The sequence below is a fragment of the Pleurodeles waltl genome, chromosome 12 (genome assembly GCF_031143425.1).
Source record: "Pleurodeles waltl isolate 20211129_DDA chromosome 12, aPleWal1.hap1.20221129, whole genome shotgun sequence".
Taxonomy (NCBI): Eukaryota; Metazoa; Chordata; class Amphibia; order Caudata; family Salamandridae; genus Pleurodeles; species Pleurodeles waltl.
Window position 1 is genome coordinate 159,863,419 of NC_090451.1, and position 72,089 is coordinate 159,935,507.

Genomic DNA, 72,089 nt, shown 5'->3' on the forward strand with positions numbered 1-72,089 from the left:
GTGTTTTTTATTTTAGAAGTGTTCACAAGAAATGCACAACAGCATCTTTTAGGTTAAAAACCTCATGCAGCAATTTAGGAATTGCTCAACAAAAATCAAAATCATTTAAGGATATACAACTTCATTTGTCAATAACAGTGTTCTGTGTACACCATTGAAGGATCACTGTGTCTGTGATTTGAGAACAGTGGTACATCAATCAGATAACTGGACCAAGAAACTTTAAATTTATACATGTATTATCTTCAGACATGTATATCTCAAGGTGTGACAGTGTTAAGCAATAGAGCACATGAGTCAGTGAACAAAACGTAGATACAACTTAATAAATATTATATATGTTGAAAAAACTCAAAACAATAAAAACCCTGCACAAAAAATTAACAAAATCAAAATATAAATGTATATTTAAAAAAAAAAACTACAAATAATATTTATAAACATTAATAATTAAATATGATACAAAATAACATTCATCCTATTTTAATTTATTTTAGTGTTTTAGTACTTTATCAATATTTTAATACAATATATATTTTTAAATAAAAGTATAACTGAAAAATGATAAACATATTGATTAATGGAAAAAATTATATAATAAAAATATTTAGCTTTATCAAAATGTAAATATGATATATATGTATGAAATGAAAGTAAAAATGAAAACTGATAAACATGGTGAATAATGGGAAAGATTCTATAATAAAAATATTTTGCTTACGTTTAAAATATAAACTAAAAATATGCTTTTAACTCATATAAATTAAATCTTTTTAATTCAAACTAAAAAAAATACAGCTGTCTATTAAAATATTAATTCTCCAAAATATAACCTAAAATTAAATATTAAAACCCATAAAATGTAAAATGAAAGTCACAAAATGGAAATTTAAATGTATATATCTATAGCTTTAGCACCGCTTGATGAATCTTCAATACATTTTTAAAACCTATACTTTGGTCAGTTCAGCTGTTTTCTAGAAAGTTTTGAGGTGATCTGTCAAGCAGGGGCTAAGAAAAAGGAGGGTCCCAAAACACTTTTTCCCCATTCTATATCTATTGGATTTTTCAAATTTTTTAACATGACTACAGCCCGAACCGCTGAATGGAATTTCACAAAGTTTGGCAGACAGGTCGATCTTGGTCCTGAAAACAGGCTTTTTGTGATTTGGTGTAAACTCATTCAGAAAGTTCTGAAACATCAGAGTTAAAAAAACATATATATATGGCAGCGGATTCAGATTCACTGATCCACGGATTTGGGGGAAAATCAATGCTCTGATTGGCTGGCTGCAACCTGACAGAAAAGTTGCTCCTGCCATTTCCTTTTGTTGCATCGGCTCGTGGTGGGAAATGACCAGAGAAGAAACACATAAGGGGTCAGGATACAGATATCCTGACCCCATTGGACACAGAAAGGGGCCCCCTAGGGACCCCTGGTGTGCAAAAAACTGCCCAATTATTATTTTGTGCCAGATTCTCAGATGCGAAGATTAACGGCTGGATCCATGGATCTGCTACTCCAAAGCTGGATCCACAGATCAAGAAAACAAATGGAACAAAAACCCCAAGCACTGCATCCCAGCTCATGCTGTGCACGGCCGAAGACAATGCACAGCTTATGTTTGGGTGCATGCAGGAGGGATGACCGCCAGACCTGACTGTATTCCAGGCCTGGCAGCCAACACCCGCTGCGCATGGCTGAAGGCCCTGGGCAGCATAGGGTTGGTTAGTTAAAAGGGTTGGCTGCATGGGCCTGGCCGCAGGCGAGGCCCTGCAATCAACTGCTGCTGCGCATGGCCAAAGGCCGTATACAGTGTGAGGTGTTTTATTATAGGGTTTGGGTGCAGAGCCTGGCCACAGGCCAGGCCATGCGGTCAAATGCCACTGCACACAGCTCAAAGCTGTACAAAGCATTAGCTGGATTATAGCATAGAAATTAAAATTGCTTTACTCCCCCCCCAAAAATTTAAATTCACTGAAAAAAACTAAGGTTACAGGGATGTTATAGTTTGAAAATAGAATTAAAAAACATAGAAATTCACTTAAAAAACCAAGGGTCACAGGGACGTTATAGTTAGGCTCACGTTTAAAACGTGCAAAACCATACAAATTTGCCTGTTATAGTTAGAGTTATCTCAAGTAACTATAATTTGTGCCCTAAGGTAACTATAACTCGCACCCCCTCCGTCCACAGTTATATGATCAATAATTTTGCTGCAGATGTTACAGCGACATTATCAATGATATTATAAAAGATGTCATGAGTGCCAAAGTTGTGGGGTAATTAGCAGTGCATGGCGAGGGCGTGAATCATAGTTACCTTCAGGCATGAGTTATAGTTACTTTAGATAATGCTAACTATGCCAGTTGAATTTATATGGTTTTGTACGTTTAAAATGTGAGCCTAACTATAACATCCCTGTAGCCTTAGATTTTTTAACACATATATAAATATGCATACATGTATACATAGAAATAGACATACTCACACACACATATTTAAATTCTCTCCACCTTCTTTCCCTATACCCCCAACATCCCACTACTAAAAAAACTTTTATTGCCTTAAATATCATTTTAATATTTTCTCAACATTTTTTTACATAAATGTAAAATATATCTCACATATTAATTAACACATTTAAAACACAATTATTTTACATTCCACCATATAAAAAATAAAAAATGAACTCAACAGATTACCAAAATACTGATAAAAATGATATTATTAACAATATTTTTTAGAACAGGATATTTAACAGGAATATTACAAATATACCGAAAAATGATATTTGGTATCATGATACTAAAGAAAACTCAGTATTTTGGCCAAACACCACAATGCAAAAGGTGTTGTGCTGGAAATGTCCCTTTCTGTGGGATTATCCCCAAACCTTTTGCCTTTCTCCTCCTATTTTTCTGACCCTCTTTTTGTTGACTTTAGGACTCGTGACACTTTACCACTGCTAATCAGTAAAAATGTGCATGTGCTCCCACCCCTAAAACTTGTTGTAATTGGATTAAACCTGTTTGGCTTATTTAATTTACTAGTAAATCCTTTGTAAAGTGGTATACCATATACTCAGGGCCTGTGAATTAAATGCTACTAATGGGCCTGCAGCGCAGATTGTGCCACCCACACAAGTAGCCTTTCAAACATGTCTCAGACCTGCCACTGCAGGGACTGCATGAACAGTTTATTGCCACACTGAAGTGGCAAGCCAAGCCCATTGCCAAGGCCTAGACTCCCTTTTTACTACATCTAAATCACCCCTAAAGTAGGCCCTAGATAACCCTATGGGCAGTGTGCTGTGTATGAAAAAGGTAGGACATATGTCATTATGTGTTACGTGTCCTAGTAGTGGCAGACAGCCTTTTTTGTTTCTCAGTACTGTGAGTGCTGATCGTCTCATAAGATTGTATTGGAAATGCCCTTACAATTGTCTAAGTGGTAAGGGCAGTGGGCATTTCTCTGTGCTCTCAACTTTGGTGCTTTGCAGCATGGCTTCAATCCAGGTCTCGGGCAGAGTGACAGTTCCACTTTCTGCATACTCTCCAGTCAGCTTTCCACTAGGGAGGGTTAGGTGTGTCCTCATGCTGGAAAATGGATTAGTGTTCAGGCCAGGTAAGTACTTACACCTAGCAATAGGCTACTAATCCCCACTGAGGTCTAGTTAAGTCTCAATAAATTAAACCCAGCTCAACCCTTGGTAGCTTGACAACGAGCTTCAAGGTTTAACTTAGGAGACAAGTGTGTAAAGCATTTAAAAATCACAAAACAGTAAAGAAGTAAAACACAAAAAAAATCCAACACCAATTTATAAAACTAGAGAATATTTTTATCCTTAAAATGATACCAAAATGATTAAGATTGGATAAGGGGAACCAGAGATATGCATTTGTAAAGAATTTATGTTTTCTAGCACATAGAGACTAAAAGTAGCAATCTGGTTGCCCTAGACTGGGGCAAAAGCAAAGTTTGAGGCCGACCGCTTTGGAGCGCTGCTTGGCTACAGCAAGCGGGATGCCTCAGTTAAAAGGTCACCTTCGGACTTAGGTCCTCATTACGACTTCGGCGGTCTTTTTCAGAGACCACCAAAGCTGTTGCAGCCAGAAGACCGCCAGTGCTGGTGGTATGCTGATCTCCATATTTGGAGTTGTGTGTGGACTTCTGCCCATTTATGGGCAGGCGTCCGACTCTGCTTACCTGGCCGATGGAGTTGAAGAGGCGGTTGCACCACCAGCACTGCCATGCCATGCCAGCAAGATTCAACCAGCCGTATTACGAGCTAGAATACGGCTTTGCTGAGTTGTGCTGGTGTGGTGGTGCTGGCAGTGCAAAACGGACCCATCCCTCCCGGAAGGTAAGAGATTGTCTGACAGAGGGGAGGTGTCTGTGTGTGCATGAGTGCATGTGTGAGTGCTTGTGTGAGTGCGTGTGTGGTAGTTTGAATGCGGGGGAAGGGTGTCTGCGTGTGTGAGTTCATGAGTGTGAATATGTGGGGGGGGTGTAGTGTGATTGCGAGTATGCTAAGGGGGTGTAGTATGATTGCGAATATGTTGAGGGGGTGTAGTATGAGTGCGAGTATGCGGAAGGGGGTGGTGAATGTTTGTGTGCGTGTGCACGTGAATGGGGGTGTGCATGTGTGCGTTTGCATGGTTGTGCCTGAGTGGGTGTAAGTGCATGAATGCATGTTTGAGTGTACATGTTTGAGTGTGTGTTTTGTGTTTCTATTCTTTCTGAAAGTGGGATTACCACACCCAACCTAATGTAGGAGCATAGAGCTCTGCATCCTCCACTAAAGCACAAATTGTTCAGCATTGCCATATCCCCACTAATAGAAGGACCGCTGGTCTTGAGACCACACCTGCCCATGGAATTTAAGTGAGTTAGACTACATTTTTTTATTCCTTGCCTTTCAAATCCATGATATATGTCACCCTGGCCTTATTACAATTGGAAGCCACAGGTACTTTCCCAGCAATGAGATAATATGTTTCTGGTGACCCGTGATCTTGCACGTCTTTCCCTTGATAGACTCCTACCTTGGTGCTGTTGTCCTGTGATGGTTACCTGAAACACTGTCAGGAGAAGGGGGACTATTTGGTGTTGTGCCAGGATGGTCACTGTCTTTGACATTATCTGCCCTAATGTGATGCTTCCGGTTTCTTATTGTTTATAACCTATTGTGCCTCATGTCCAACGCATTCTACAGGAATATGTCACTTTGGCCCTCATTACGAGTCTGGCGGTCTCTGGGCAAGACTGCCATGTGGAACGCTGCCACCATACCGGCAGTGGTGGTGGTAAAGTGACAGCCGTATTACGAGTCAAAAAATACAAACCGCCCAAATACAGACACAAAACCAACACCGACAGGTCAACCCACGGTGAAAGAGTGACTGAACAACTGCCAGCCCTGCCATGCCGACACCATTCCGACCATCATATTATGAATCAACCTCCAGCACAGCTGAACATGCATGGCGGAAAATGTTGGCAGTACGCACCGCTGCAGAACAAAAAGATACCACTGAAAGTACCCAACACCACACTGGCCAGTTCAAATAACCCACACCTGATAACCATACACACACCACGAACACCTGACCATGCCACCATATGACTACCCCCACCCGCCTAAAAACCCTTGTGTCAGTTCCGAGCAGCCACAGCCAAAGACGAGAAGAAGCATACCTCAAGCTAACCAACATTACACAGCACACATTGCACAAATCAACACCGCAGCCCACCAGCACACACAGCCAAACACCCCCACATCACCACGCACCCTGTACTGCACCCAACACGCTCTACACATTCCCACGCTAGAAGCACCCACACATCACCGACAATGAGTTGCAGGTCATGGTGGAGGAGATCATCAAAGTAGAACCACAGCTCATGGGAGTCCAGATTCAACAGACATCAATAGCCAAAAAGACAGAGTTATGGCAGGGTATCATCGAAAGGGTCAACGCAGTCGGCACATACCCACACAAAAGGGAGGACATCAGAAAGAGGTGGAACGACCTCAGGTGGAAGGTCCGGTCCATGGCATCCAGGCAGAGGATAGCCAGTAATCAGACTGGCAGAGGGCCCCCACCTCCTCCCCCTCCAGCTGACAAACTTGGAAAAGAAGGTCCTGGACATCTTATATCCTGAGTGCCTGACCTGCATCAGTGGAGGGCTCGACACTGGTAAGTCAGCAATACCCCCCAAGCACCAACCACCCATGCCCGGCATGCCTCCCTACCACTCACCAAACCACTGCAACCCACCCTACTCGCCCCTCCTCTGCATGCCACACCACCCAACTCCCACCATCCTTACTCACACACCCCGAATGCATGGATGTCAAGCACAATATGAAAGAACCACAGCTCCCACAATCCAGTCCATACCAATGTCTGCAGTGTAACAGCTGTCATTGCGATCACTAGGTAACAAGGCAAGCCACTGCATGCATCACAACAGGGAAACAACAACAACAGTCACACAACTAACATCTACTGTCTCCATCCACAGGTACCTCTGCCACTGAAACCCTGCAGAGGATACCAGGCTCAGACAGCCCCCCCCCCCCCCCCAGGATGAAGGCCCCAGTGGATGTCTGGATGAGGACGACTTTCCTGGGCCATCTGGGGCCACTGGGCAGTCCACCAATGGCACACCCACCCTAGACACCCTGGAAGATCCTACCCATGTGGCAACAACACCACTGCCAGACCCTGAACCCCAATACTGTGCCCCAGGGACCCAACAATCAGAGGTGTGCCCCAGGGTCAAGGGCACACACCCCATACAATGATGGCCCTACTGATACTGAGAGTGGGCACCCTGTGTCAGGGGCACAGGTACAGGGGGGTCAGGGCTAGTGGGAGGGGAACTGTGACCCAAGGGTTGGCACAGCCACACCAACTGACTGCCCAGGAGGTCCTCAACCAAGTCCTGGGTGTATACCAGCACACCCAGGACACAGTGGCCCAGATCCTCGCCACCATGCGGGAGACCCAGTGGCTGCAGGGGCAATACCATCAGGAGGTCATGCAACAGTGGCAGGCCCACAATACCACCATGGCCTCCATTGTAGGGGTACTCAAGGACCTGACCACTGTCATGCATGAGTCCACCACCAACCAGCAGGCCCCTAGCACTGGCCACATGCCATCACAGCCCTCCACGTCAGCGGCAGCCAGAAGTATAGAGGCCCCACCACAGGTATCGCAGGTCACCCCCACCCTTACCCCTGTAGCTGAGGAACCCCTAAGCAGGCGAGAATGTCCAAGTGCACATCCAGCTGGAATGATGACCAGACCAAGACCACTGCCAGGAAGTGACCCTCTCCTCAGCATTCTCCCTTGTGGGTGACACCCTGTTGACTGTCCACTTTCATATCACCATATATCCATGGCCAGCAGACTAGAACTGGACTACCTACAGCTGGCCTTACCATTCTGATAATCTCTACCGCCATGACCCCACTCATCACCTCTTGCACCTGTAGATCACAAATAAACTACAACTGAGCACAGTCCATGTCTACAGGTTTATTTCCGGTGAGTATGTATGGAACAGCCAATACGTGTACAAGTGTCAACCCATGCCCCGCACATTCATGGGAGGGTGGCAGCGTGATGAGCAAAATACCGGGATGTTGATCTTGGAGCATTCAGTGGCAGGACATATGTTCCAATAGAGGCAGCAGCCCAGGCAGGGAGCACCGAACACCACTACATTTTCCTGAAAGGAGACCAAGACAGGCACAACAATCACTGTAGGAGTAACAGATTCCAACTCCACACATATTTCCTTGTAGGGACAGGAATCCATGCAGACATGCCAGGCAGGTCCAAAACCATATGGGCAGTACCAACACACATACACAACACATACCAACCCAATGGTCCCACCCTCACATCGCCCAGTGTCAGACCTGGCCCCACACCCACTGCCACCCAATGTCGACTCCCTGGATAGATACTGCACACATGCAACAACCCTATGTGGGAAACGCATAGCACTTGAACTGGAAAATCAGGGAACATTCCACAAACAAATATATGGCACCAGTGCACCAGCATAAAGCCTGCCTAACTATAGGCCTGACCTGTACACTGTGACCACCTCAGGCATGGCCACACATGACACCCACCCAAACCCACCCTGAGTCAGAGCTGCAACCAATACCATCAGTGGTCATACACAACTGGTGGCAGCAGGGAGATGAATGACAGTTGTAGTGGACACATACCACACAGTTTGCACATACCTGCATCTCAATCAAAGTAATGTTGAATCAACTCTGGAGTCAGCTACACCTCCTCATCCTCCTCTTCATCACTCCCCATGTCCCCTTCATCAGCCACTGGCACAGCTACCCCCTCCTCTGCATCCAGCAAGGGGATGTGACACCTCACGGTCAGGTTGTGCAGCATGCAGCAGGCCACAATGATATGGCACACCTTCTGTGGCTTGTAGAGCAGGGCACCCCCGGAGACATGCAAACACTGGAACCTGGCCTTCAGCAGACCAAAGCATCTCTCAATGACTCATCTGGTACGACAGTGGGCCTCAATGTAACGGTCCTCTGCAGCTGAGGATGAGCATTTCACGGGTGTCAGGAGCCAGGGCAGGTTGGGATAGCCAGAGTCACCTGTGTGCTTGGAGGGAAGAGGCATGTCAAGGCCAGAAGGGTAGTGGGGGAGGGACACAAGGGTGCTGTGAGCTGAGGGGCCCACATGTGCAGGGGTACATACCGATGAGCCTGGCCCGGTCCCTCTGAAGTGGTGCCATCATGTGTGGGATGCTGATGTTCCGCAGGATGTAGGAATCACGCACAGAGCCTGGGTACTTGGCCGTCACCTGAGAGATGTACTGGTCTGCGAGACAAACCACCTGTACATTGTCCGAATGAAAGTTTTTGTGGTTTCTGTAGACCCGTTCATTACTCCTGGGTGGCACCAGGGCAATGTGCGTGCCGTCAACAGCACCAGTGACATGTGGGACATGTGCCACATCGTAGAATGCAGCCTTGACAGTGGGCAGATCTGCACGTCGGCGAACCTGGATGTAGATGGCCATATTTTTTATCAGGGCACACAGTACATCCCTCAGGACGTTGCTGAACATGGGCTGCAACATCCCACTTTTGAGGCCGACTGTGACCTGGAAGGAGCCAGAGGCAAGCTAGTGTAGGACTGACAACACCTGCATTGTGGGAAGAATGGCTTTGGGATCGCATCTGGGAGGCAACAGATCTGGCTCCAACTGGGCCACTAGTTCCATTATGGTCACACAGTTCATGCGAAAGGTTTGGATAATGTGATGCTCCTCTAGGGTAGCAATGTCGACTAGGGGTCTGTATGCCGGGGCATTTCTCATCCTCAATTGTGCATAGTACCTGGGAAGAGGAGAGAGGTGGTAACATGTTGTGCAGCATAGACGGATGACGCACTAAATTTCACACACATCGCACATTGTAATTGTAAAATGGTTGCTGCCTGTCTGCATGCATGGGACAGGTGAAAGTGAGATCATCCCGCTGGAGTAACACGTCATGACGGGAGGCTGTCACGACCACCATGCAACTCACCATTGGCTCACACTGTTGCCAATGGGAGGCAGGAGCTAGTGGTGATCGCTGCCGACAGTGACGGTGATGCCCGCTCAGCCGTGACCGCCATTTCATGTGCTCATGCTCCCATGACTCCTGAACCTCGTGCACTGAAGGCCTCCACTGCATGTGCTGCTGTGTAAGGACTCTGGCAGCCAAGATGCCGCATCCTGCAGGAGACAGGGCCCCAGTCTTCACTCAGGAAGAATTAGTGCAGCTTGAGGATGGGGTCCTATCCCTGTATGGACAGTTGTATGTGGCACCAGAGCAGCAGGTGAGCCTCTTGTCATTGCCCTCTCTGTGAGTTGAGTGCATGGGGATGGGGGCCTTGGCAGGCGGCAGTTTGAATGGAGCATGGACATGGGTGAGGGGGTGAGGGCTAGGTTGGCTGGCAACTTGTGGGTGTGGATGTGTGATGTGTGCTGTCCACTACTGTCCCAGGTTGAAAGAGTGACGGAACAACTGCCAGCCCTGCCATGCCGACACCATTCCGACCATCATATTATGAATCAACCTCCAGCACAGCTGAACATGCATGGCGGAAAATGTTGGCAGTACGCACCGCTGCAGAACAAAAAGATACCACTGAAAGTACCCAACACCACACTGGCCAGTTCAAATAACCCACACCTGATAACCATACACACACCACGAACACCTGACCATGCCACCATATGACTACCCCCACCCGCCTAAAAACCCTTGTGTCAGTTCCGAGCAGCCACAGCCAAAGACGAGAAGAAGCATACCTCAAGCTAACCAACATTACACAGCACACATTGCACAAATCAACACCGCAGCCCACCAGCACACACAGCCAAACACCCCCACATCACCACGCACCCTGTACTGCACCCAACACGCTCTACACATTCCCACGCTAGAAGCACCCACACATCACCGACAATGAGTTGCAGGTCATGGTGGAGGAGATCATCAAAGTAGAACCACAGCTCATGGGAGTCCAGATTCAACAGACATCAATAGCCAAAAAGACAGAGTTATGGCAGGGTATCATCGAAAGGGTCAACGCAGTCGGCACATACCCACACAAAAGGGAGGACATCAGAAAGAGGTGGAACGACCTCAGGTGGAAGGTCCGGTCCATGGCATCCAGGCAGAGGATAGCCAGTAATCAGACTGGCAGAGGGCCCCCACCTCCGTCCCCTCCAGCTGACAAACTTGGAAAAGAAGGTCCTGGACATCTTATATCCTGAGTGCCTGACCTGCATCAGTGGAGGGCTCGACACTGGTAAGTCAGCAATACCCCCCAAGCACCAACCACCCATGCCCGGCATGCCTCCCTACCACTCACCAAACCACTGCAACCCACCCTACTCGCCCCTCCTCTGCATGCCACACCACCCAACTCCCACCATCCTTACTCACACACCCCGAATGCATGGATGTCAAGCACAATATGAAAGAACCACAGCTCCCACAATCCAGTCCATACCAATGTCTGCAGTGTAACAGCTGTCATTGCGATCACTAGGTAACAAGGCAAGCCACTGCATGCATCACAACAGGGAAACAACAACAACAGTCACACAACTAACATCTACTGTCTCCATCCACAGGTACCTCTGCCACTGAAACCCTGCAGAGGATACCAGGCTCAGACAGCCCCCCCCCCCCCCAGGATGAAGGCCCCAGTGGATGTCTGGATGAGGACGACTTTCCTGGGCCATCTGGGGCCACTGGGCAGTCCACCAATGGCACACCCACCCTAGACACCCTGGAAGATCCTACCCATGTGGCAACAACACCACTGCCAGACCCTGAACCCCAATACTGTGCCCCAGGGACCCAACAATCAGAGGTGTGCCCCAGGGTCAAGGGCACACACCCCATACAATGATGGCCCTACTGATACTGAGAGCGGGCACCCTGTGTCAGGGGCACAGGTACAGGGGGGTCAGGGCTAGTGGGAGGGGAACTGTGACCCAAGGGTTGGCACAGCCACACCAACTGACTGCCCAGGAGGTCCTCAACCAAGTCCTGGGTGTATACCAGCACACCCAGGACACAGTGGCCCAGATCCTCGCCACCATGCGGGAGACCCAGTGGCTGCAGGGGCAATACCATCAGGAGGTCATGCAACAGTGGCAGGCCCACAATACCACCATGGCCTCCATTGTAGGGGTACTCAAGGACCTGACCACTGTCATGCATGAGTCCACCACCAACCAGCAGGCCCCTAGCACTGGCCACATGCCATCACAGCCCTCCACGTCAGCGGCAGCCAGAAGTATAGAGGCCCCACCACAGGTATCGCAGGTCACCCCCACCCTTACCCCTGTAGCTGAGGAACCCCTAAGCAGGCGAGAATGTCCAAGTGCACATCCAGCTGGAATGATGACCAGACCAAGACCACTGCCAGGAAGTGACCCTCTCCTCAGCATTCTCCCTTGTGGGTGACACCCTGTTGACTGTCCACTTTCATATCACCATATATCCATGGCCAGCAGACTAGAACTGGACTACCTACAGCTGGCCTTACCATTCTGATAATCTCTACCGCCATGACCCCACTCATCACCTCTTGCACCTGTAGATCACAAATAAACTACAACTGAGCACAGTCCATGTCTACAGGTTTATTTCCAGTGAGTATGTATGGAACAGCCAATACGTGTACAAGTGTCAACCCATGCCCCGCACATTCATGGGAGGGTGGCAGCGTGATGAGCAAAATACCGGGATGTTGATCTTGGAGCATTCAGTGGCAGGACATATGTTCCAATAGAGGCAGCAGCCCAGGCAGGGAGCACCGAACACCACTACATTTTCCTGAAAGGAGACCAAGACAGGCACAACAATCACTGTAGGACTAACAGATTCCAACTCCACACATATTTCCTTGTAGGGACAGGAATCCATGCAGACATGCCAGGCAGGTCCAAAACCATATGGGCAGTACCAACACACATACACAACACATACCAACCCAATGGTCCCACCCTCACATCGCCCAGTGTCAGACCTGGCCCCACACCCACTGCCACCCAATGTCGACTCCCTGGATAGATACTGCACACATGCAACAACCCTATGTGGGAAACGCATAGCACTTGAACTGGAAAATCAGGGAACATTCCACAAACAAATATATGGCACCAGTGCACCAGCATAAAGCCTGCCTAACTATAGGCCTGACCTGTACACTGTGACCACCTCAGGCATGGCCACACATGACACCCACCCAAACCCACCCTGAGTCAGAGCTGCAACCAATACCATCAGTGGTCATACACAACTGGTGGCAGCAGGGAGATGAATGACAGTTGTAGTGGACACATACCACACAGTTTGCACATACCTGCATCTCAATCAAAGTAATGTTGAATCAACTCTGGAGTCAGCTACACCTCCTCATCCTCCTCTTCATCACTCCCCATGTCCCCTTCATCAGCCACTGGCACAGCTACCCCCTCCTCTGCATCCAGCAAGGGGATGTGACACCTCACGGTCAGGTTGTGCAGCATGCAGCAGGCCACAATGATATGGCACACCTTCTGTGGCTTGTAGAGCAGGGCACCCCCGGAGACATGCAAACACTGGAACCTGGCCTTCAGCAGACCAAAGCATCTCTCAATGACTCATCTGGTACGACAGTGGGCCTCAATGTAACGGTCCTCTGCAGCTGAGGATGAGCATTTCACGGGTGTCAGGAGCCAGGGCAGGTTGGGATAGCCAGAGTCACCTGTGTGCTTGGAGGGAAGAGGCATGTCAAGGCCAGAAGGGTAGTGGGGGAGGGACACAAGGGTGCTGTGAGCTGAGGGGCCCACATGTGCAGGGGTACATACCGATGAGCCTGGCCCGGTCCCTCTGAAGTGGTGCCATCATGTGTGGGATGCTGATGTTCCGCAGGATGTAGGAATCACGCACAGAGCCTGGGTACTTGGCCGTCACCTGAGAGATGTACTGGTCTGCGAGACAAACCACCTGTACATTGTCCGAATGAAAGTTTTTGTGGTTTCTGTAGACCCGTTCATTACTCCTGGGTGGCACCAGGGCAATGTGCGTGCCGTCAACAGCACCAGTGACATGTGGGACATGTGCCACATCGTAGAATGCAGCCTTGACAGTGGGCAGATCTGCACGTCGGCGAACCTGGATGTAGATGGCCATATTTTTTATCAGGGCACACAGTACATCCCTCAGGACGTTGCTGAACATGGGCTGCAACATCCCACTTTTGAGGCCGACTGTGACCTGGAAGGAGCCAGAGGCAAGCTAGTGTAGGACTGACAACACCTGCATTGTGGGAAGAATGGCTTTGGGATCGCATCTGGGAGGCAACAGATCTGGCTCCAACTGGGCCACTAGTTCAATTATGGTCACACAGTTCATGCGAAAGGTTTGGATAATGTGATGCTCCTCTAGGGTAGCAATGTCGACTAGGGGTCTGTATGCCGGGGCATTTCTCATCCTCAATTGTGCATAGTACCTGGGAAGAGGAGAGAGGTGGTAACATGTTGTGCAGCATAGACGGATGACGCACTAAATTTCACACACATCGCACATTGTAATTGTAAAATGGTTGCTGCCTGTCTGCATGCATGGGACAGGTGAAAGTGAGATCATCCCGCTGGAGTAACACGTCATGACGGGAGGCTGTCACTACCACCATGCAACTCACCATTGGCTCACACTGTTGCCAATGGGAGGCAGGAGCTAGTGGTGATCGCTGCCGACAGTGACGGTGATGCCCGCTCAGCCGTGACCGCCATTTCATGTGCTCATGCTCCCATGACTCCTGAACCTCGTGCACTGAAGGCCTCCACTGCATGTGCTGCTGTGTAAGGACTCTGGCAGCCAAGATGCCGCATCCTGCAGGAGACAGGGCCCCAGTCTTCACTCAGGAAGAATTAGTGCAGCTTGAGGATGGGGTCCTATCCCTGTATGGACAGTTGTATGTGGCACCAGAGCAGCAGGTGAGCCTCTTGTCATTGCCCTCTCTGTGAGTTGAGTGCATGGGGATGGGGGCCTTGGCAGGCGGCAGTGTGAATGGAGCATGGACATGGGTGAGGGGGTGAGGGCTAGGTTGGCTGGCAACTTGTGGGTGTGGATGTGTGATGTGTGCTGTCCACTACTGTCCCAGGTTTGCCATCCTTCATTACTGTGTTCTCCTGTCTGTGTCACCCATGCAGGTCAACGCCCATCAGAAGAAGGGAAATTGGCGTGCCATCTCCAAGCAAGTGCAGACCCTGGAGGTCCATGCCCGGCAGAGCACCCACTGCAGAAAGCGGTGGGAGAACCTGAGATGCTGGGCCTGGAAGACCAAGAAGGCCCAGCTGGGGATGTCCTCCCCATGAGGGAGAGGTGCCCGTAGGACCCTGACCTCCCTAATGGCCCACATATTGGCAGTGGCCTACCCTGAGGTGGATGGGTGCTTGAGGGCAGAACAGCAGCTACATGGGGGTGAGTACTCAATCTCACTAGTGGCATATGTTGACATGGTGGTTCTGGGTGGGCACCATTGGGTAGCTGTAGCTTGGATGCTTAATACACTGATCTCCACTATGGATTGTGTCCATCTGGGCAGGATTGACATCACAGGTGTGAGTAATGCCATGCAGTCAGTGGTAGAGGGGCAAACTCCTCAATGAAGTACTTTATGGCCACGTACTTGCTAGATCTGCCTGCCAGCACATGCCAACTGGATCTACAGAGCTGGGGTGTCAAGGCATTGTGATTGGTCCTGGCCAACCACTGTGCCAGGGGTGTATCCATGACCTCAATCAGCTGGCAGGCACTGCATGTAAGGTTGGGTGGGTGCACCAACTGGTGACATTGCTTTTTGACATTATCCAAGGGGGGCATATAACTAGTCATGCATGATCCTCTTGGTTGTCTAGTCCTTTACCCACAATGGCCAGGGGTAATGGGCAGGTACTGGACAGGTGTGGCAGGTATGACACTCCTTATATCGAGTTATGCCTTAGTTAGACCATCAGCGGTTGACATGTGCATTGTTGCTTCATCCCCCATGGTGTCACCAAGTAGTAGGATTTTCAGGGTTAGCAAAATGTAACATGGCATGGCATCAAATGCAGATGTACTACCCTGTGTGACCAATTCAACCCTGCCTCTCTCTTTCTTCCTCCCTGCCCTCCTCTATCTTTGTGTGCATCAGCATCATCTGGCGAAGGAGAAGGGGCACCAGCGAGCTGCAGCTCATGTGACCCAGCAGGCTGACACCAGCGGAGCAGGGGAACCAGTGGGACGGAGGGCGAGGAGAGTGCCATGGGGGAGACCGGATCAACCAATACATCTTCTGATTCCTCCTCTAATGGTGGCTCCCTGTCGGTGGCAGACCCATCTGGGACCAAAGCAGGACCATCCTTGTCCGCCACCCCCATACCTGGACTGGCCTTCCCACCCAGTTGCCCGTGCCTGCTCACCTAAGAGGGTGGGCATCTCCTTCGCCGCAGGCACCTCTGCCTCTGCCCCTGCCCCAGTCAGCCCTGCTGCCCTCAATGAGGAGGCTATTGGCCTCCTGAGGTCCATCTCTGTGGGCAGACAACTATTGTGAATGTCACCCAGGGACTGGTATCCCAGATGCAACAGACTACTGCTTTTCTGGAAGGCATTGACAGTGCCTTGTCTGGCCTACAGAGATCGTTTCAGGCTCTAGCCTCCTCGTTGATGGCAGCTAGTGTCCCTTCTTCTTCCGCCCCCCGCCTGCTACCTCTTCCCAATCCCACAACCCTCTCCCCTCGCCCATCCAAGGCACACCTACTGACCCACATGCAGCCACATGACCAAGCACAGTACGCAAGGACAAACATAGGCACCACAGACGCCACCACCGTCATGCACACACTCAACACACCCATGCAGACATGTCAACATCCACACCCTGCACTGACTCCCCAACCACCTCCCCCTTATAGTCAACACTACACTCACACCTGCAGTCAGCATCGCCTCTGTCACTGTTCCTGCCACACGTGCCCTCACTGTCACCATCACTGTATCTTCTGACCCCCATACACCACTGGCATGGACACCACAACTATCAACACACCCACATGCAGTACATCCACCCTTCCTGCAGACACCACCCCGACATACAATAACACTTCTACCCTACTATCTCCCTGCATCTCCTCCCCACCTCCTCCCAGTACATCTAAATGCACACACTCACCCACCCAACAGTCCCCAGTACACACTTTTCACCCACCCACATACCTGCACCCATGGCACACCCATGTACACACCTCACAACCATACCCACTCCCTCCACTCCCAAAAATCTTTCCAGTGACCTCCCATGTGTACCCAAAAAATGTTTCGTGCACAAGTTTTCCCTGTTCCCCACCACTGACCCAGTCCCTGTCCCCCATGCGCCCTGCTACCCTTCCTCTGGCCTAGCCTTCCGCCTCTCAGTATGCCACTGCCCCATCCCACGCCCCTCCACCACCTGCCACGTCCGCCACTGTGACATCAACTTCGCCTGCTGACAAACGTGACCCCAGTCCCTCCTCTTCCCAGGCAAAGCCCACTCCTTCCGCCTCCAAGGCCAAGCCCATGCCCACCCCCCTTGCTAAGCACCCACCATCCAAGGAAAAGACCAAACCACAGCCCCTTGCTAAGTCACCACCATCCAGGGGCAAGCCCAGGGACCTCCCATCTAAGGGCACCCCTAAGGGGCCCCTCTGCAGGCCCAGATGAAAGAATCCCCTCTCCAAGTCCAGAGACCCCCACCACCCTCACCCCTGTGGTGCCTGCATTCCCCATTGATGCCCCTGCCTTGTGGAGGTCTGCACTTTGCAGTCAGGAGTCAAGTTGGGGCATCTTCATCTTGTGCCCATTGTGCTCGGGACACTATGGTTTTTGGACTGACGCTTGGGCCTGTATGTACATGTGTTTTCTCACATTTTTAATATATGGTTATCATATATTACGTTTGTGTCGTTGTTACCTACCTAGTCCTGGCTTTCATTCTCCATGTATGTGTGGTGGTTGTGGGTATTGGTGTGTGTTGGAACAGGTGTTTGTTTGCATGTGTGTGGGCATGGCTTCCCGTGTCATGTGTGTGTAATGTCTTTCCCTCCAGTGTGTGCTAGGCTGGTGTACTAAGGGTTGGTGTTGGGGTCGCGGTCACTGGCCTAGGAGTTTCAGGGCCAGGTAGAGGATTGTAAGGAGTTGCATTTCGCGTGCCATGGCAACTATGGACATGCCGGTGTTCCTGAAGGTGGGTGTTGCTTTTATCTTGTTAGTTTCTGCCAGGGTTTTGGTGGCTGTGGTTCCACCCCAGAAATCCTGGTGGTGATCAACCTCATAATATGGTTGTGTGATGCTGCCTGACTGCCAGACTGGAGGTGGCTGCTGCCTAGTACGCCAGCACTTCCGCTGTGGCGGCCCGGAGAGTAACTTGCCTGTGTTCTGCAGGTTTCTTTACGGGACTTGTAATGTGGAGGTCTTCACCACCGGGCCCGTGGCGGTGTGGCCACCAACTCCATGGCGGCAGTATGCTGACCGCCAGACTCGTAATGAGGACCTTTGTTTTATATTGCTTGAATAATCTGTACTATTGGACTGATTGCATGAGGTGCCCAGTAATGATGTTCTGGTGACGTACAAATTAGAAACCTTTTTCTCTTATGGCATGCGCTGCACTGTTTATGACAATTACCTAGTGGTCAGTCCCTGAACTAAGATGCTTTGGCCTAAGGTTTATGTATATATAATATACTTTATATTTTTATATGTGCTGTTCGGAGTCTCTTTGTGGTGTATTTATTGTGTCACTGGTGTGAGTGTGTTGTGCACACGCTTTATGCATGACCTCTGAGGATAAACCTGTCTGCCCTGTGCCAAGCTACTGGGGGTGAGCACAGGATAACTTTGGTGTGCAATCTTTTCACCCTGAGTGGTGGGTTCATCCTGGCTGAGGTCTGTGCCCTAGCTAACCAGAAATCCCATTTCTAACATGTTACTGAAACTGCTATAAGTCTCAATCATGAACCTGCTTTTGGCTGGTAAAGCTGAGACAATGTGCAAGGACTGGCCATGCTCCTGCTAAAAGAAGATGATGTTTGGCTGCTTTAGAGAGCACACTTTAGTAAACTTTATCTGAGATTTAGAGTTACTGATGCTTTTAGCTGTCACGTAGATCTCACGGGTGCCAACAAAGATAGCACTGATTCCTCATAGATTGCTGCGCAGTGGCTATAAGAGAGAAAACACTTAATAGAAAGGGATACAATGAGAAGTAAGAAAAAATATAATTGTGAAAGGTGCATCGGATTTCATTGAAACTAACCACCGGACATAATGCATAATTACTATGCCTGCATTTTTAGGTCACTGCTTTTAGTGGCAGTACTAGAGACTGGGGCGTAACAGCCTGAGCTGCTGACCTCTGAGCTGAGAGAACATGGTTCGAGTCTCTGCATCGCCTCATCAGCCTGTGATTCTGGGCAAATCACTAAATCTCACAGTGTTTACAATTCAGTGGCTTCAGACTCTCACGGGTGATTGCGCTTTACAAATCCTGGATTTATTTTTGATTTTTACTTGACCCTACCTGCTCCTTTTCGGGAACATGTGAAATTGATCTTGGGAAGGTTTTGATTGGGAAGATTATTATCAGCAAGTCTCTGAGGTCTGTGCAGCATTTTGAAATGCATGCATCAAAGCTGCAGAAAAGCTAAACACCTTAAAAAGTATGTAAGGAGCAGTTGGAAAACGTTAGGATACTTTGGGATTGATCATATTCCTGAACATGAAAGAGGGGGTGATAGAATCAAAAAATTGAGACAACTAGAATCCAGATATATCATCTTAATGAGAACAAGAACATCTCTTTGTTTGAATAATGATGAGGAGCTTTTTGTTCACTTGCAAACAAAGGATGAAAATATACGAACAAACAGTGTCATGTTACAAGTCTTTAACTGAGTACGATATCAGCAATTGATTTTATAAATATTTGAATCATTTGAGTAAATCGGGATCAAGTGCATCTATTATTCAGTCAATTAAATTATAGTCATTATGTATGAAACATATTCCATTTACAAGGTAAAAGATGAGTTATTAATTTTTTGATATATTAAAATGATGCCTTTCTCTAATTTTGATTTATGTTAAAAATAGCAATTATGTAATGGAACATGCCTATTAATATAACTGCAATTGCTGAGCAGTGCTAAATTATAAAGCAGTTGAATTTTATTCAATGTTCATAATGCATTGTATCAGTCACTGGACTAAAAGAGTATAAAAAGAGAGAGAGAGAAAGGACTTTGAAACCAGTAAGGAGACTGCTTAGTCGAAACGGTTGTTTTGTTTTTGTTGCACTGAATAAACTCGAATAATTGAGAACTGAACTTTAACGGAATGCGTCGCCAGCAGTTTTTTGTCTAAATTCATAATTGAGGGCTCGGTCAGCCCTCGTGCCTCCCACCAGCTGAGGAGCGCGTCGCTATACTTGACCGCATTGTTCTTGGATACATATATATATAAATATATATATATATATATATATATATATATATATATATATATATATATATATATATACTTTTTTTGTCTCACACACTGTGCTTCTGACATATTGCATGTTGCACGGGCATTTAATTACGTAAATAATGAATCAACTACGACATGTGATATGTTGCTTTATTTTCCTACACTGACCATTGGCTGTTCGATATTACATTTTGTTGATACCAACTTTGCATGCTCACAACAACCTGCACACTTCCAAAACCCTGGTGTATGCAGCAATGTCTGTTTCTGATTGCAATAGTGACCCCTCACCAATTTGTCCCTCAAACTTGGTGCTCTTCTAAAGGTGACTAGTGGCTTGCCACATATCAAGTTCAAGGCAGAAATGAGAGGCTGACGGAGACTCCAGGGTTAGAACAGAAGAGCATGATCAGCAAATCAGTTACATGAAACTACAAGTACCAAGATGCATCTGTTCAATTGTAGTGCTAGTCCACAGCACCAATGTAAACGCACAGGATGTTAAATGCATAATGACACACTTTGTGATTAACATTTTGTGGTTGAACTAAAGTAGAAGTTTATAAACAATTAAGACCTCAAAAAGATAAAGGTTTTTTTTTTATTTTTTTAGTAGGGTAATATTTATGTTTAGTGTTTTCCTTGTTTGTTGTATATAAAAATGAAGAAAGGACTTTGAACAATGAGCCCTTGATCAACGTCGAGGTGACCGAAACGAGTTGGGCACTGTTGTGTGCTGGGCACTGTTGCCAACTTTATTGTCTTTTTGGAAATAAACAGGAGTGGAGAGCTTGCAGTGATTGCGGTCCTTTCTACTGCAGATAATTTTGGAATTACAGACTTTTGGAGTGTTTATGGCCTGCCCAGCACCACCAGGGACACACACTAAAGAGCACCGTCAAGATGCCTAAATCAGGGCAGCCGTGTTTTGAGATTAGATAGATAGATAGATAGATAGGTAGATAGACAGATTACACACTTCCTTCATAATATCTCAGTTGTCAGTATTTTGGCTTGGATATTTTGGAAGGATGATAAAAAGAAATATATTCTGCATCAATTCATCTGACATGGCCCTCTTGCCATAAGATTTAACGTGGTAATAATTAGACTAAAGGTCACGTGATGTCATTTCTAGTGATGTCTTCTTTATGATAAAAATCGGTTTTGAAATCCCACCTCTTATTTTCATACAAGGGCAAGAAGTCTGAATAAATACACACAGGAGCTGGTGATCGAAAACAAACTCACTGTTTATGTTACTGGTTCATACCAAAACTTTTTCTGCAGTACAGTAGCTTACTTTATTTCACCTCAGTATTAGTTGACAAGGCTCAACCAAATAGACAGTTAGCTCTTGAAATAAAACAAAACATGCTATGTAGCTTTCATGTCTCAGAGTATTTGTATCTCTATTTTCCCTTTTCCGATTAATTCAGTGTAACTTCTTGCATTGATACACACCCTTACCTAAAATTGGGGACTTCCTAAATTCATTTTGACGCATATGGTATCTACGACACCTAATAGAAATTTAATTGCACATGCAGGCCATATGATATTGATTTGTGGAAGTCTCCCTTATCTAAGCAAAATATTGTGGTCTAAAAGCAAATCCATTAGAAGGCATATCCTGAATGAATGGGCTACAGACCGACACACAGAGAAGAACATTATTGATTCACACAGTATGCAAACATGTTAAATTCAAAAGCTTTTACATTAAGAAATACGTTTTAAAAAACGAACATTTACTGTGCTTGACATAGGCTTGCATTAAATAGAAATGTTAGAGTGTGCACAACGCTGTTCTGAAGCAAAACACACATGTAAACGAAGGTTAAAGCCAAATATGCGATCAATCTCTTAAAACAACTCTTGATAATGTTTAGGAAGGCAATAGTAATGCAGCAGCTCTTCAGACTACAACCACAATGTTCATATACCTTTTCCTTTTACTTATTCTGTACAAATGTGTAAATAATACTTCTGTGATGCTGTGAGTTCAATTAATCAGACTAACTATATTTGAATGTTTTACAGTACTTAATATATTTTGCATGTTAATCGAGAATACACTCTTTCTCTCATAGGAGCAATGTTATGAACATATATTTGGAGTGCTTTTGGTGATGACAACAGGAAGTGTTAACACACAGCAGGCCAAATCCAGTAATGCTAACAAACACCACCAACAACAACCAGCTTAAAAGAGTGGAGATCAGTATTAGCCGGTCACAAAAAACCTGCGATTACAGGGTCCCCATTAATTGCAACCAAGAAATGCGGTCCCTTTCCTATGGAAAAGATCATTAACTCAGATGTAACTCCATCTGCCCTGTGTTTCATGTATCTCTCCGGAACCCCTATCATGCCCAACCTCATCGCGCTACACCACCTATAACCCTGGATGGTCATCCTGAATTTGAGGTACAGAGAATTCTTGACTCAAACTGTGTTCATGGCCATTTGGTTTATCTAGTTGTTTGGAAAGGATACGGTCCTGAAGAGCAGTCTTATGTACCAGCCAGCAATGTCCATGCCATTCGCCTGGTTCGATCCTTTCATGCTCAACACACAGACAAACGATGTCCCATAGGTTGTTGCTTGTGGGGGGACTGTCACAACCCCCTCTTGTTCACTCTGTACTGTGGCTCATATTTTTTTCCCTTGTGGCACCTCATGGCCTCCTGTAAACCATTGTTCCCCTCTGAGAGCTCTTCACTCCCATGAACCTCCTGTACCATTGCTCCCCCTGGTTGTACTCTTGTAAAAGTATTACGTTTCCTAGTTATTTACCTCCATCCCCTATTACCTATTGCATGTAATCATTTGAGCTTATTTTTCTACTTGCCTTGGTTATTCGCGCCAACGGTCATGACCTACTGACTCTAACTGCTAATTCTCTTTGGTTATGGCTGTTTTAATTAATTGATTCCAACTGTCACTTACACCTGTCATCAGCAAAGGTCACATCTGATAGGTTAACATGTGCTTTCTCCCAGGCTTCCTTTGGAACTTGCTAGCTTTCCATGTGAGCCACATACCCTCCTGGAACAGCCTCTCCCATCGGGTATAAATACCCCATCTGAATGTGAGTCGGGGCTTGGACTCATTCCAGTCCTGTTAAAACTTCTTCCCTGCTCACACATTCTGAGTTGCCCAGAAACTCCAGCACTCTAGTCTTCCAAGTCTTCCTGTTGATCCTGTGATCCTGACTGTATAGACATCTCCAGTGTCTTCACGTCCAGAGTTACTATTCCACCTCCTCTTGGGCTTTGTGCTCCTCCTTCAGCCTTCCTCCAGATTCCAGTTTAAGTATCAAAGACTAGGCTAAGTACTTGATCATCAGGTTAGTGCACACTAATCCTTTCTTAAGTTTTGAGAATTGTCTAAGACTGAGTTCTTTCAAGGAGTAAACTCATTCTTGGAAATCCAACATTATCTGTTTCTACATTCTGAAAGTCTAAGCAATCAGGACACTTTACCGCGTGGGCATTCCCAACTTTATTTGAATCAGAACTGAAGGTCTTCCTGTTCGTATTTCTTGACAAGTTTTGTATTAAGAACATGGAAAGACTGAGCGCACAATCTATACTTTCGAGTTTTGCATTGAAAATTGTTGTTTTAGACATTCTGCAGAGTGCCAGAAAACTGTGACATTCCTTTGAATTGTACCTGCTTTCAAGCTTTATTTCTGTAAGAGATACTGTTGTAAATAACTGTTTAAACACTATGGCCCTCATTATCACATTGGCGGTGACTGTTAAAGTGGTGGTAATACAGTCAATAGGCTGACGGTAATTACCATCAAATTATGACCATGGCGGTGATACCTCCCATAGACAGTCAATGTACCAAACCAACTGCCAGGGCGTTAACACCACTGACCACGGCAGTAGCCATCAACAGCCAGGCGGAAGACATGGTACCGCCCACCATATTATGACATAGCAAACCATCACGATTTCTGGGGCAGTACCAATGCCATCAAAAGCCTGGTGGAAACACTTCACAGTAAAGGAAAGACTCACCATCAGAGATACATAGGAGACTGCTGCTGCCATGGAACCAGAACTTCAAGTCTTCCCGATGCTCTTCTATGCCATGGTCCTCCTGGAACACCAACGCTGACAAAGACAACAACAGTGAGTACAGCCGCTTAGCACACAAGGGAGAGAGGGAGGAAAAGGAAAGTGGCACACACACGCACAACACACACCATTCACACACACCATACACACAACCAGCTGCAGGGCAAAACCAATGTCACAGAACCCACGTCTAATTAAAACAAGGACTACATTGAGGTTTAAGAGACACTTTCATTTGATGCCAAAAGTCACCATATTGTCCATGCAAAAACAAAAGCATGCGTCAATACCCAGAAAGGGCCAATGACCAGTCCAAAGTATAAAAGGCCCACATGGCCACAGGGCACATTCCAAGGCCCAACTTGACTCCTGACATTATCCAGACTCCACTGTGCAGGGGAATCATGTTGGAAATGGGCAAGCATCTCAGGGGAAAGGGAGGGTGGGGGGCACCTCAGCTGAAGTGGGTAACATGGCCACTGGTTCTGGAGGGGTCTCCTTGCCCAATTGTCCCTGATGGGGAGTGTAAGGCCACAGTTTCTGAAGTGGGGAGCATGCACACTGGTTCTAGAGGGGGATCCTTGTCAAATTGTCCCTAGTGGGGAGTATAAGGCCACAGTCTTTGAAGTGGGGAACATGCCCACTGGTTCTGGAAGGGGCTCCTTGCCCAATTGTCCCTGGTGGGGAGTGTAAGGCCACAATATCTGAAGTGGGGAACATGCCCACTAGTTCTGGAGGGGGCTCCCTGTCCAGTTGTCTCTGGTGGGTGGCCTATATGGCCTCTGCTGGAGGTAAGGGCTGCTGTGCCTCTGCTGAAAGTGAGGGCTCCTTGCCCACTGCCGGTGGAGGTGTTACCCTGGCTGCCTCTGCTGGAGGTGGGGGCTCCTTGCCCACTGCTGGTGGAGGTGTTACCCTGGCTGCCTCCGCTGGAGGTGAGGGCTCCTTACCCACTGCTGGTGGAGGTGTTACCCTGGATGCCTCTGCTGGAGGTGGGAGTTCCTTGCCCTCTGCTGGTGGAGGGGGCCTCTTGCCTCTCTTTGGTGGTGGAGTGGGAAACTTCCCATTCTTGGGTGGTGGAGTGGGAACCTTCCCTTTCTTTTGTGGTGGAGTGGGATCCTTCCCTTTCCTGGGTGGTGGAGTGGGAACCTTCCCTTTCTTGTCTCCAGGACTAGGAGGTGCCTCTACTGTCCCCGTCTCATGTCCCTTGGTTTTCACCACCCTAGCCCTCCCTTTCTGAGGCAGAGGCATGCTCACAGTAGGAGTGGCAGCCGTCACACTCTAGGGCCCCTTTGTGCCACCAGTTGTTGATTTGATGGGAGCAGTGGCAGACTGATTTGTGTTTGGCTGAGGTGCTGCCCTAGGTCATTTGGACCCTGCTCTTATGGGCAGGACAGGGGTGGAGGGGGAGGGAAGAGGTCAAGATGGGCAAGGAAAAGCTTCTTAGGGACGTGGGAGGAGGGATGGGAGTGGAGATTGAGGGAGTGGTTGTGGGAGGTGTAGGTCTGCTGGACTGGGTGCAGGTTCATGGACAGTGTGCGTATGCAAAGTGGATGGATGTTGGGAGTCTGAGTGTGTGTGAGTTTCTGTCTCTTAGAAGGGGGCAGGCAGGGTGGGAGAGGACAAAGGGGATGCGTGGATGGATGTTGTGGAGGTGTCTGCAAGTGAGGTGGGTGTGCTGCATGATGTGGTGATGGTGGTAGTGGCTGTTGATGCAGTGCATGCAGGTGTGAGTGTGGATGTGACCTTGAGGGAGGAGGAGGAGAGGAAAGCAGTGGAGGCAGTGGATGTTGTTTGTGTGTGCAACTGTCTGTTGTTTGTGTGAGTGCTTGTGGCCTGAAGTGTGTTGCCTGTGTTTGACTTTGCTACTCTTGTCTGATGTTTTGTGTGCATGTTTGTCTTTATGTGTGCTTGGGATGGGTTGGAGTTGAGGAGACTGGGACTGGGAAGTGTTAGATGGAGGGGGGACGGTAGGAACAGGGACACCATCAGAGAGGAGGCCAGAGCCTGAAACGATCTCTGTAGGCCACCAAGCCACTGTGGATGCCCTCCTGGTATGCATTGCATTGCTGGATCTGGGGTGCCAGCCCCTGGATGGCATTCACTATGGTGGACTGCCCTACAGAAATGGATCTCTGGAGGTCAATAGCTTCTTCACTGAGGACAGCAGGGCTCACTGGGGCAGGGTCTGAGGTGCCTGGGGTGAAGCAGATGGCCACACTCCTGGGTGAGCGGGCACAGGCAACTCAGTGGGGGGCTACTGGGAGGGCGGTGCTGGTACTGGGGTGGAGGCTGTACCTGTAGCTGGGGTGGTTCCAGAGGTGTCTGCCACCACCAGGGATCCCCTATCGGAGGAGGAATCAGAGTCAGTGTTGTCACCTCCTGTCTCCTCTGTGGTGCTTCCCTTGCCCTCCATCCCACTGGGCCCCTCGATGTCAGTAGACTCTGCCTCCTGAGTCCTGTAAGATGCAGCTCCATCAGTTGCCAGTGCCCCTGCTCCTCCGCCAGATGATGTTAATGCACACATGGACAGGATGACAGAAGAAAATTGAGGGGAGAGAGAGAAAGGGAGCACTGGGTCAATTACAGCACCAACACCATAGATGGCATACACATTACCATCACACACAGGGATCAGGATTAGGTACTGCCATTCCATTGGCTAGGTACCACAGCAAGATGAGAACCAACCACCGCCAACTACACCTCTCCTGAGACCCACTAAGCCCTGTCTGACCTGGAATGCCACCTAGCGGTAATACAAGATTTTGCTATACACCCATTTACCTTGAGCTGGACCACACAGCAATGTCTGAGCTGGCATTAAGGGGTACCCACAAACTGAAACCCACCACCAGGATCCCATGCCAGCCAACAAAAATGGTTGTCATACTCACTGTACTCACCCCCTTGTGGCTGCTGTGCTGCCCTCAAGCACCCATCCAGCTCCTGGTAGGCCATCACCAGTATGTGGCTATCAGGGGCGTCAGGTTCCGATGGGCACCTTGCCCTCGTTGGGAGGCCATCCCCAGCTGGGCCTCTGCGGTCTTCCTTTGCCCAGGGTCTCAGGACTTCCCACCTTGTCCTGCAGTGAGTGCTTCACCTGCTAAAGACCCCAGAGTCCGCACTTCCTTGGCGATGGCACACCACAATCCCTTCTTTTGATGGGCGCTGACCTGCAGAGGTAATACAGACAGGAGGACATCATTAACCATACAATCCTGCTTGTCACACATATGACCCACAAATTACATTTCTATCTCCATTGGCACACACATCACCCAGAGCCATGCATGACCACTACCACCAGACAAACCTCACACCTTGTTGCATGCATCGTCCCCATCGTGTACTCACCTCTCGGTCTGGAGACCCATGCAGGGGTAGGACCCCATCAACGAGGTGCTCTAACTCTTCCAAAGTTAAGGCAGGGGCCCTTTCCCCTGTCACCCGGGCCATGGCAGGATCCAGACACATGTCACAGCAGCACACGCAGTGTAGGTGTTGTCCTGGGGAAATTCAGGAATCAAGTGAGGTTATAGATAAAAAATGGTAGTCACATCCGCAGTGGTATACACTGTCACCATCGCCAGTGATCCTCATTGTTTGCTATACTCAATAGAGCCCCATGTTAGCCAATGAGAAATAGCACAGAGGTGCAAGACCACCTTCCACCATGACGACTAAGGCCGGCGAAGTTACATCACTTCCACCTGTCCATACTTACAGGACAAGCGGTCGCCATTTCATGGTGGTGGACAACAATCAGAAATTGGAAACTGCGTTATTGCTGTGAATTGTACATACATTGCCATTCACTTTGTCTGTCAGTCACATACATGCTCAGTTGCATTGGGGTGGTGTTTATGACACCCTTCTCACTCTTGTGTCCCTTAGACAAATGAAAGGAGGAGGCAAGCCCCCGTGTACAGACCCCTTGTGGACTTGGCTACACAGGAGGAGAGGCATATAATACTGACCTATAGATTATACAGGGCCACAATCACAGAGCTGTGTACTCAATTGGAGCCTAATCTGATATCAGCTATCCATCATCCCACTGGAATCCCCCCTCTTGTGCAAGTTTTTATCAGTGCTCCATTTCCTGGCAACTGGTTCTTTCCAAGTGACAGTGGGCTTCGCAGCAGGAATGTCACAGTCAATGTTCTCAATAGTGCTGGCAAGGGTTTTGTCTGTCTTGCTCAAACACATGTGCAACTACATCACTTTCCCCCAAGTGGAAGATTTGGCCACTGTGAAGGCTGGATTCCATGCAACAAAACATATTCCTAATATTATTGGGGCCGTTGACAGAACACATATTGCATTTGCCCCCCCGCCACAATGAACAGGTGTTCAGGAGTCTGAAGAGTTTCCATTCACTTAATGTTCAAATGGTGTGCCTGGTGGACCAGTACATCTCCCACGTCACTGACAAGTATCGTGGGTTGGTGCATTACGCCTTCGTTCTGAGGAATAGCAGCATCCCAAATGGCACAATTACAGAGGCACAGGGTGTGGCTGATAGGTGAGCCTGAGTCCCCACCCAAGATATGTCAGTGAATGCCTTCTTGAGTCATGCCCATACCATTGTGTAAGGCTAATGTTTGTCCCTCAATTGTTGCAGGTGACTCTGGCAACCCGAACCTGTCTGGCTCCTGAACCCTGTAAGGAACACCAGGACAGGGGCTGAGATTAGGTATAATGATGCACATGGGTGAACCAGGCGAATCATAAAATTTACCTTCAGCCTCCTGAAGGGCAGGTTCAGATTTCTTTATCTGACAGGTGGATCCCTGTGCAACTCCCCTAAGAAGGTCTGCCTGATTGTTGTAGTATGCTGCATGTTGCACAACCTGGCCCTCAGACGACACATGCCTTATTTGCAGGAGGAGGAGATTGGAAATGACCCTCTGGCAGCAGTGGACCCTGAGGACAGTGAGGATGAGGAGGCAGAGGATGACGATGTGGACAACAGAACATCTGTAATATGGCAGTACTTCCAATGACACACAGGTAAGACAGTGGAACTGACCACTCCTCTAATTATTTATGTTTTCAGTGTGACTGTAGCAGAATGGAAGTCACTTCCTTTGCATCTCAACTGACTGTCACCTATGCCTTCTCTATTCTCAGATGTTGGTGTTATTACAACTGTGAACTGATGTGATGACTACAGAGAGCTACAGCTCATTAGTTGAATATTATACCAAAGTTCAATTCAATTGCACAAGATGTAACTGGGAACATAAGTGCATATTTTCATCACATAAAGCACTATCACATAAGTTGTGTCCAAGGGTGTTGATTGCAGTGCAATTAATAGAAGGAATAGTGCAATGGAATGAGGTGATGGTAGAAGTAAGTCCAGGATATTGGTCCAGTTGGTTTGTAGCACAGGTCCAGTTTCCAAGGGGCCATAGGAAGGACAGTGGAACACAAGGTGGGCATTTGGGAGGGTCTCATTTCCTGGCAGTGGTCTAGGTCTTGGCAAGTGTATCTGGCACCTGTCTGGGTCGTAGGAACAGTTTGTGTGGTGGTTCACCTTCTGCAGGGGGAGGGGTACTGGTGACCTGTGGGTCCTGTGGCAGGGCCTCCTGTCCACTAGCTGCAGCAGATGTGGTGGGCTGTTCAGTTGACTGGCTAGTGGAAGAGTCTCGCTGGTGTGCTATTCATTCCCTCATGATGTTGGCCATATCAGCCAGCACCCCTGCTGTGTAGACCATGGTGGTGTTGAGGGCCTGTAAATCCGCCCTTCTCCTGATGGTGTACCTCCTGCAGCCACTTGTTCTCCTGCATGTTGTTAAGAATATGGCCCATCTTGTCCTGGGATTGTTGGTAAGCCCCCAGGACGTTAGTGAGTGCTCCTGGAAAGTCAGTTCCCTGGGCCTGTCCTCCCCCTGGTACACAGCTGTCCTCGAGTGTCCCTATCCCCCAGTGCCTGTGTCCCCTGAACTGTGTGCCCACTGCCACTGACCCCAGGACCCTGATTGTCTTGGCTGTGAGGTGTGGACTGGGGTCCCTGTACAGGTGAGCACACTGCTGATTGACCTGTTCTGGGGACAGAGGTGTGGGGTTGTTGGGTGGGTGCTGTGTTGTTGGATACTGAGGTGGGAGGCTCTGTGGTGGACTGGGAGTGGGCTGCAGTGGCCGACTGACCAGTGGTCCCTGATGGGCCAGGTCGTTCATCCAGATCCAGAAGTACAGAGTTGCTGTCATCACTGGGGGCATCTTCTGTTAGGGAACTGAATAGGCGTAGCACCTCCTCCCCGCTGGTATTGGTTGGGGCACCTGTGGAAATGTAAGTGGTGTATTGTGCTTCATGTCTGTGACATATTGTACATCCCTAGCTTCCCCTATATCATTGCTGTTGCCCTGCCACCTTTGTATGTGTATGGTGCTGTTTTGTGGGATTCTTAGTTCTCCATGCTGTGCATGCTTTGGTGATGGGTGTAAGTGCAGGGCTGGGAGGGCAGTACATGCATTGGTATGGCATGCAGGGCTTGGCATTGGGGTTAGTCACATATGTAGGTGCACTGTGTGGGATAGAGTGGAGTGATGGGAGTCAGGGTGAGGGGGTGAGGTGGCATGTAGGTATGGGGGGTGATAAGTAGTAAATATTGACTCACTAGTGTCCAGTCCTCCGGCATCTCCAATGAGTCCCTCTGGATGCAGCATTGCCATGTCTTGTTCCTCCCATGCTGTCAGATGTGGGGGAGGAGGTGGGGGTCCACCGCCAGTCCTCTGGATGGCGAGCTGGTGCCTTGCTGCCACGGAACATACCTTCCCCCGTAGGTCATTCCACCTTTTCCTGATGTCATCCCTTGTTCTTGGATGCTGTCCCACGGTGTTCACCCTGTCCACGATTCTCCACCATAGCTCCACCTTCCTGCCAATGGAGATTTGCTGTACTTGTGCTCCTAAGAGCTGTGGCTCTTCCCTGACTATTTTCTCCACCATGACCCGCAACTCCTCATCTGTGAAATGTGGATGCCTTAATGGGGACATGGGTGTTGTGTGGTGTGTTGTGCAAAGGGTGTTGAGTAATGTGGTGGGGTGCGTGATGGATGCATGGGTGATTGTGGTGTGTATGTGTAGTTGTCTCTGTGATTTGCGTGAATAGCTATTGCAGTCTTTTTGTGTTGGCAAAGGGTTGTGTGTAATGTGAGTGTGTGTTTTATAGTGCTGTGGGTGGGTGGGTGTGGTGTGTGTATCAGTGTCAGGTGTGTGATTTTCTTTGTGGCCAATGATGAGTTGTTTTGTGTTTGGGTGGCCATTCAGACCGCGCCGGTGTGTACCGCCAATGGTTTACCACCGTTGAATGTCTGCCGTGGTGATTCCTGGGTCATAATTTGGTGGGCACTGTTATGTTGGCATAACGGTATGGGTGTTCATACCGATAGTTTAACACTTACCTTTGGTCTGGCAGATTTTTCTTTGTGGCAGTATTCTGTTGGTTTAGTGTGTGTGTGTCATAATATAGCGAACGGATATTCGCCTCCATGAAGGTATCTTGGCGGCCATCACTGCAACGGTAAGTGGGATTTACCACCAATGTCATAATGACCACCTATGTGCTGAAAACTGTTAGTAAAGAACTCTTCTTCTTGTTTTTAGTGCGCCACACCTTCATCATTACGAAAAGGTCCATAAAGTACAGACCCTCCTGTGCAGTGTCACAAAGCATCAGAGAAGACCCAGTGAAGAGTCTATCTTTTTCTTCTTTTGTCCCAACCCCCTTCCTCTTGGAGGCAGTGAGTATATTAAGGTTGTGGTTACTTGTTTTATTCCCTGTCCAAGGAAGGATTAAAGGTCCAGCATAATCTCTGCAGCCTGAATCAGGTGAGTAACAAGTAATAGGTTTCAACAATCTGGCATTTCCAGTGGCAATTAAGCTTATTGAGTTCAGTGGCCCTCCTATGAGTTTTTTCTAGGTAGGTCAAGTGGATTTGCCTACATCTCAAATAGGAGTAAATCTGATGACGGCATCTGGTTGTGGCCTTCCCTCGAACATTCCAACTCAGAACATGCAGGATGGGAATCAGTTGAGCATGATGTTATGGTGACTGTTCTATCATCCCCAGCCTCGCTGGCCAGTATGGTCCCCTGTGCCCACATGTGGTCCCATGGCTCCGTCCCCATCAGCACCACTTGATCACTGCACCACACAGGAACCTGAAGCAAGCATAAACATTTTTAGGAATGGGGTTTTGAAAGGGCTAGAGTGTGCACCTCAGCCAGGCAGAAGCCGCCACTCTAGTCAGAGTGAGTCAGTTACACCCCAAAGATAACCTGTGCTCACCCCTGGTGGCTTGGCACAGAGCAGTCAGGCAAATCCCCAGAGGTCATGTGTAAAGTATTTGCGCAACACACTCACACCAGTGACACAATAAATACAACACAAAGGAGACTCCATACAGGGTTACCTAAAAATAGACTCTTATATTTCAAACATATGCCATAAGACCTAAAACACCATGATCATGTGTATAATGAGACAATTACTACAAGTTACTACAAGATGATACTAGTTATTCTGAGTATTAACATGAGCAAATGAGGCACAATGATTGTGAACATTGTGCAAGCATTGTGATTATCCCCGTTATACTGATGTTATCTGCATCAAAACGTAAATCACAAACCATGATGCATGGAGTGTTGCAGTAAAATGTATGACTCTCGAAGGTAAGCATAGACATGAGCCCCTATGTCCCCCTATAAGTACAGCTATGGTAATACATTGGGTTTCAAGTCGAGTGCAAGGGCACCTGCATGCTTAATAGGTACATTACGGTAGTCCTGAGGCTTCCATTGCAGGTACAGCACAGGAAAAATCCACTGTAGCAAACTTCCTAAGTAGGGGTGTTAGAACCATGCCCCCTGAGGTCTGTTCGTATCTTATGATAGGCATGTGTGGGCTGCGCAAAAGATCCATCTCAGTCTGGTATCTTCTTTTGTCCAATGAGACCAGTTGCCCGTGAACGTGTGGTGCGGTCATCACAGCCAGATTCAGATGCACATTCAGAATACCGTCCTTGTGGGGAACTCTCCTGGTTTGGCAGGACATTTCCTGCACCTCTCTGGGAAGGGTGGAGGTGAAAGACAGCTGAGGAGTGTGCCTGTCAGCCAGCACTTCAGCCATGAAAGTGAATACCTGCTTGTGCCCCAGGGCCACTAATTAAAGCATGCTTCGTCCGTGCTAGCTGGTTGCTGCTGGCGGATGATGCCATCAACCTCCTTCCTCACTGCTGATCCTTAACAAAAATAGTGGAATTTAAAGCACTTCCCAGCACTCATGTGCAGCAGGCAGAGGGGAAGATTCAGCGCTCGCCAGGTACTGAGAACTAAAGAAAAGTAGGGCTCTTCACATGCTTAGTCCCCAGAGTGAAGTGGTGTTAGGAGGCACCCACGAGAGCGTAAGAATGAAGGAACCAGGGACTACAGCCGGTGCTCTCCATGCGCTAGGCCCCAGGGAGAACACATGGGAGAGGCAGACAACAGCAGATAGCAGGCAGACCAGCACAGCAAGACCAGTGACTCCAATGGTGATCCCTCCTGGCAGTTCCACATTGCCTTACAGGACAGAGCCAGGGAGCAGCAAGTAGCAGGGCAATCACAGAAGAGCAGTCCAGATGAGTCCCTCAGTGCAGTCAAGCAGTCCTTCTGGCAGAGGTCCAGTCCCAGTTTCAAAAGTGCTCTCAAATCATGGGCCAAAAGCCCTTCTCCTTATACTCAGAAATGTTTTGTGCAGGGGGTAACTTCAAAGGGGCCCTTTCAAGTGAAGCACAACACGACTTCAACCCAGCCCTGACTTCAGACATCAGTAGGGGGCAATCAGTCCATGTTGTGAGAGCAGGACACAGCCTATTGACATGCAAGGTAAGGTGTGAACAACCCTCCCTCTCCCCAGACTAGGATGACTATCAGCATGCAGATGCCTATTCTGTTACACTAAACCCTCCTGTGTGACGGCTGTCTGGAAAGTATGCACCAAGTGCAGATATCTCTGCCCCAGACTTGGATTAGAGTCAGGCTGCAAAGCACTAGTTATAAGCACAGAGAAAAGTGGCATTTCTAAAATAGGAATGAAAACTCCACCAACACCGAAAAGCATGATTTTTCACTACCATTCCAAACATACCAAACATGACCACAACCCTCCTTATGAATCAGAAATTACCTCTTAAACAATTGTAAGGGCATTTCCAATGCAATCTTATGAGACGATCAGCACAAAACAAAACAGACTGTTTGTCACTAATAGGACATGTATAACATAAAAATATATGTCCTACCTTTTATCTTTTGCCACAGGGCTAACTAGGACCTATCTTAGGGGTGACATAGGTGTAAGAAAAAGAGAGTTTAGGTCTTGGCAAGTAGTTTGACTTGCCAAGTTAATGTAGCAGTAAACTGTGAACCCAGGCCCTGCAGTGGCAGGCCTGAGACAAGTTTGAAAGACTACTTCTGGGGAGGCGTAATCTGCCCTGCAGGTCCACTATTAGAAGTTAATTTACAGGCCCTGGGTATATGGTATACCACTTTACAATGGACTTACAGGTACATAAAATAAGGCAAACAGGTATAAAACAATTATACCAAGTTTTAGGGGCAATGGTAAAGTCCCCAGAGTCCTAAAGCAAAACAAACAGAGGGTCAGAACAATAGGTGAGATAGGCAAAATGTTTAGGGATAACCCTGCAAGAAAGGGACATTTTAAACAAACATTAACACCAACTTTTTTCTCTTGATCAAGACAGAAACAAGTCCCAGACCAGATATAAATGAGGCAACAACAGGTTCTGGGGGAGGTGTGAAGTGACTTGGGCTGAACACAAAAGAAGTGCCTGGGGGGGGGGGAATCTACCTCAGCAGGTGGTGAAACAGGATGGTGGAAGAACGGCCGAACTGGCCTTCAAAGGAGGGAAGGACATTTGGAGCAGCTCAAGAGCTTCCCTATTTCCTGCAAACCCAGACCACCGGGTGCCCTCTTGATTAGATTAGGAAACAGGCAAGAGAGGGGAGTGTTAAGGATTTTTTGCAACACCAGAGGGTGGGCTTAGCCAGACCTAACCTCCAAAATTCAGTTTCTGCCATTTTGGATTTTTTTAGGAATGTTGCTCCCTGGGACTGATTTTTGCCACACTTCCCAGGAAATGGTCATACAAGAGGGTAGTGACCTGCCTCTGATTGGAAATTGCCCCCTGCTTTTCACCCCAGGAGCAAGGATGAACTTGGCAGTGCTGCACCCACATCTCCGATCCCTAAAAGGAACAATGACTGAAGAAGAAGGACTGCCCTGCTGGACCCTGACCTGCACGCACACTGCACTCTGAAGGACTGCACCAGCTGCACCCTTGGGCTTCACCACTAAAAAGACTTTGCCTGTCTTCAACAGGTTCAAGAAGAGACTCCCTGCTTGCTAGAGGTGAAAAGTAGCGAACCAGAGTCCCCTGCATCAAAACGTGAAGGAACTGACCAGCTGACCAGTGGCCATTTTTGGATTTGAACCAGCTGCTTTCTGGGAGTTGGAGTCCTAACCCTCAAGAAGAAATACAGAGCTTCTGGAACCTTGGGGTGAGCTGTGGACTCCTAGAGAACCTTATGAGATCTTCTGGGGGAAGATCCAGAAGTTTGGAGAACTTTTGGAAAAAAGATCCATAAAGGGTCCGACCCGCTGTGGTGAGTCAAGCCGGCTTACCTCAACCGCTACTCAGCCTGACATGCAGGTTCGTCCTGCCAAAAATCTCCAGAGCCCCAGACTTACAGGATTTTACTGGGGGCTCCTGGAAAGGCAATCCAATGATGTTGACTTGAAATCAGCTTGCTGTGGAGGGTCGACCACCGTCAGAAGGAAAAAGCACCAAAAAAGTGTCAAGGTCCGAACCTAAAAAGTTGACAGGGACTTTACGCACTGAGGAGGGCTCCAGGGACTTTGGATCACGATTCAGCTTTGGCCTGGATGAAGATTTCCATCCTGAAAAATTATCTAAGTCCGAAGGTAGAATCCTTTACCTAGGTCTCCTGTGATGCGTATCCGAAGAGAGATCCAGGGAGGTCAGATCAGATTGGTGACCTTGTCCCGCTGAAGAAAATCTTGAAGAAAAAGACTAATGTCTGAAGGTAAACTTTTGACCGAGGCTCCCACTTGCTGTAGCCCAGCAAGGCTCCATCGCGGTTGGCCTCAAACTATGACTTTGCCCCAGTATAATGCAACCAGATGACCAAATTGGCACTTTTAGTTTCTCTGCGCTAAAAAAACATGAATTCTTTAAAAAAAATGCATTTCTCCTTGTCCACTTATCGATTTTAAACATTTTGGTGTCAAGATACAAATATACTCTATTTTTTATAAATTAGTGTTGGATTTTTATTGTTATGTGTTTTACTTATTAACTGTTTTGTGATTTTTAAATGCTTTACACACCTGTCTCCTAAGTTAAGGCTTGTCGCTCGTTGCCAAGCTACCAAGGGTTGAGACCTGACTGGACCTAGTAAGGGTCAGTGGCCTATTGCTAAGTACAGGTAGTTACCTGCCCTTACCAATGATCCACTTTCCAACAACAACATACAATTGCCACCATACTGCTGCCTGATGGAGCCTCTGTTGATGCTGCACAACTGCTTTTGGCCTCCTGGATACTCCATGAAGCACACAAGCAGGCACATGAGCACAATTTTTCTGATCGCAGCATGCAAAAAGCAACACAGGAGTCAATCACCTCACACAAGGACTCGTCTCACATCCTCTTGTGCTCCATGTTGATGCTTACTATTCATTGTCACCATGCAGATCACACTGTATGAGCTTGTAGGTTGGGAGCAATTTTGATTCGGGTAAACCATCTAAATGTACCGAAATAACTACTGTAATCATAAATGTTGAGTTTAAATTTTGGCTGCGATAATAGTGCTAAAAGGTATGGCTTGTCCTTAACTTGCTATGCATAACTACATAATTTATTTAACCAGAGAATGTTTATCTTAAAACAAAACTGTCCACATTACACTGCATGCTGCAAACTGCATACTATTGTCTGCATTTCTTCAGAATACTGCAACTACGGTATAAGCCTAGAAAATGTTGTTTTAATGCTCTTGTACTTGCAAGTAAACTTATCTTTCTTTTCAGTCTGATTGCTTTACATTTTTCAGTACTGACTGTTACCAGTTATTGCTGTGTTTGTAGCCCATACATTCACACTTACACCTTCACAGCTATACCTTCATAAGCCTTCTTTCCTACTCCTAGTAAGCTGGTTATGAAATGGCCAGAGAGTAAAGACGAGTTTTTGAATTATATACCTATCACAGAGGAGGCTCTCAATAACAAAGAGAATATTTTTGCATTCCCTCGATCTTGAAGGACTAAAACAGAATAGTTAATTAGGAAAACACCCAAGACAGATAAGTGTGAGCGATGATTTTAAGAATACTCTGGATTATCTTTATACTTATTTTTAACTTACTGTGTTTATTGCCATTGACGGATTCAAATTCTGACAGAATAAGCACGGTTGTAAAGAAACCATTGAGGTCTATGAGGATGACTTGAAGGAGATATTATTTGCAGATTTAGTTTCTCATTAAAAAGTAAATTGTGATCAAATTATTATATTATAACTCTTCATACACTGCAAAAACGTATGTTTAAATATTGACAGATTATATATTAACATTGCTTTGAGAAAATGTATTTGCATGAATGAAATCTGTTTGTTTACATTGTAGGATGTACTAATTAAAACTCTCCAACTTGCAAAGTGCCAATGTTAGGGCCGAATTGCACAGAGGATATGAAGAGGGGACAAGGTTAGGGGCATTATGAATAAACAATTTAATAAATGAATCATGCTAATATATGGAAGAAAGGCTTCATGAGTCATTTATGTACAAATGTGCGAAGAAAGTACACATGTTCAGAAGCGTGACTGTATAGGATGCGCTGTCCATTAAGGAGTGCTTCTAACCGGAGAAAAAGCTAACCTTGATTTGATATTTGTACCCAATAGTGTTGGAAGGCACCCTTTGAAAGAACAAAAAAAAATCATTGCTATGTCGATAAATTATTGGTTAAACGTTGTGTAGAACTTAGGGCTTCTAGGGAATATCTATTCAACATAAATAGTGATGCTTTCTTGAAGAATGTGATTTCAATAGTAAAGAAATGAGAATTATCCAACAGATGTGCAAAGGTGGCATTGAGAAAGGTTAAACTGGCAGCAATAGACTGCAAAATCGGTCCTATAAAGTCTCAGTTCCAAGAGCCTAAGGCAAAATCTAATGATAAGATGCACAGGAATCAAAACTACATGTTATGTAGGAGCAAGAATTCCTACCTAGGTTGTTACAGATGAGGTGTAGAAATTATTTAGCCTCCATTAAGGAATGCTCTGCTATCAACACATTGCTGCAGAAGTCGGATTGTTGAACATTTTTCAAAGGTTTATAGGAAGAGACAAGAGGATTCAAAATTGAAAAGTATCATCAAATGTTGTACATCAATTGAAAGTGAAGCTTCTGCTGGGGTTAATTGCGTCTTGAGAGGTGCATTCCTGATTTGGATGTGAATTCAAGGACCAAACCAATGTATGAATTTAAATCGGCACCCTAATGTACTGTCACAGATTTGGGTTGCACCCACACTATATTTAATAAGTCAGGTTTGGAAGATGAGTTTGCTTCGGTTCTAAGGGTTTGAAACCTTTAGATGCACTGCTGGATAGTTTCAAGGAGAGTCTTTTATGATATTAGGCAATAGAACTGTTTTATTTAGGTTCAAAGGGAGGAAGGCCATTGAAGACGTTTATATGGCTTAAAAGTGTCCCTCTATGTTGGATTGGATCTTCAAACATTTGTTTGGTGCACCATAGATTCTACCAGCCCAGAACAGGTGCAACTGTTGGAAGAACTTTACATCAAACAACATAAAGTAAAACAGCAATTATCCAGGTTTCTTCTGGGGTTGAAGGAAGATCGAAAGAATTCTCATGTTAGGTTATACTCAAAGAGGGAACCTGACCTGTTATGCATATGTAGAGGAATTTACCTATGAACATAAGAGTCAAAGTGATCATAGAAATTCTGAAGTTATTGCAGCAGAGACTTGTACAGGTGGATTGCAACGTTGATGGTAGCCATGTCTGCTAATGGGAAAATCAGGTTGCGTATTGCCCTTATGGACTTTAGAAGCTATATTTTGATGTATAGGTTTCCATTGCCTAGAATAAGTGAGTTATTGACCATGACCAAGTGAGTGAAGAGTTGATTCTTGATTGGCTTTGTGTAAGCATACAATAATGTACCTCTGCATCCAAACACAAGGCCTTTGCTGCTTTCTTACCCCTGTGGATTGTTTTTAATTTGTTAAGGTGTCTTTCAGGTTGGCATCTGAGGCCGCTGGTTTTCAACAACTCATGTAAAGCTTATTATGGATATGGAATGGGGTGTTTTCTTCCAAGACAACATCTTAGTGATAAGTGCAAGTTTGGGATGAAGAAGGTTTTGCACCTTGGGCATAAAGTGAATTAAGGTGGCATATTGTCTAAGAAAGAGTTGGTTGAAGTCATAATAAATGCTCTTTCTAAGGTTAGTAAGGATGACACAAGGTCCAACTCCAAGCTTACTCCAAACTTCTTAGGGAGTTTTCAGTGGTGATCTATGGTCTCTAGAAATTGTTTGGGAATGGCTAAGTTTCAGAAAGATTTTAATAACATAGGAAGGGACATTTGTGAAGCTATACACTTACAGTGTAATTATCCAATGGTAAAAAGGCAGCAGCTTTGATGTTTGGAAAATGTACAGAAATTTAGTAGGAGGATTACTAAGCGGCCAGTGTAGATGAACAGGACATGGGTACGGTCAACCACTAGGAGTGGGAAACATTTTATGGAAAAGATAATAACCTTGAGCAAGCCAGGGATTTTATGAGAGATGGTTGCACTGAAAAAATGTGAAGCAACTCTGATGATTTTGGAAGGTCTGTAATGAATCAACTGAAGAATCAATTTTCATATTGAGAGGTGGTAAAATGCTCTCTCCCTTGAGATTCAGATAAAGGATTATTCAGTTGTGCCATGAGGGTCCTTTTGGAGTAGTGAAGAGTGAAGGAGCAGTATTGCTGGTCAGGAAGGGACAGATAAATTGAATGTAATTTTCCTAATTGTGTAGAATGCAAATCAGAATGCACTACCAGGGCAAATCTCTAGTTACCATCAGACCTCTTTAGTGTCGTGTGATGTGCCTGGAAATGCAGAGGGATATCTTCGTATTTGACACAATGAGTCCCTCATTCGATAATGAGGGGAGGAAAAGATTTGTCATCATTTTACTGGATTACTTCTCCAAGTTGCACGAAGTGAGCATTATCAAGAATGTGGCTTGAGATACTTGGATGATCTCTTTTGGAAGATATTTTTCAAAGAGAAGGTTTGACAATTTCAGTGGTAATTGTCCAGAGTTCAAGTCAGGGTCCCCTGACGATTTTCACCAACAGTTTGAATCACCCAGCTGGTAGTGTAGGCATTGAAAGACTGAATTGGGTCATCAAGGGAGTGATTAATTTGACAGGCAGAAGCAAGAGAGATCAGCAATTTGAAGTGAGGAACTTTATGTGGGCTTCCGGCATGATTCTTACTCACAGCCCTTTTGTTATTTTGAAAGGAATATTGATCATAACCAATGATAATTTGGGTTGGAGATCTGCATCAACAAGGAAGTTATGTTAACCTGATGTTACGGAACAACTCTGGAAGGGAAAGTCAAAGTACAAACAGTATTATGGCAGCAGATATGGTATCAAAGGGTGCATTTGGATGTTGGACAATGAGTCTGTGTAGAAAGGCAGGCAAGGTAAAGAAGTTCAAAACTAAGTTCATTAGGCTTTTGCAAGTAGGTAATGTATTTTCCCCTTATGCTGAATTGTGTGGGGCAGCGTTTGGCATTTCCATCACTTATCTAAGTGTGGGGAGGACTCTGGTCAATGGTGGAGTGGCCTGTACAAATCTGCTCCTTGGTAGTTGATGGGGGTGGAAAATAATTATACTTTGTACAAAACAGACAAAGAAACAGAAACAGACAGCTGGGAAGACAAAACTGATGGATGACATGCTTATAAAGACTAACTGGAGGACAAGCTCAACAAAGAACATAATTTCTCTACAAGAGAACGGTTCAGTGGGTTACAATGTGGTGGAATGAGGATGAGTAGAACTGGAAGCTCCCCAGTGGTTCCACAATGGTATAACTACTATGTGTTGATAGGATAGTATTACTTATAAACTTTGCTACATTGTGCATTTCTGTGTAACACATTTGTTCAACTTTGTTGTTTGGAGGTGGCTGTTGCAGTGTTTTTGTATGGACTGTTGCTTGTCATTCTCTTTCCTAAAAAAACGGGGTGTATTGGTATTAGGCGTACATGCTTGTTTCTGATGTTCTACCTTTTCATTCCACATGTGAAATTTGGAGTATTGGAATGTTTGTGTTCAACCAGCGCTGTAGCTGAAGTTGGAGAAGGAAAATAATTGAAGCTGTTTTCCAGAGCAGTAATGAACATGTCCAAACTCTTCAGTATTTTCTGTGAAATAGCTTACAACCTCCCCCGACCCCTCCGGATGGATTCATCTCAAGCTGCACCAATTAAATGGCCTTATGTGAAATGGTGAATCTCCAAATGTCATGAGTACGTTAGGATCAACCAACGGATGATACAATGGCAAATGAGAAACACTTACAAAAAACAGTAGCTGAAAGGGCTGAGCTTATGCCTCACAATGTATGGATGTAGTTAGTTCTGGGCGATAGATAAAGTGACACTGAACTATCAAGAGGTACACCTATTCCCACTTCGTAGAAGAATATAGGGTAATACAGAGATATTTATTATATTTTAATCTTGATGGGTCATCTACCATTAATCCTGATGAAAATTGTAAACTGAACACGCACAGGTTAATTAACTAGTTATTAGAAATGTTGCATAGGTGATATGGGGAATATGGACTTGTATGAGAAAAAATGATTGCCTTCACTACTAAGGCAATTTTGATTTGTACTTCTTTCAAAAGAGCTGCAACGTAAAATAATTTGTATGTTGCTTGAGAATATAAATTCCCACTATAATTGGCTAACTTGTTGCTTACACTGCCTCAGCGCCACTGGTCTTTGAGAGACACTGGTTTCCAAGGAAATGTAACAATTTTTATGCAGGGAAATCTGCAGGCCAGGTGCCACCTGCCCACAGAAATATGGAGATGTCAGACAGGTGTTTGTCACAAGTACTTTATTTTATGGTGCAAATTACCTATTTAGTTTCAGCCGTGGGTACTGAAGAGTGAACAAAGTAATGTTTCCAAAATGGTTCTGAGTTGTTGAGTGTTTCTATTACTTCACATGCTTGTCAATCACTTTGGAAGACATGTTAACTGGGGTAGAATCACCTAAGCATGTTTTCATGTTTGTCATTTTGCCTATTTATTTTTGAAACAGACGTTGCTGTTTTATAGCCAAAAAATGACATTTTTGCGCTACTGCATTTTGATGCAGATTGATAAGGCTGAATAGGGTTACATTGTGGACATTCTAGTTAGTTACCTGCAAATTGGTTCTACGTGTTCATGCTGATGTGTGACTTTTTAGACATGATTTAGGAAGAAAATTTCATTTGCAGCTTGCAACCCATTATCTACTGATTTCATGTCGAATTTATTAAAACAGATCTCCTTGCACTTTTTTGGGATCGTCGTATACAGGCCCCGGGTGAAATGTGAATCACGCCAGCGTAATTCATGTAATTTCAGGATTTTTTAATTATGCTTGACATGCGAGATTCCTGAAATTTTGCCATTATGCCAAAGCTGCAAATAAGCTGCTGTTCATGTGTGGCAGAGCGCGAGCTGCTGCTCATTTGTACCAGTTATATTTTTTGCAATTTTTTAGCTTGAAATGTGTCCTCGGGTCAAAAATTGATATACGATATAGGCCCTCATCACAACCCTGGTGGTAAATGCCACTTACCGCCGTGAAGAAGACCGCCAACATACCGCTGCAGCCGCAGAATTCTGCTACAGCTATTACGACCCACAGCTCGGAATTCACCATAATACAGACACCCACACAAGTCCGCCACACCAAAGGTTAGTGATAAACTGGCGATAACAAAACCGACACCGTCACGCCAACAGGAATACGCCCACACTATCATGACCCACGATTCAACTCAGCGGTCTTTCAACCGCGGTAATCCATTGGCGGTACACACCGTCGAGCTCAAAATACACATACATATAGAAAACACAACCATATAGGACAATTCGAAATACACACACCTGATACACACACACACACACACCACTCCCACACACTCACAACACTATAAAACACACACCCACATTACCCACAAAACCTTACTACCAGAAATTTGAAAGCAGGCCAGAGAGAGGCACTACCTAAAACAACACCAGCATCCACAGGCACAGAACACCATCATTTACACAACATCCACGCACCTGAAACAACACACACCAACACACCTCCTCACACATCACAACATACACCACCTCACACATCACCCACACCACATCATGGCACCTCACCGACACCCAAGGTTCTCTGAGGAAGAGCTCAGGGTCATGGTGGAGGAAATCGTCCGGGTACAGCCACAGCTATTCAGATCACAGGTGCAGCACACCTCCATTGCAAGGAAGATGGAGCTATGGCGCAGAATTGTCGACAGGGTCAACGCACTGGGACAGCATCCAAGAACTAGGGATGACATCAGGAAGAGGTGGAATGACCTACGGAGACCCAGCGGCTGCAGGAGGAACACTACCTTGGGATCAGGGAGGACTTGAAGTCCATTAACAACACCCTGGTCACCATTGCAGGGGTGCTGCAAGACCTTGTCAACACCAGGAGGGACACAGTGGCACAACAAGGGGCCCCTGACACTAGCCTGGACGATGAATAGCCCTCCACCTCCGCCGGTGCCAGTGGACAGGAGGAACCACCACAGGAACACAACACCAGCACCCCACCCCCTGCAGATGGAGAACCACCCCGCAAACGGTATTTGAGATCCAGGAACAAGACAGAGAACATTGCCAAGACCCCCAGCATGAAATGAGACCCCCCTGAATGCCACCCTTCTGTCCTACTTTGTCACCCTGTCCATCCTTCAACTGCCATTGCTCCACTTCCTATGCCTCTTTGGATAATGCACCTGTGAAACAAATAGACTGGACTCTGCCATGGACATTCCTCCACCATCCCCCCAGCCCATTTTACAACCCCCTTCCACTTATTTGCACAGATATAAACACACTTCAATCACAAAACAATTTGGAGTCAGTCTGTGCTTTCACAAACGTGTAATTGCAATAACCATGGAATATAGCAATGTCAATTTACTTGTGCACGTACTGATGTAACACAGCTGTAGGCCTGGAGGAAATATAGCAGAGGGCACAAAGTGGGACCCACAGCTGTGAAATGGAAGGGCAAAGTGACAAGTCAGGGTCCATACACTGAGTGAAAATGACAGACTTATGCTAGCTCCAGAAATTGTATCAGATGTGGGAGGCAGTGACATCTTCTTACCTGTGTCTCACTGGAAGTATTTCATGATTATGTTGTTTCGGTTGTCGATATCCTCTTCTTCTGCCTCCCCTTCTTCACTGTCCACAGGCTCCACAGCTGCCAAAGACCACCAGCTGGCCCATCCTCCTGCAGAGAAGGCACCTGCCGTAGCAAAGCCAGGTTGTGCAGCATACAGCAGGCCACGATGATCTGGCACACCTTCTTTGGTGAGTAGTAGAGGGAACCACCTGTCATGAGGGGGCACCGGAATCTGGCCTTCAGGAGGCCGAAGGTTCGTTCGATCACCCTCCTAGTTCGCCCATGTGCCTCATTGTAGTGTTCCTTTGGTCTTGTCCTGGAATTCCTCACTGGGGTCAGTAGCCATGACAGGTTGGGGTAACCAGAGTCACCTGCAAATATCGAAGGACAACTGTTAGACAAACACTAACCCCTAGGGACAGCCCCATATCCAGACACCTATTCACACTGTATTGGGTCCCTGGCCTCACCTATTAGCCACACCCGGTGCCTCTGGAGTTGCCCCATCACATATGGGATGCAGCTATTCCTCAAAATGTAGGCGTCATGCACTGAGCCAGGAAACTTGCCATTCACATGGGAGAAGTACTGGTCTGCCAAACACACCATCTGCACATTCATAGAATGGTAGCTCTTCCGGTTTCTGTAAACCTGTTTACTCCTGCAGGGGGTATCAATGCCACATGTGTCCCATCAATGGCACCAATGATGTTGGGGATATGTCCCAGGGCATAGAAGTCGCCTTTCACTGTAGGCAAATCCTCCACCTGAGAGAACACGATGTAGCTGCGCATGTGTTTCAGCAGGGCAGACAACACTCTGGACAACACGTTAGAGAACATTGGCTGGGACATCCCTGATGCAATGGCCACTATTATTTGAAAGGAACCACTTGCCAGGAAATGGAGTACTGACAGGACCTGCACTAGAGGGGGTATCCCTGTGGGATGGCAGATAGCTGACATCAGGTCTGGCTCCAACTGGGCACACAGTTAATGGATTGTTGCACGATCAAGTCTGTATGTGATAATTATGTGTCTCTCTTCCATTGTGGACAGGTCCACCAGGGGTCTGTACACCGGAGGATGCCGCCATCTCATCACCTGCCCCAGCAGACGTGCCCTATGGAGGAGCACTGCAAGCAGAGAGTCAGCCAACACTGAGCTATCCCAAAATGTCATTTGCACAAATTTATTAATCCGCAATGTGCCTGTAACTGTGAGTATTCCAGGCCTACATAGGTGTGACGCAGTTATTATTAATGCCATGTGGCCCCCTGAAATGGCGGCTGCCTGACCTGTAAGGTGGGACAATGGGATATGAGGTAACTGCTCTGGCGTTCTTCACTGTCGCGGTGGGCGGTCGAAGCCCGCATCGCTTTTCTGCATTGGTTAACATTGGGCCCCATGGGTCCGAGGAGCCAATGACAATGTATGCCGGCGGTGACGGTACGCACCGCTGCGGATGTGACCGCTATTTTCTGTCTGTTCACTCACTTGATACCTGACCTTCAACAGGAGAGGACCTACACTGCAAGTGCTGCTGTGACCTCAGTCTGGAAGCGATGATGGCTCATGTGTCTGGGGAAAGGCCCTAGCCTTCACTTCAGAGGAGTTGGAGAGACTAGTGGATGGGGTCCTCCCCCAGCACACACAACTGTACGGTCCTCCAGACAAACAGGTGAATACACTGTGAGCATGCTGCATGGCAAATGCCTGTTTTGAGTGGTGTGGCTGGAAGATACATGGGGGAGAGGCTGAGGCCTGCATGTGCGGATGGGAAGTGCATATGTGTCAGGGCAAGGGTGGGAACGGGGGCAATGAGTATGACCGTCCGGATGGGTAACTAATGTCCTTTCCCCCTGTACCATACCTCTACATGTCTTTCTTCTCTCTCCCCCTCCCCTTTTTGTGGTCTCCCTGTTCTTGCGTGCAATAGCATCATCAAGCAGAGGAGCATTGACACCGGAGCAGGAGGGAGCTGCATCCCATTTAGCCCTGGAGGGTGAAGCAACGGAGTCTGAAGCCACCAGTGGGACGGAGGGCGAGGGGAGCTCCACAGCGGGGACAGGAGCAGAGACCAGCTACAGCAACTCCTCCTCTGATGGGAGCACCCTTGCGGTAGAGGGCCCCTCTGTGCCCACCGCATCAACAGGTACAGCCGCCACCCCCCCAACCAGCACCGCCCTCCCAGCAGCACCTCAGCATGTGTCCCGTGCCTGCTCACCCAGGAGGGTGGGCATCTCCTTCGTCCCAGGCACCTCAGGCCCTTCCCCTGTCAGCCCTGATGCCCTCAGTGAGGCGTCTATTGACCTCCTGAAATCCCTCACTGTTGGGCAGTCTACCATTCTGAATGCCATCCAGGGTGTTGAGAGGCATTTGCAACAAACAAATGCATACCTGGAGGGCATTCATTCTGGCCAGGCACCCCAACAGAGAGCATTTCAGGCTCTGGCTTCAGCACTGATGGCAGCCATTGTCCCTGTGTCCAGCCTCCCCCATCCAACGTCCTCCATCCAGACCCAATCCCCTATACCTCAGCCTATCCCAAGCACCCCATCAGACCAGCATGCACACACATCAACACACAAGAGTGGCTCAGGCAAACATAAGCACCACACAACCCACAGGCACTCACACAAGCATCATACCCATGCACACATACCAACATCCACTTCCTCCACTGTGTCCCCCTCCTCATGTCTCTATCCTCCCTCCCAGTCCCTTCTCCACTCACACCTGCATGCACTACATACTCAGCCACTACCTCCATCACCAGCACGCCCATCACCACACATCGCTCACGTGTACTCACCACCCCCACTACCATTCACACATCCCCAGTCTCCTCTCCCAGTGTGTCAGTGAGCCCTCCTCCCAAAGTACACAAACGGAGGCACACACCCACCCAACAGCCATCCACCTCACAACAGCCTCCAGCCCATGCACCTTCACCCAATTTCAGCAGACGTACACCTCCTACAACCACTACCTCTTCCTCCACTCCCAAACCCCCTCCTTCTACCCATCCCAGTGTGTCTAAAAAACTTTTCCTGGCTAACATTGACCTCCCCCCGTTCTTCCCCTAGGGCCAGGCTTTCCAGGTCCCAGCCCAGCACCTCAGCCACCACACCACATCCCCAGGCACAGTGTTGCCAGTAACTTCAGGGTCATGGAGTGCGCCAACCATCAGGGCTGCCAGTGTGCCACGAAGTGAGGGCAAGGACATTTTGCCACCTGCCAAGGTTAAAAAGTTGCCCACATCCCGGAGGGAGAAGCCGAAAACGCCTGCCACCAAGGGGTCAGCGAAAACGAAAGGGGATAGTGGCAAGACAACTGCGCCACCATCAAAGGTGGAGAAGGGCCAAAAACTGAAGGGCAGGTCAGGAGAGGGCATGGTGGCACCGACTAAGGGACCAGTATCACACCTTCTGTCCACGTCCACGCCAACCTGTACGCCGGCAAACACCGCCACCTGCACCACCTCCGGCACATCTACAGCCGCTGCGACAGTCACCAGCCTCTTCCCCGGTGGGCAGCCATCCGAGGCTGCAGAAGACATCCAGCTTTCTCCTTCAGCAGGTGCTGACACATGCCCCGCCGCCAAAGACCCCGCAGCCAGCACCGCTGCCACAGACCCCGCCGCCAGCACCGCCGTCACAGACCCCGCAGCCAGCACTGCCGCCACAGACCCCACCGCCAGCACTGCCGCCACAGACCCTGCCGCCAGCACCACCGCCACAGACCCCGCAGCTAGCACCGCCACGACTGACACCGCCGAAAGCACCGCCAGCAGCCCCGCGACGTCCTCAGACAGTGGCACCACATCAGACATGCCTACCATCCCCAGTCGTCAGTCGTCCGAGGCTGGTGGTGAGTTCCAGGACCCTGGGCAGTTTCCATGAAGCATTACTGTCATCACAGTTGTCACCTGCAGGTGAAATGCGAAGTCGCAGCAGTGTGGGGTATGTCGCAGCCTCCATGGCGTTTCATGCTACCAGTACCTCGGCAATCTCGTGGCACAGACACCCAGGTGAGTGAATTGTACTGGACACACTGCATGTGGAGCACTCTGGGCACCAATCCCCCTCCAGAACCTATAGAGAGATACATCCACTACCTCAGTCGTTGGCAGGATGAAGCACTCTGGGCACCAAACCCCCTCCAGAACCAGTGGAGAGATACATCCAATACCTCAGTCCTTGGCATGAAGCACTCTGGGCACCAAGCCCCCTCCAGAACCAGTGGAGAGATACATCCACTACCTCAGTACTTGGCAGGATGAAGCACTCTGGGCACCAAGCCCACTCCAGAACCAGTGGAGAAAGGAATCCACTACCTCAGACCTTTGCAGGATGAAGCACTCTGGGCACCAAGCCTCCTTCAGAACCACTGGAGAAAGGCATCCACTACCTCAGTCCTTGGCAGGATGAAGCACTCTGGGCACCAAGCCCCCTCCAGAACCAGTGGAGTATCACATCCACTACCTCAGTCCTTGGCAGGATGAAGCACTCTGGGCACCAAGCCCCCTCCAGCACCAGTGGAGACTGTTATCCACTTGAGAGACTGTGGCTTTGCACTCCCCAGGATAAAGCAGTGGGCACAAAGCCCACTAGAGAGACTTGAGAGACTCTGGCTTTGGACTCCTCAGGATAAAGCAGTGGGCAAACCACCCACTGGAGAGACTTGAGAGACTGTGGATTTGCACTCCCCAGGATAAAGCAGTGGACAAACCACTCACTGTAGAGACTTGAGAGACTGTGGCTTTGCACTCCGCAGGATAAAGCAGTGGGCAAACCACCCACTGGAGAGACTTGAGAGACTGTGGCTTTGCACTCCCCAGGATAAAGCAGTGGGCAAACTACCCACTGGGGAGACTTGGGAGACTGTGGCTTTGCACTCCCCAGGATAAAGCAGTGGGCAAACCACCCACTTGAGAGGGTTGAGAGACTGTGGCTTTGCACTCACCAGGATGAAGCAGTGGGCAAACCACCCACTGGAGAGACTTGAGAGACTGTGGCTTGGCACTCCCCAGGATAAAGCAATGGGCATGGAGCACCTCGTGCAGCAGTGGCATTGTGCATTCATCTGGCTGAAGTGCCCCCGTCCCCCCGTCCCCCAAGGTGCCTGTTTCATTTCGATCTGATGCCCCTGCAGTGTTTTCTCCATTTCCAGTCAGGTGTCATATGTGGGCTTCGCCCATGCAATTTGGGCCCAGTGGTCCACAGACAATGATTGGTGCACTATCCGGACTTGTGTAGTTGGTGTACATAATTGCGTTTACTGGATTATGAACTTTGATAATGAGATTTCACATGATTACATTTGTTCAAATCAATTCCTTTTGTCCTTGTGTTCTTCCAGGGGGTGGGGGGTGTATGTGTACTGTTGCTGCATGTATTTGTGTGTATGGTGGTGTGGGTGGGGGTGGGAGTGTAGCGTTTTGCATGTGTGTGTCACTCTCTTTCCCTCCCCCCTCCTCTGTGTTGTAGGTGCAGTGCTCACCGTGGTCATCACCAACCGTTGGTGCTCCTGATAGAAGAGGAGGAAGCCCATCATCGGCAGTATCTGCAATTCGGGCTCCATGGCATCCTGGTTCCTCGTGGGGTGTGGAGAGGTGAGTGATTTCCCTTCTGTGTACTGTTTCCGCTGTGTTTTTGTTGGCGTTGGTTCCGCCCCTGAAAAGGTGGTTGATAGGCATCTTGTGATAGGGTGGGTGGTACATTGTCTTCCGCCTGTCTGTTCGCAGTGTCCGACGCGCTGTTTGTTTGTACCGCCGTAGCGGTCGGAGTGTTAAAGTGGCTGTGTATGTTGGCGGTTTCCGCCACGGTCGGAATCCCATCCCCGTTTCCGATATTACTGCCGCTTTAACACCGACCGCCAGGGTTGTAATGAGGGCCATAATGCCAAATGACAGATTTGCTTTTTTTGTAATTATGTATAATTTCACATAATTTTAAAATATTCATATGCCGAAACTGGATGCAAGGACAACCAGTTTCTAATCGAATTTCCACTAGAAATGTGTACTTTTCAGTTATAGAATAGTTGTGTTTAGGCACATAATTATTTCCACAAATATGGCATGCACACACAAACATATTAAGCAGGTGTTTGCTCCAGAGTATACATCAGCAGCATAGATTCCAAACAAGAGTATGAAATAGAACTATGACAAACCCAAACAGCATAGATGTGGGATCTGTACAGTTCCACACAATATACCTGGCGGTCATTTAGTGGTTGCCAAGGGTTTGTGCTGTTATCACTGGCTTGCCTCTTTCAACCCCTGGCATTGCCTTTGCGACCCCTGGCTTCGGAGGTGGCGAAATCACTGCCAGGAACACAGGAGCAGCTGGTTCTTATAAACGTTGGGCGAGGCTACACTCTACTTGCTTTCTGTAAAAATTTTAATTATACTAATAGTGAATAATATTGCATTATTCACTATGAGTGTTATAAAAAATGGAGTGCAAATATCTGGTAAATGACATTTCCTGGCAGCTGAAGTATATAAAAAAATGCTTTTAACTATATTTTGCATGCATGCTTTTGGGTGACAATGTGTTTATATGAGAGAGTGTGTGTATTATTGAACGTGTGTGGATGAGTAAATGGGGGTATGTGTAAGCATGTGTGTGATTGAAAGTGAAAGGGCATGCAATATCACTTCCGCTGCCCCTTGCATTTTGGTGAATTTTTGTACTTGGGGATATATAACATGCAAAAGCAAAACCCCTTACATATTTTTATACGGACTTTGAATTCAAAAAAATCTAAATCATCTTTATAATTTTCTATAGTAAAATGCAAGTTAGAATTTGGTTTGCTGATAAATGTAAAAAAGATTGGAAAATTATGTTAAGCTAATCAGTTTATCGAAAATCAGGATGCTGGGGGAATCTGTGTGGCTTTATGAGCTGTGTGGTCAGCGAACTGCTCTGCCACTGCGTAGCTACAGGGGTAAGTGAAGCCCTTCTGTTCTTGAACTCTGACCCCTGTCAGTAGTTCGAGGCCCTCCTCCACCCGCAGGCTCTGCCTGCGCCTCATCCCTGGTGTTTAGTGGGAGAGCTTTGCTCTTCTGCTACGCTGCCCTCTGCCCCTTCTCTCTTCTCCATCCTCTCTCCTCGTTTTCTTTGGGTGTGCTGTTTTTTTTTTTTTATTGTGCCTTTCACTTTCTGCGCTTTCCTTTATCTTTTTCCCTCGTTGTTATCATTTTTTTCTATCACTCCCCTCATTCTCACTTCTCTCTCTCTCTGTCTCTCTCTGTCTCTGTCTCCCTCTCTCCTCACTCTCCCTGCCACTGCTGCCCCTGCAGCCCACCCCCCTGTTTTGCACCGTTTCCTGCTCCTGCCTCTCAGCTGTACTCTCGTCTCCCGATACTTAATGGCAGCCGCTGCGCAGTAGGGAGAGCAACCTTACTGACCTGGTCAGTGAACTGCTCTGCCACCGCATAGCTCCACCGGTAAGTAAAGCCCTTCTGTCCCTGAACTCTGACCCCTGTCAGTAGTTCGAGGCCCCCCTCCACCCACAGGCTCTGCCTGTGCCTCATCCCCATTGTCTAGTGGGAGAGCTCTGCTATTGTGCTGGGCTGTCCTCTGCCCCTTCTCTCTTCTCCATGCTCTCTCCTCTTTTTCTTTGAGTGTGCTGTTTTTTTTTTTATTGTGCCTTTTGCTTTCTGCGCTTTCATCTATCCTTTTCCCTCGTTATTCTCATTTTCTCTATCACCCCTCTCTTTCTCTCTTCTCTCTCTCTCTCTCCTCGGTCTCCTGCTGCTGCTGTCCCAGTGGCCCCGCCCCCCTCCTCTCTCTCACTCTCTCTCCCCACCGCCACTGCCCTTGCAGCCCAGCCCACCTCTTTTGTGCCCTTTCCTGCTCCCGCTTCCCAGCTCTCCTCTCGTTCCCCCCTACGTTATGGCAGCTGCTGTGCAGCCACACTGCTAGCGTGCCAAAGGCAAGCCCGTCTGTGCCTGTCTGCAACCTGACCGCGACAAGCACCAGGACCCCTGGACTTCTCGCCCACTACTGCTACTCATCAGCAGCACTCATCGCACTCAACCCAGGACACAACAACAACTGTGAGAAGGCATCATCAAGTAACACCAAGGGACCATTCACCTGCCACCACTGCAAAATCACCAGCCTCCATCACTCAAGCCCAACCCCGAAGACCGACAAAACAGAACACAACCTCAGATATATCCTGATCAACACTCGCTCCATCCACAGGCACGCCATCGATCTCTGGAACCTCATCAATACCACATCCCCGGATGTCAACTTCCTCACAGAAGCCTGGCTCAACCCCTCTTCGGCTCCAGACATCGCCATCCCAGACGGCTACAAGATCATCTGCAAAGACAGCACCAACCGCCCCGGGGGAGGCATTGGCATCGTCCGCAAAGATTCTCTATGCCTCTCCACCAGCACCGAAGACTCCACAACCAATATGGAACTCCTCCACTTCCACATTGGAACCAACCCTAACACCACTCTGCAAGGCACCCTCATCTACAGGCCACTGGGGCCCCACGCCCCACTCTGCGACACCATCGCTGACATCGCTACCACCAACGCCCTCGCTTCCAAGGACTACATACTCCTCGGGGACCTCAATTTCTACCTGGAGAACACCAATGACAACAACTCCACAATGCTGCTCAAAAACCTCACCAACCTCGGACTCAAGCAACTCATCACCTCTCCCACTCACTCCTCTGGACACACACTCAACCCCATCTTCACCGCCAGCAACCACATCTCCATCAGCCACATCACCGAACTCCAATGGACCGACCACCACTGTATCCAGTTTACGTTCAGCAAATCCTCCGACTGACACCTCGCTCACCTACCACCCCACAGGAGCTGGAACAAGATCACCAAGGACCAGCTACTCACCACCCTCAACAATTCACCCACAAAAAAGACAGGACCCAAAACGTCCATCTCCCCCCTTATACTCAGAGGCCACCAAGATCATCTGCGGTGCCCACAAGGCTCCTCTTTGAGCCCCACTCTCTTCAACCTCTACATGGCCCCCCTAGCCACCATCGCCAGACCTCATGTACTCAACATCGTCTCATAGGCCGACGACACTCAGCTAATCATCTCCCTCACCAACGACCCACTCACAAACAAAGCCAGCTTTCACAACGGAATGAAGGCATCCACAGCCTGGATGAAGGAGAGCTGCTTCAAGCTAAAAACCGAAAAAACAAAAGTCCTCGTCATCAGCAATAGCCTCTCAGCCTGTGATATCAACTGATGGCCAACTGCCCTCGGAAGCGCTCTGGCCCCCACCAACCACGTCCGCAACCTCTGTTTCATCCTGGACTCAGCACTCTCAATGAACCGTCAAGTCAGCGTAGTCTCCTCCATCTGTTTCAACACCATGCACTTGCTCTAGAAGATCTTCAAATGGATCCCAACCGGATCAAAAAGAACAGTCACCAAGGCCCTCATCAGCAGCTGCCTGGACTACGGCAACATACTCTATGCTGGAACCACCACCAAGGTACAGAAAAGACTACAATGCATCCAGAACACCTCTACCTGTCTCATCAAGAATGCCCCTAAACACAACCACACCTCCGCTCTACTGAGAGACCTGAACAGGCTCCCAATAGACAAGATAATCACATTCAAACTTCTCAGGCACGCATGCAAAGCCCTCCACAACGCCAGACCAGATTACCTCAACCAAAGACTCCACTTCTACACACCCACCAGGCAACTCCGCTCCGCCGCCCTCGCCCTTGCTGCCTCCCACACGTCTGGAAGGCCACAGCCAGAGGAAAATCCTTAGCCCACCACACCGCCAAGACCTGTAACTCCCTTGCTATACACCTCAGAAGGTCTCCAACTCTATCACAATTCAGAAAGGACCTCAAAACATGGGTCTTCACCTGATCCCCTCTAACCTTCACCTACTGCCCCCCCCAGCCCATTGACAAATGCATTGATTGATTAATTGAATGCGTTACAAGGCAATGCAGTAATATGAGACTCCTAGAAAGGAATGCATGCAAAAGTGAAAGGGCAGAGTAATGAGATGAAAATAATGAAAGGCAAATAAACTTTATCCTCCATGGGCGCTCTCGGTTTCCATCAACACAATTAGGATTCCCTTTCTGTTAATAGCGGGGCTGGGATAAAAGCCCCCCTATGAACTTCAATTGGAGGATCGCCACTTCATTAGAATAGAACACTGTAGCGATTATGCATTTACTAGATTGTTGGTCAATTATGATGAAGCATTCACTTTTTTAAATTAAGGGTGCATCGACAAGGGCGCAATAGCCCTATTTTTCTGATTTCAATGGAATGGGTAATTGCAGGTCGAGAATCTCTGGGGCGTATAACGATTAGGTGAGCTTTGGGTGGGAGGTGTCCTACGTTCAAAGGTAAACTAGAAATTTCCTTGGTTGATGCAGTAAATGGAAACACAAGTTAGAACAATGAGCAGGGACTGCCTCTCTCTGTGTCCAATTTGTTCTGTCCATATACTCGGAGAGATTGCCAGTTACACTTTTGAACTTCAGGCATATCCCACACAATAAAAAACAAGCTCTCAGCCCATTGTGATACAGTCCACCCTTCTGTATTGGCCAAGCCAAAGGCCCTGGCCCCATGGTCAGTGGCTTCAGGTCCCCCCCACTCTCCTTTAAAAAACATAGGGCCTGATTTAAAGTTTGGCAGATGGGGTTACTCCAGCACAAATGTGACAGATATCCAGTCCACTATATTAAAATCCATGTTTTTATCCTATGGGAACTGTAATTCAGCATTTATGACGGAGTAACCAAAATTCGCAAAATTCTAAATCAGGCCCATAATGTACTGCGGCCAACCCCAGGGTTGCCTTTACGTATAGTAATAAAACTTTACTTTGAGTTAAGAAAATACCAAAGACTAAAATAACGTAAGAGGTAAATTTCTCAGTGACAACATTAACATTTTGAACAAAAGAAACCACAGAACAATGTGTACAAAAGAAGCTTGGATGATCTAGTCAGTGATGTCACCAGTGATGTCATCAATGATGTCATTTAAGATGTCATCAGTGATGCCATAAATTGTGTTGTCATAGAACATGGTGTGAATGATGTTATATATGAGGTCATAAGCAGTGCGTGAAGGGGACTCAACTTATAGTTAGCTATGCTAACTATAACTGGTGAGTTTCTGCATATTTATTTAAGTTCAAAACATTAAAGTTGTAATTGACAAATTTAGTGCACTATGTTAATTAATCCTTTGGTTTTTCAGTGAATTTCTAATATTATTACTTTTTAAAAAGCATATGTTTTTATCATACCTAACTATATTGTTACTTTAACCTTTGGTTTTTTCACATATCTATATATCAATATCTATGGCTATCTATCTATCTATCTATCTATCTATCTATCTATCTATCTATCTATCTATCTATCTATCTATCTATCTATCTATCGATAGGTCCTTGCTGCCCTCCCGAAGAATCCCGGTGGCGGTACACATCTGGGCAAGGCTCCCTGCTACGATACTGCAGCAAGCACTGTGTCACCACATCACTCTTCTCAGTATACACAGATGTGCACTCTGGCCAAATGTGCTTGCAAAACAAGTTTATTGTGCTTAATAATGACAGCAGCCAAGGAAAACTTGCAACACGTTTTGGTACGACCAGTGCCTTGTCCATATCTATCTATCTCTCTATCTATCTATCTATCTATCTATCTATCTATCTATCTATCTATCTATCTATCTATCTATCTATCTATCTATCTCTATGTTGGAAAGTGGATTATTGGCAAGGACAGGTAAGTACCTGCACTTAGCAATAGCCCACTAATCCCCACAAGGTCAATAAATTAATCCCTGCTCAAACTTTGGTAGCTTGGCAGTGAGTGACAAGGCTTAACTTAGGAGACAATGGACCTCATTATGACATTGGCGGTAAGTCCCACTTACCACCATGCCGACTGCTGCCAACATACCGCCACCACAGCGGTTTACCGCTACCCATATTTTGACACACACATAGCAATCCGTCACTATACAGACACACACACACAAGTCCGCCAGCCCAAAGGTCAGTGATAAAATGGAGGTAGCAAAACCCATACCGTTACGTCAACAGAACTACGCCCACAGCATTATGACTCACGAATCACCACGAGGGACATTCAATGGTGCTAAACCTTTGGCGGTACATACTGCTGCGCTCAAAATACACACAACCTAACAAAACAACACCACATTGGACATTTTGAATAACACACACCAGACACCCATACACACACCACATCCACACCTCATAAAACACACACACACATAGTACCCACAACCCTTTGCAACTCAAGAAAATTGATAACTGAGGGAGAGACACCACAACAGCACCCACAGAACCAGAGCCACAGAACACCATCACCCATGCACCATCCACGCACCTCACAGCACACACCCCAACACATCACCTCACACACCCTCATACACACCACTCACACCACACCCATGGCACCACAAAGACACCCCAGCTTCTCAGAGGAGGAGCTAAGGGTCATGGTGGAGTAAATCATCCGGGTAGAGACACAGCTATTTGAATCACAAGTGCAGCAGACATCCATTGCCAGGAAGGTGAAGCTATGGCGGAGGATCGTGGACAGGGTCAACGCTGTGCAACAGCACTCCAGAACAAGGCATAACATCAGGAAGAGGTGGAATGCCCTATGGTGGAAGGTACATTCCATGGTAGCAAGACATCCGATAGCAGTACAGAGCACTAGCGGTGGACTCCCACCTGCTTCCTCACAACTAACAACATGGGAGGAGCAAGGCTTGGCAATACTGCATCCTGATGGCCTGGCAGGAGTAGCAGGAGGACTGGACTCTGGTAAGTCAATCTCTATTACCATATCCCCCACCCCACCTGCATGCCATCACAAACCCCCATCCCTACCCTCACTCCCATCACTCCACCACCTCACATACACCCCACCATCAAAACCCACCCCTCCCACTACCAAGGCCTGCATGCAACACCAAAGCATGAACACCCATTACCAAAGCATGTCCACTACAGATACCGACACAGACCCCAAACCAACTATCACACAAGGACCAACCAAGAATGCAAGCACTGGAGTACAGGGTCACTCACCCATTGCACACGATGGCACACACAGATGCAATAATCATGCCTTTACACCCCTACAGGACCCCTGCCCAATGTCACCAGACAGGAGGTGCCAGACATATCCAGTCCCTCTACAAAAGAGACCCACAGTGATGACAGCAGCTCTGCACAACTGGATCAAGATGACCAGTCCAGCCCATCAGGGACCTCGGGACAATTGGTTCTCCTGACACTGTCACAAGCCACCACTGAACCAACCCCGCAAGAAACACCAGCACAGCACCCACCCAGCGGGCCCATCCCTCCGTCCCCAGGACACATCAATCAGCAGTGTGTCCACCACTACAGTGAACCAAGGCAACCCCACTAACACAGGATGATCAGGGACCTTGGGTCAGTGTCAGAGGGCACACGGTTCAGGAGACAGAGGCACAGGATAAAAGGGATGCTGGGAGGACTGCTGTGTGATAGGGGGAGGATAGGCCCAGGGAACTGACTCTCCAGGAGGCACTCACCAACATCGTGGGAGTAACCACCATTCCCAGGAGACGATGGGCCAGATACTGGGCAAGTTGCAGGAGACCCAGCGGCTGCAGGAGGGTCAGTACCTGGGGATCAGGGAGGACCTGAGGGGCATCCACACCACCCTGTTCACCATAGCAGGGGTGCTGGCCCCTGACACTAGCCACACCGATGAACAGCCCTCCACTTACGTTAGTGGACAGGAGGGCCCGCAACAGGAACAACAGGCCATCAGCACCCCTCCCCCTGCAGAAGGAGAACCACCATGCAAACGGTCCCTCCTATCCAGGCAGAAGCCAGAGAACATTGCCAAGACCCCCACCAGGAAATAAGACTCTCCTGAATGTCACCCTTGATTCCCACAGTGTCACCCTGTCCACCTTGAACTGCCATTGCTCCACTTCCTATGCCCCCTTGGACAGTGCACCTGTGATACAAATAGACTGGACATTTTCCCTAGACTGTCATCCACCACCACCCCAGTCTATAGCAATATCCCATCCACTTATTAGCACATAAATAGACATCCTTGTAAAAAATACAAGTATTGATTTTGTCATTTGATTGAACTATGTATTTGTTTAACAATCTGTAAACATTGCAATTCAACTGTACAGTAATGTATACATAGGTATGACCTGTAGTTTGCTGCAGTCAACACACCAGGAGACAGAGTGGGGCACATATATCAGTAAATAGACATGCCAAAGGGTACAGTAAGCGGCCATAGTAGTGGGAATATCAGCCTGTTAGTGACAATATTCAATACAAAACTGTCAATGGAAGGTGAAGTTAGTGTCTTACCTGTGTGTCACTGGAAGTACTGTTGTAGGATTGATGTTCTATTGTCCACATCCTCATCCTCTGCATCCTCTTTGCCACTTTCCACAGGCTCCACCGCTGCCACACGCCCATCTCCAGCCTCATCCTCCTACAGAACAGGCATCTGGCGACATAAGGCAAGGTTGTGCAACATGCAACATGCGACGATGTTCTAGCACACCTTCTTGGGTGAGTAGCACAGGGAACCACCTGTAAGATGGAGGCACCAAAACCTTGCCTTCAGGAGGCCGAATGTTCGCTCTATAATTCTTCTTGTTTGACCATGTACCTCATTGTAACGTTCCTCTGCCCTTGTCCTGGGATTCCTCACTAGGGTCAGTAGCCATAAGAGGTTGGGGTAACCAGAGTCACCTGCAAATATCGAGGGATGCCTGTTAGCCAAACACTAACCCTTAGGGCCAACCCCATACCCATACACCAACATATACTGGGTGGGAACCATGGGCTCACCTATTAGCCACACCCGGTGCCTCTGGAGTTGAGCCATCACAAATGGGATGCTGCTATTCCTCAGGATAAAGGCATCATGGACAGAGCCAGGATACTTTGCATTGACATGTGAGATGTACTGGTCCGCCAGGCACACTATCTGCACATTCATTGAGTGAAAGCTCTTTCGATTTCTGAACACCGGTTCCTTTCTCAAGGGGGGGGGGGGCAAAGGCAATATATGTACCATCAATTGCCCCAATAATGTTGGGGATATGTCCCATTGCATAGAAGTCAGCTTTCACTGTGGCAAAATCCTCCACCTGGGGGAAAACAATGTAGCTGTGCATGTGTTTCATCAGGGCCGACAACACTCTTGTTAGCACTATTGAGAACATTGGCTGTGACATTCCTGCTGCCAAGCCCACTGTCACTTGGAAAGAACCAGTTGCCAAGAAATGAAGCACAGCTAGCACTTGCACAAGAGGGGGGATCCCAGAGGGTTGACGCATAGCAGAGATCAGGTCTGGCTTCAATTGGGCACACAGCTCTTGGATTGTGGTCCTGACAAGTCTGTAGGTGAGGATAATGGGTCTGTCCTCCATTGTTGCCAAGTCCGCCAGGGGCCTGTACACGAGGGGATGTCTCCATCTCCTATTCATCTGCATTGTTTGCAATCAAGGGGGAAAAACAATGAGCATCTTGTCAGTATTCAACATTTCCTAAATATACAGTGCATTGCATGATGTGACTGAAACAATATGTTGTTGTATATGCCCAAATGGTGCCTATGTGTGCTGTGACGCAGTTAGGTGCCATGGCCTGCCCCCACCCTGAAATGGCGTCCACCTGTCCTGTGTTGATGGACAGTTGGAAATGAGGTAATGCCGCAGACGTTGTGTGCCATTGTGGAAGGTGGTCGAGTACCGCCGTGCAACTCCTCATTGGTTGTAATTGAGCCCTATAGGTTACAGTGGCCAATGGTGATGTACGCCGGGAGTGACAGCATGCATCGGTGTGGACGTGACTGCCATTTTCTATCTGTTCACTCACTTGCTACCTGACTTTCAACAGGAGAGGACCTACACTGCAAGTGCTGCTGTGACCTGTGTCTGGAACTGACCATGGCTCGTGTCACTGGGGAGAGGGCCCCTGCCTTCAGCACTGCGGAGTTGGAGAGATTGGTCGATGGGGCCCTACCCCAGTACCGAATGCTGTATGGTCCTCCAGACTGATAGGTGAGTACACTGTGAGCACGATGCATGGGGCATGAATGTATGGAGTGCTGTATGTGAGGGCCTCGTGTAAGGGGGATGGTTGAAGGGTCCTGGGCAGCGTGCTGCATGTATGGCAGGCAATGTCTGTGAGTAAGGGGATGGGAGGGATATGGTGGGCCATGAGTGTAACAGGCCGGACGGTATGACTGATACCTTTTAACTATGTTTATTTCTCTGCAGGTCAGCACCCATCAGATAAAGGATATATGGCGTGCCATCGCCAAGGATGTGCGGACCCTGGGGGTCTACGGCAGGAGGAGCACCCACTGTCACAAACGGTGGGAGGACCAGAGACGTTAGGCAAGGAAGACGGCAGAGGCCCAGCTGGGAATGGCCTTCCAACGAGGAAGGGGTGCCCAGTGAACCCTGACCCCCCCCCCCATTGTTCCGCATACTGGTGGTGGCCTATCCTGAGCTGGATGGGCGCTTGAGGGTATCACAGCAGCCACAAGAGGGTGAGTAGAGTTTCACATTATATATTAGGCTAGACATTGCAGGGTAGGTTCCATATTGGGCAGGGGCTAACAAACACCACCTCCAACCAAGCTAGTTGGCATCCGCTACTGGGCAATAGCCCGGTGGGTCTCAGTTATGCTGCAATTGGCATTAGGTATTCCTGTCCATGACCTGGTGACTAGCATTGTGGTAGTGCATTGCCTAGGGCGTAAGGCGGTTCCCTGTGTGTGTGTGTCCCTAAGAAGCTTTTCCTCTCCGCTGTTGACCTCTTCCCTACCCCTCCCCTCCCGTCCTTCACGTTGGGCCAGGGTGGTCAGAACCCAGGCTAGCACCTCAGCCACCCAGTCGCCGGCCACAGTGGTGTCGGCAGCTACTGCAGGTGTGAGAGGCTCCAAGGAACCACCCATCAGCACTGGCAGTGTGCCAGCACCAGGTGCCTAGGGGAAAGGCGAGTATGCACCACCAGCTGGCAAGAACAAGGGCAAGGAGGCACCACCAGCTGGCAAGGGCAAGGATGCACCACTAGATGGAAAAGGCAAGGAGGCACCACCAGCTTACAAGGGGAAGGGCAAAGGGCCTGCACTGGCAGGCAGGAAGGACAGGAGGCCTGGTGCTGTGACTGATTCTAAGCCTCCACCACCAACAATGGCAGTTCAGCAGTCCGAGGCTGCAGGGGAAGGGCTGGAGCCTCCCCCCACCACTAGCATCCCTGACACCAGCACCACCACTGCACCGCCACCTGCACCGCCACCAGCACCGCTGCCAGCAGCAACAGCCCCGGTGGGCTGCAGTCCGAGGCTGCAGGGGAAGGGCTGGAGCCTCCCCCCACCACTGGCATCACCGCCACTAGCACTGCCACCTGCACCGCCACCAGCACCGCTGTCAGCAGCAGCAGCCCCAGTGGGCAGCCATCCAAGGCTGCAGGGCAAGGGCTGGAGCCTCCCCCCACCACTGGCATCACCGCCATCAGCACCACCACCAGCACCGCTGTCAGCAGTAGCAGAACCAGAGGGCAGCCGTCCGAGGTTGCAGGGGATGAACTAGAGCCTCCCCCCACCTCTGCCAGCCCCGACACCAGCATCGCCAATGCCACCACTGAGCAGCCATCGCTGCTGGCGGGAAGTGTGTAGTCCTGCCTCCATGGACGGTAATGTATCCTGACCCCTGCAAATCGTGTGGGTCTTACACCCAGGCGAGAGGTTGTGACCTTGCACTCCCCAAAATCTGCATCACAGGGCACAAAGCCCCTTCCAGAACCAGTGGAAAATGGCATCCACTCAACCCTCCTTGCCAGGATGAAGCACACTGAGCACAAACCCCCCTCCAGAACCAGTGGAAGAAGGCATCCACTCACCCCCTCCTTGCCAGGATGAAGCACACTGGGCACAAAGCCCCCTCCAGAACCAGTGGAGAAGCCATCCACTTGAGAGACTGTGGCCTTGCACTCCCCAGGACCAAGCAGTGGGCAAACCACCCACTTGAGAGACTGTGGCTTTGCTGGCCCCAGGACCAAGCAGTGGGCAAACCACCCACTTGAGAGACTGTGGCTTTGCACTCCCCAGGACCAAGCAGTGGGCAAACCACCCACTTGAGAGACTGTGGCCTAGCACTCCCCAGGACCAAGCAGTGGGCATACCACCCACTAGAGAGACTGTGGCTTTGTACTCCTCAGAACCAAGCAGTGGGCAAACCACCCACTTGAGAGACTGTGGCTTTGCTGGCCCCAGGACCAAGCAGTGGGCAAACCACCCACTTGAGAGACTGTGGCTTTGCACTCCCCAGGACCAAGCAGTGGGCAAACCACCCACTTGAGAGACTGTGGCTTTGCACTCCCCAGGACATCGCACAGAGCATGTTGACCCCACCAGGACCAGTGGTGCTGTACCATCTTCTGGCTGAGGTGCCCCCCGTTCGCCTTCCCCCTGAGGTGTCTGTGTATTTTCAAAATGATGCCCCTGCAGTGTTCTCTCCGTGTTGATTCAGGAGTCAAGTGGGGCCTTAGCCTAAGTGATGCAGTCCTGTGGCCCACGGATATTGTGGACTGGGCAGTGTCCCTCCATTTGTATAGGTTAGGTTAGGTCTGAATGAGACCACACACTGGTATGACTACAAATCCTTAACACAACCCTCTCCTGCCTTCTCCTAATCTAATCAAGAGAGCACCTAGTTGTCTGGGTTTGCAGGAAATGGGATAGGACCTGAGCTGTGTCAAATGTCCTTCCCTCCTTTGAAGACCAGTTTGGCTGCTCTCTCCCCATCATGTTTCACCATCTGCTGGAGCAGATCTCCTCCCACGGGCACCTCCTTTGTGTTTAACCCAGGCCACTTCACACCTCATCAAGGCAGCCTGGCCAGGCTGCCAGAGGCTGGCCAATCAGAGAAGAGCACTACAGAGCTGAAACTGGTAACGTTTAGAAAGAGTTCCAAAACTCTTTCTCTGAACTAGATATATTAAATACAACAATGGCAAGTTGTTGCATTCATTATAACAATCAGTTTGAGACCAAACTTGACATATCCAGCTCATTTGGAGACTATGTTAATTAAAATAAAGTCTCCCCATTTTAGCCTATACACTACAATGAGGGGAAATGAATGTGGCTATTTTTCCTCACAAGGGTTTATAAAAAAAGGTTATAAGGGCCCTGCTTATTTTTACATATCACCCCGCCCCAGGGCACCTAGGGCACACCTTAGGGGTGACTTATATGTATAAATACAGTAGTTTAAGGCTTTGGAAGTACTCTTAATTTCAAAGTCGAATTTTGCAAGTAACTTTAATTTGAAAGCAGCCAGCAAGGCAGGACTGCCTTTAAAATGACTCTGGGCACCTCAACAGTGCACCAATGGGTGCACCCCTATGCTGAGGTCCCTAAAGGTACATGCCCTACCATAGACTAGGGACTTCTAGGTAGGCTGACATAGCCAACTATAATTAGCCTGATTTGCATACCCATTAAACACAGAGCACAGACCCTGGGACTGGTTAGCAGTACCCAGGGCACCATCAGAATCAGGAAAGCACCAGCAAAAAGTGAAACATTTGGGCAAAACGTTAGGGGACCCCTGCAATCAGCCACGTTTTCTCACAATATATATACATAAAGATAGACAGATAGATAGATAGATAGATAGATAGATAGATAGATAGATAGATAGATAGATAGATAGATAGATAGATAGATAGATAGATTCACATAATCAAACCGCATGTTTCCTCATGGCAAGGAAAAAGATGCACTCCATAATGCTACCGAGTACACATGCAACACCCGACTCATTTCGGCAATCAAATCTCCTTGGACACAGGTAGGTAGATAGACATGTGAACAGAAACACACTGCATATGTTCATTGAAACTTGACACACAGTGATACAAGGCAGTATTTATGACAATCAAACTCAAACCGCATGTCAATTACAGTCAAAGAAATGTATAAATATCCATCATAATCTTAAAGGAAGAGGCAAATACATACAAATGTCATATTCCATGAATAAATAAACGTGCAGCTACATCGTAGCAGTTATGAACAATCTCAAAACAATATGGAAATTTAATGAAAGTGTTCTCGATTAACTACCCACAAAGAAATATGAATCTGAAATGTCTGCACAATCACAATGAAATATATAAAACATGAAATCTACAAGATGGAATAATTATAGAATTGCACCTGATTGGAAGTTAGTGTATGGCGCAAACAGGCCCAAGTGGGTGAAATAAAAACTAATTTTCAGAGCCAAGTTTGAGAGTGTTACACCATGTAGACTAAAGTATATATAACAAAACAATGTAAGGAAAATAATATAGAACAGACAATCTGGGAAAACAATATAGGAAAACACCCCCCGCAAACATAAAAATAAGACATATCATGATGATCAGGCAAATAGCAGCAACTTAAAATAATGGTTGAATTCTTAAAAACAGCACTATGTTTAATGCCAATACTTTATGCCCCATATGCAAATGATAATGTGTAAAGGGTTACTGAAAAATGCAAGAGGGATGCGTGTAATACTTCATTCCATGTCATAAGGCTCTAAAGGCGGGTGGCTCCTTCAAAACTGAAAAAAGAGGTGTAGATAACAGTCTCAATCCAATTAGTTATTAATACTGGTATTGTCAGATATAACATAATATAACATCATGCCCCAGTGGACACACAATAATGAGGAAATACACTGTGTAATGTTTCAAAAACCCAACTCTCTAAAAAAACTTGGTTCATCAAGTAGAAGATGGTTGCTTTTTAATTTTGCTTCAATGGATAGTATCCCTGTATGGAATCAGTCCAGGTAAAAGTGAGGAACAAGTTGGAATAACAAATGAGGGAGACAGAAAAGTGAAGAAGAAAACAAAAAAGGTGTAAGCCATATATCTACAACTAAAAACCATTAACAAAATTAAGCATTTAGAGATGTTAACATCACCTTTCCTTTGCAAACATATTCTAATAAATGAGTCAAAGGACTTTTTATTTATCATGTCCACAGTGAGTTAATGTCTCTGAGGGACAGCTTTTCTTTACTTGCATTACCTTCCATGCATTTGTGGGCAGGTAGTCTTGTCATATGTGATTATTCACATATATTTGGATATTTGGGACCATGACTGACAGAAATGATGTGAAGACACAGCTGGATGCTAGAGAAAGACAAGCAGCAGATGATATTTTCTGACAGAGTGCTACCTCCAGCACAATAGTACCTGGGGTTTGTATGACTATTAAGCAAAAATACAGCAAACTAGAGAAATTAACAAGACAAGGAGTTAGAAGGTAGTATGTATCATAAACCAAATCGAGAAATGCTTAAAGAGTGGGTGGACAATAGAGGCAACTGCTCCAAGATAATGATGAGGATCTTGCTCAAATATGCATGGCAGGAGCCAACAAGTTATTTTAAGAAATGGAAACACTTTCCCAGGAAATCCAAACTTTGACTGATAAGGAGTTGTTTGACAGTAGTATGAAAGAAAGAAATGAGAGAGTCAGCAAACCAGAGACTGAGACAGAACTTCAAAAACAAAGAGTGTTCAATGGAGACCAAAAGGACTAGGAAGTGGCAGGGTTCTAACTTTTAGCATAGAATATTATAATCTGACCAGAACCTCTGTGCAACAAGTTGGCGATTCAGATAGCACATACCAACTGGAAAGAACAAACACATTCAATAGTGAACCTATTGAAAGTGATATCTCAGAAGATGGTGAATTGGATACTCCTGGCCCCAGTGCAAGTAGGTCAGTAAATGTTTGAAGGAATTGAGGCTAATAACTGAAGAAAGAAATCAGCTGGACTGCCAAAATGATCGAGGGAGAGGAAGAGGAAGAGGCAGAGGAAGAGGTTGTGGAGGAAGGAAACATGGAGAGGACAATGAAGCAAAGGAAAAAGCCCCCATGGGAATTGTAACGAGGGGTCAGAAGATGGGACAATGACAGAACAATACATCAATGTGGTAAATTTATCCAATCGTACTCTTTCCATTGATGAGCTTAGAGGTTTCAAACTTGGCCTCTCCTTTTGTTCCCCAAATTATTTTGATTATGCACAATGTTTCATAGATTAATACATATTTACGTGGAAGTTAAAAGTATGTAAATAGTATTCTCAGAAAAAACAATCTTCACCAGTTGTCACACCTGTGTAAAACCCAGTAATTTAACTATCTGTGACATTGGTGTGCTTCACACTCTTGCTGAACTTGATCCAGAGAGCAACACCACAGGAGGCAAGTTTTGAAATGTGGTGGATATAGACATTGGCCTGGAATTAAATTGTCCCAGTAGTTTCAAGGTTAAATCCCCTTTTTTGCCTACTTTACCCTATGATGCCACTGACACTTTTGAAGACATGATTGCACAGCAGCTCAAGAAATTGGCTCAAATCATCCAGAAAGAGAGCAGGTGGATGGGTTGCAACCTTGACCGTAAAGAGAGAAACAGCCCTGAGAAATCTGAAGTCTGATGACACTATCGTCATCAGACAGTCTTATCCTATCCAAAGATATGTATGTGAAGAAGGTTACAAACAAATGAATATTTCAAAATGTTGTGAAACTTTACAGGGAAGCGATATTATGAAAGCTAATCATATTTAGGGTCAGATGTACGAAATTCTAATTTTGCATTACCTAAATAGTGATTCCTTAGAAATCCCTATTGAGGAAATGCAAAATGGGATGTACAAAAATATCGATTTCCTAATAGTGATTTCTACACTTTTTTTGACCTGCCCTTTTTCTCCAATCCCCCTCTTGACGAATTCCCCAGATAATTTCATATACAACAAGACCCTAGAGGACACTTTTTAGAAGAAAAAAAAAATCATGAAGATTTGTCAAACAGTGCCAAAGATATAGGCAAGTGAAAAAAAGGGTTTTCCTATGGCAACTATATATATATATATATATATATATATATATATATATATATATATATATATATATACATGAATATATTACCTATCAGTGGTCACCAGTAGGCAGTTATAGTTAGAACCATGTTTCCATAGAAAAAGCACTTTTTGACTTGCCTCTATCTTTGGCACCATTTGTCGAATCTACACCAAATTTGGCAGAAAGCAAGCTTTCCGTATGTAGATTGGGCTTTCACTAATTTGGTGTAAATCCATTCAGTAGTTTTAGAGATATTAAAGGGAAAAAATGTGTATGTCCAGGGACGCAGATCCTTCACAATGTATTTGCATTTAATGATAAGCTCATGCAGGGACAGGCACAACTCTGATTCGCTGACAACACTTCAAACCAGGAAGTCTTGGCAGCCATCTTGGGACTCAGCTTCAGTCGATTCCCTCAAAAAAAGTATAAAAAAATACAAGGGGTGAGGGTAGAGCCAGCCTGACCCCTTAGCTCTGATGCTGGGGTCCCTGAGGGACCACCCCAGAGCTAAGAATCATTGTTTAAAAATGTTCACAGCAATTCGTGGCTGATTCAGTAAAAGTTCCATTTTTCTTTTATAGCGGTCCCTTGGAAATGTATTTATATATGAGGGGAGGGTAATCCGGGAGGGTCACCCACACCCTGGGGACCACCCCCTTGGGGCACTTTGCAAAATTCAGTGTAGGTGGGCTGCATTCCCCCCCACAACCCCAGGGACTGCCACCTCCCTAGGGCTTTGCAGTAAAAGAATGTGGGGGAGCCATGTGGCCCCCCTGCAGGCCCGAGGTCTGCCACCTTCCTGGGGAATTTCAGTAATTATGTGCGGAGGCGTGCAGCACCCCGCAGTCCTAGGAACCACCACCTCCCTGGGGCATTACTGTAATTATGTGTGAGGGGGCCACATGGCCAGTCTGCAGCCTGGGGCACCACCACAGCCCAGGGGCAAACATTAAAAAAGAAAAGGGGCTCTGTTTTGGACCCCTGGAGCCAACTTCCCTGGTGCTAACAGAGTACATGAGGGGGCCTAGGCGGCCCCCCTCAACGAGACAATTATGGCCCTGAGGACCACCACCCCCAGGGCTGGTTCCTGCTCTGTCCTGGGGTACTCACCCCAGTGACATAACAGTTTGCTGTGGCTGGGCTGCAGCTGAGACAGCTGCTGCCAAGCCACAGCAAACACTCTGCTTGCAATGAGGGAGAGCTGTCAAACAGCCTGCAGAGATGCAGACAAGAAGACCGAGGTATTTCATTTGTGCATTACCAAAGAAATTCAGCAGTTGTAGTTACCTGTGCTAACTATAACTAACAGCCTGGCAATGCACTACTTAAGACCTCATATATTATATCACTCATGACATGTTTAGTGATATCACTGATTACATCACTATTGACATCTCAAATGAGAACACTGATGAAAACACTGATTATATCATTAGTGTAAGTATTTCCTGAACGTGTATACAGAATAACTGCTAAAATTATTCTTTCTTTAGAAGTAATGAGTGATACTTTATCTACAATATGACATTTAAGTGACTGTGTGTCTGAATCTTGTGTGAGTGGCTGCCTGGGTGTCTGTATGGGTGGTTGAGTGCATGTGTAAGTGGGTGCTAGTATCTGTATAACAAGTGACTGGGTTTGTGAGTATCTGTTTGCGTAAGTGAGTATGTCTACTAGTGAGTGAGTTTATCTGGGGCTAACAGAGTACATGAGGGGGCCTAGGCGGCCCCCCTCAAGGAGACAATTATGGCCCTGAGGACCACCAACCCCAGGGCTGGCTCCTGCTCTGTCCTGGGGCACTCACCCCAGGGACATAACTGTTTGCTGTGTCTAGGCTGCAGCTGAGGCTGCTGCTGCCAAGCCACAACAAACACTCTGCTTGCAATGAGGGAGAGCTGTCAAACAGCCTGCAGAGATGCAGACAAGAAGACCGAGGGATTTTATTTGTGCATTACCAAAGAAATTCAGCAGTTGTAGTTACCTGTGCTAACTATAACTAACAGCCTGGCAATGCACTACTTATGACCTCATATATTATATCACTCATGACATGTTTAGTGATATCACTGATTACATCACTATTGACATCTCAAATGAGAACACTGATGAAAACACTGATGACATCATCCCATTAGTGTAAGTATTTCCTGAACGTGTATACAGAATAACTGCTAAAATTATTCTTTCTCTAGAAGTAATGAGTGATACTTTATGTACAATATGACATTTAAGTGACTGTTTGTCTCAATCTTGTGTGAGTGGCTGCCTGGGTGTCTGTATGGGTGGTTGAGTGACTGGGTTTCTGAGTATCTGTTTGCATAAGTGAGTGGCTGTGTGAGTATGTGTACTAGTGAGTGAGTTTATCTGTATGCACTTGCATCAGTGAATGACTGTGTGTCTGAATAGCTGTTGTGTGAGTGTGTGAGCATCTGTTTGCCTGTATTGGCAAGTGAGGGAGAGTGTCAGTGGGTATATGGGTGAGGGAGTGTGTCTGTCAGTGACTGTTGAAGAGAATAAGTGAGATTATGAGTAGCTGTATGGTTGTCTATGGGCTTGTGTGAGTGGCTGTATGGGTGTATAAGTAGGTGCGTGACTAGTTTTATGAGTTAGTGAGTAGTAGTGTGAGTGGCTCTATGAGTGGGTGTCTGAGTGGGTTTATCAATGAGTAAGGGGGTGGGTAAATATTTGTATGGGTCTGTGAATGGGTATGTGAGTGGATGTGTGTGTCTATGAGTGGGTATATGAGAGATTGTAAGGGGGTGTGAGTGGGTATGTGAGTGGTTCCATTGATGATGTCATTGATCTTTTCACGTCCCTGTAAGCTTTGTTTTTTTCAGTGAACTTCTAAGAATTTGTATAGTATTTTCTTAACTTCAATGTCCCTAAAACCTATGTTTCAACCCTCACTAGAAAAACAAACCCTTTTTTCAATTTCTGGATTGGTGACTAGGTTATGTCAGTACTTGGCTAGATATATGAGTGAGTGTAGGAGTCCACCTGTAGGAGTGACATCAGACGTTTAAGTAAGTATCCGGCTATCTGACTGTCTGTTTTAGTAATTCTATGGCTCTCTAAATGTGTACCTAAGTGCCTGAATAAACAGGTCAGTGTCAGTGTTTGTGAATACATGTGTATGTATGTTTGTCAGCGTATGCCTTTCATGGTGCTGGATACATAACTAGTTTCAGAAATTATTAATCAATGTATAAGTGACTTTGTTGCTGTGTGACTGGGTGAGAGAAAGGCACTAGCTTTGCAAAACATATATGTCACTTGCATTATGGCTGGTATATTTTATGTAGTATTTGGCATAGGGGTTTCCACCTGAACGAGGAACTTAGTAAAACTGAGAAGGACATCTCTTAGCTTTTAAGCACAAAGCACCGTGCTTTATGTCACACCTACAGCCTATGTTATATTTGAGTGATGTGTACTAAAAGTAAGGTTTAAGGCTTGGCAGCAGGCTTTTTTATGACATGTCGAGCTGGCAGTAAAGGTGAACAGACAGGCTCTGTAGTAGTAGGTCTAAACTATGTTCAATGTAGTAGCATTATGGATTGGTGACTAGGTTGTGCCAATTATAGGCTAGATATCTGAGTGAGTGTAGGAGTCCACCTGAAGGAGTGTCATCAAATGTTTAATTAAGTATGCCGCTACATGACTGTCTATTTTAGTAAATACATGCCATAGAGCACATCATGTATGGACCTGCAAAACCTTTCAGGACTTCTAGTAAATTGTTAAGTAGAATTTTAAAGCTTAGCAAGTAGTTTTTTTATACCAACTACTGCATGCAGTAAAACAACACGTAAAATATACAGTTCCAGGGTACCACATTGTAAAGAAGTTCTCACACAGCTACTCTAGTCCTCAAATAAACAGTCACATACTGACACACTCAGAAAAAGAGTTACTCACACATTAATACATACATAAAAAACACTCCCACAACCACTAGTAGATGATTTCATTAAGTTATAATACTAGTATCTATAGAAAACTAACTTTTATCAATCTCACATACAGATATGCCTTTTGATACAATTTTCTTAAAGTTCAATCTAATTCACTTAGCTCAAAACTGAGTTTATTGATTAAATAGTTTTTTGCTCTCATTTTATAGATTAAATAGTCTCAGAAAATGTAAAAACTAATGGCACACCTCTCCTATACAAAGCAACCAATAATGGCAGCTTTTTCAACTTTGCACTCTGA